The 72,089-nt window shown below is 40.6% G+C and overlaps 1 protein-coding gene and 1 pseudogene across 8 annotated transcripts; one reads left to right on the top strand and one right to left on the bottom strand.

Annotated features, from left to right (window-relative positions):
- Positions 1 to 19,277: 19,277 nt before the first annotated feature.
- On the bottom strand, positions 19,278 to 64,953 carry LOC125552924 (uncharacterized). 8 transcript variants are annotated; one of them, XM_087519037.1, is made up of 14 exons: positions 62,667 to 62,917; positions 61,950 to 62,056; positions 61,438 to 61,679; positions 59,923 to 60,039; positions 44,222 to 58,869; positions 36,757 to 42,974; positions 29,375 to 35,509; positions 28,835 to 28,966; positions 28,553 to 28,629; positions 28,233 to 28,304; positions 27,744 to 27,799; positions 25,058 to 25,198; positions 24,513 to 24,883; positions 19,278 to 20,305 (listed from the first exon to the last, which is right to left on the bottom strand). In XM_087519037.1, exons 9-14 carry the CDS (start codon positions 28,617 to 28,619, stop codon positions 20,245 to 20,247), a joined length of 768 nt encoding a protein of 255 aa, XP_087375163.1. In that variant the 5' UTR covers positions 28,620 to 28,629; positions 28,835 to 28,966; positions 29,375 to 35,509; positions 36,757 to 42,974; positions 44,222 to 58,869; positions 59,923 to 60,039; positions 61,438 to 61,679; positions 61,950 to 62,056; positions 62,667 to 62,917; the 3' UTR covers positions 19,278 to 20,244. The 8 variants fall into 8 exon arrangements, 1 of the variants encoding a protein (XP_087375163.1); XR_015601685.1 differs by lacking the exons at positions 19,278 to 20,305; positions 24,513 to 24,883; positions 25,058 to 25,198; ... (1 more) ...; positions 28,233 to 28,304; positions 28,553 to 28,629 and adding an exon at positions 61,796 to 61,862; XR_015601683.1 differs by lacking the exons at positions 19,278 to 20,305; positions 24,513 to 24,883; positions 25,058 to 25,198; ... (2 more) ...; positions 28,553 to 28,629; positions 62,667 to 62,917 and adding an exon at positions 64,194 to 64,953.
- Positions 64,954 to 70,348: 5,395 nt separating this feature from the next.
- On the top strand, positions 70,349 to 71,079 carry LOC147976756 (uncharacterized; annotated as a pseudogene).
- Positions 71,080 to 72,089: the final 1,010 nt, after the last annotated feature.

Below are 72,089 nucleotides of genomic sequence, written 5' to 3'. Positions count from 1 at the left end.
GTATGATTTCCAACAAATCTGTTGCTCGCTCCATAGTTCCGGAGAATGGTGTCTTAGTCATCTTGCCCATGAGGCACGGTTCGCAAGTACCAAGTGATTCTAAAAGTCCATCGGAATGGAGTTTCTTCATGCGCTTTATACCAATATGACCTAAACGGCAGTGCCACAAATAAGTTGCACTATCATTATCAACTCTGCATCTTTTAGCTTCAATACTATGAATATGTGTATCTCCACTATCGAGATTCAAAAAGAATAGACCAGTCTTTAAGGGTGCATGACCATAAAAGATATTACTCATATAAATAGAACAACCATTATTCTCTGATTTAAATGAATAACCGTCTCACATCAAACAAGATCCACATATAATGTTCATGCTTAACGCTGGCACCAAATAACAATTATTCAGGTCTAATACTAATCCCGAAGGTAGATGTAGAGGTAGCGTGCCGACTGCGATCACATCGACTTTGGAACCATTTCCCACGCGCATCGTCACCTCGTCCTTTGCCAATTTTCACTTAATCCGTAGTCCCTGTTTCGAGTTGCAAATATTAGCAACAGAACCAGTATCAAATACCCAGGCACTACTGCGAGAATTAGTAAGGTACACATCAATAACATGTATATCACATATACCTTTGTTCACCTTGCCATCCTTCTTATCCGCCAAATACTTGGGGCAGTTCTGCTTCCAGTGACCAGTCTGTTTGCAGTAGAAGCACTCAGTCTCAGGCTTAGGTCCAGACTTGGGTTTCTTCTCTTGAGCAGCAACTTGTTTGCCGTTCTTCTTGAAGTTCCCTTTCTTCTTCCCTTTACCCTTTTCTTGAAACTGGTGCTCTTGTTAACCATCAACACTTGATGCTCCTTCTTGATTTCTACTTCCGCAGCCTTTAGCATTGCGAAGAGCTCGGGAATTGTTTTATTCATCCCTTGCATGTTATAGTTCATCACGAAGCTCTTGTAGCTTGGTGGCAGTGATTGAAAAACTCTGTCAATGACACTATCAATAGGAAGATTAACTCCCGGTTGAGTCAAGTGGTTATGGTATCCAGACATTCTGAGTATATGTTCACTGACAGAACTATTCTCCTCCATCTTGCAGCTGTAGAACTTATTGGAGACTTCATATCTCTTAACTCGGGCATTTGCTTGAAATATTAACTTCAACTCCCGGAACATCTCATATGCTCCATGATGTTCAAAACGTCGTTGAAGTCCCGGTTCTAAGCCGTAAAGCATGGCACACTGAACTATCGAGTAGTCATCAGCTTTTCTCTGCCAGACGTTCATAACATCTGGTGTTGCTCCTACAGCAGGTTTGGCACTTAGCGGTGCTTCCAGGACGCAATTCTTCTGTGCAGCAATGAGGATAATCCTCAAGTTACGGACCCAGTCCGTGTAATTTCTACCATCATCTTTCAACTTTGCTTTCTCAAGGAATGCATTAAAATTCAACGGAACAACAGCACGGGCCATCTATCTACAACAACATAGACATGCAAAATACTATCAGGTACTAAGTTCATGATAAATTAAGGTTCAGTTAATCAAATTATTAAAGAACTCCCACTTAGATAGACATCCCTCTAATCATCTAAGTGATCACGTGATCCATATCAACTAAACCATGTCCTATCATCACGTGAGATGGAGTAGTTTTCAATGGTGAACATCAGTATGTTGATCATATCTTCTATATGATTCACGCTCGACCTTTCGGTCTCCAGTGTTTCGAGGCCATATCTGCATATGCTAGGCTCGTCAAGTTTAACCCGAGTATTCTGCATGTGCAAAACTGGCTTGCACCAGTTGTATGTGAACGTAGAGCTTATCACACCCGATCATCACGTGGTGTCTCGGCACGACGAACTTTCACAACGGTGCATACTCAGGGAGAACACTTGTACCTTCAAATTTAGTGAGAGATCATCTTATAATGCTACCGTCGATCTAAGCAAAATAAGATGCATAAAAGATAAACATCACATGCAATCAATATAAGTGATATGATATGGCCATCATCATCTTGTGCTTGTGATCTCCATCTCCGAAGCACCGTCATGATCACGATTGTCACCGGCGCGACACCTTGATCTCCATCGTAGCATCGTTGTCGTCTCGCCAACTATTGCTTCTACGACTATCACTATAGCTTAGTGATAAAGTAAAGCAATTACAGGGCGATTGCATTGCATACAATAAAGCGACAACCATATGGCTCCTGCCAGTTGCCGATAACTCGGTTACAAAACATGATCATCTCATACAACAAAATATAGCATCATGTCTTGACCATATCACATCACAACATGCCCTGCAAAAACAAGTTAGACGTCCTCTACTTTGTTGTTGCAAGTTTTACGTGGCCGCTATGGGCTGAGGAAGAACCGTTCTTACCTACGCATCAAAACCACAACGATAGTTTGTCAAGTTAGTGTTGTTTTAACCTTCTCAAGGACCGGGCGTAGCCACACTCGGTTCAACTAAACTTGGAGAAAATGACACCCGCCAGCCACCTGTGTGCAAAGCACATCGGTAGAACCAGTCTCGCGTAAGCGTACACGTAATGTCGGTCCGGACCGCTTCATCCAACAATACCGCCGAACCAAAGTATGACATGCTGGTAAGCAGTATGACTTGTATCACCCACAACTTACTTGTGTTCTACTCGTGCATATAACATCTACGCATAAACCTGGCTCGGATGCCACTGTTGGGGAACGTAGTAATTTCAAAAAAAAATCCTACGCACACGCAAGATCATCGTGATGCATAGCAACGAGAGGGAAGAGTATCGTCCGCGTACCCTCGTATACCGTAAGCGGAAGCGTTATGAGAACGCGGTTGATGTAGTCGAACGTCTTCACGATCCGACCGATCCAAGTACAGAACGCACGGCACCTCCGAGTTCAGCACACGTTCAGCTCGATGACGTCCCACGAACTCCGATCCAGCAGAGCTTCACGGGAGAGTTCCGTCAGCACGACGGCGTGTTGACGATGATGATGCTGCTACCGACGCAGGGCTTCGCCTAAGCACCGCTACGATATGATCAAGGTGGATTATGGTGGAGGAGGGCACCGCACACGACTAAGGGGTCAATGATCAACTTGTCTGTCTAGAGGTTCCCCCTTGCCCCAGTATATAAAGGAGCAAGGGGGGAGGCCGGCCGGTCCTCTATGGCACGCCAGGAGGAGGAGTCCTCCTCCTAGTAGGAGTGGGACTCCCCTCTTTCCTACTCCTACTAGGAGGGGGAAAGGAAGGGGGAGAGGGAGAAGGAAAGGGGGCGCCGCCCCCCCTCTCCTAGTCCAATTCGGACCAGAGGGGGAGGGGCGTGCAGCCTGCCCTAGTCCAGCCCTCTCTCTCTCCACTAAGGCCCATAAGGCCCATTATTTCTCCCGGGGGGTTCCGGTAACCCTCCGGCACTCTGGTTTTCTCCGAAATCACCCGGAACACTTCCGGTGTCCGAATATAGTCGTCCAATATATCGATATTTACGTCTCTACCATTTCGAGACTCCTCGTCATGTTCGTGATCATATCCGGGACTTGGAACTACCTTCAGTACATCAAAATACAAAAACTCATAATACCGATCGTCACCGAACTTTAAGCGTGCGGACCCTACAGGTTCGAGAACTATGTAGACATGATCGAGACACGTCTCCGGTCAATAACCAATAGCGGAACCTAGATGTTCATATTAGCTCCCACATATTCTACGAAGATCTTTATCGGTCAAACCACATAACAGCATATGATGTTCCCTTTGTCATCGGTATGTTACTTTCCCGAGATTCGATCGTCGGTATCTCAATACCTAGTTCAATCTCGTTACCGGCAAGTCTCTTTACTCGTTATGTAATGCATCATCCCGCAACTAACTCATTAGTTACAATTCTTGCAAGGCTTATAGTGATGTGCATTACCGAGTGGGCCCGGAGATACCTCTCCGACAATCGGAGTGACGAATCCTAATCTTGATCTACGTCAACTCAAAAAGTACCATCGGAAACACCTGTAGAGCACCTTTATAATCACCCAGTTACGTTGTGACGTTTGGTAGCACACAAAGTGTTCCTCCGGTAATCGGGAGTTACATAATCTCATAGTCATAGGAACATGTATAAGTCATGAAGAAAGCAATAGCAGTAAACTAAAATGATCAAGTGCTAAGCTGACGAAATGGGTCAAGTCAATCACATCATTCTCCTAATGATGTGATCCCGTATATCAAATGACAACTCATGTCTATGGTTAGGAAACATAACCATCTTTGAACAACGAGCTAGTCAAGTAGAGGCATACTAGTGACAATCTGTTTGTCTATGTATTCACACATGTATCATGTTTCCGGTTAATACAATTCTAGCATTAATAATAAACATTTATCATGATATAAGGAAATAAATAATAACTTTATTATTGCCTCTAGGGCATATTTCCTTCAAGACGAACCCTAGGTACGGGAGGCGCGGCCCCCGATGGTGGTCATGGAGGCCGACCGACCTGGGGGCGGTGCGCGAGTGCGAAATCGGTGACAGCTAGGGTTTAGGATCGAGATAAGGCTGATACCATGTTAGAAGGGAGAGAGGGATTGTTGCGGAATATGATGGATGTATTATTGAGCCTTGAAGGCTATATATTGAGTACAAGACTTGGAGGGCAAGACACCTCTTCTGGAGATAAAGTAGAAGAGAGATTACAAATCCTTGACTACTAAATACATGTATCCCAAACCAAATATACCTCTAACAATGCTTCCTCACCGACCTCGACCTCACCATGGACATGACAATTCAGCCTGCAATAATTAAGAAAATACTATAATGTATATCATTGAGGGTGACCTAGTATCGATGTTCCATGAATTGTTTACTTCGACCTAAACTTTGAGACGATAATGTTATTATCAAAGAAGGAGGAGCCAATGCGTATTGAGCAGTCTCGACCAATTTGTCCTCTGCATATGAGCTTTATTTTTTTTACAAAAGTTGGCACTAACCGACTGACGCGGATTGCATGTAGTGTAGTGCAACCAACTCAGACGGCTTTCATGTCGGGCAGAAACATACTAGAGGGTGTGGTTGTCCTACATGAAACACTTCATGAGATCCACGCGATGAACTGGATGGGGTGGTCTTCAAAGTGGATTTTGAAAAAACGTATAATAAAGTTAAATGACCGTTCCTCCAGCAGGCCTTACATATGAAGAGATTCGGTGATTCTTTGAGGAAGCAGGCCGAATCATTTGTACAAAAAGGCAATGTCAGGGTTAAAGTGAATGATGACATAGGTCACTACTTCTAGATGCGCAAGGGTCTAAGACAGGGGGACCCATTGTCTCCTATCTTGTTCAACATAGTAGCGAATATGTTGGCAAGTTTGATAGGAAGAGCTAAAAGGTTAGGAAGGCCAAGTAGGAGGACTAGCACCACATCTAGTAGATGATGGGTGTCCATACTACAATACGCTGATGATACCATTATTTTCGTGGAACATGATTTGGCAAAGGCCAGAATTATGAAGCTTGGGCTATACCTATTCAAACAATTGTTCGGGTTTGAAGATTAATTTTAACAAAAGTGGATTGTTTTGTTTTGGGAAATCCAAAGACGAACAAGATGCTTATGAACAACTGTTCGGACTGGGCACCCTACCGTTTAGTTATCTGGGCATATCAATTCACCATGGCAAGCTATTTAACAAAGAGTGGAAGTGTATTGAAGAACGATTTGAAAAGAAACTAAGCTGCTAGAAGGGTAAGCTTATGTCGTACGGAGGTTGGCTAGTACTAATAAATTCAGTGCTCATGACTATGCTGATGTTCCTTTTGTCCTTCTTTGAAGTACCTGTAGGGGTACATGAAAGGTTAGGCTTTTATCGATCTGATTCTTTTGGCGGAGTGATGAAATCAAGAGAAAATACAGGCTTACTAGATAGGACATCATTTGTAGGCTGAAGGACTAGGGCGGTCTTGGGGTTGAGTGTTGGGGAACTTAGCAGAAATTCAAAATTTTCCTACGTGTCACCAAGATCTATCTATGGAGAGACCAGCAACGAGGGGAAGGAGAGTGCATCTACATACCCTTGTAGATCACTAAGCGGAAGCGTTCAAGAGAACGGGGTTGATGGAGTCGTACTCATCGTGATCCAAATCACCGGAGATCCTAGTGCCGAACGGACGGCACCTCCGCGTTCAACACACGTACAGCCCGACGATGTCTCCCGCGCCTTGATCCAGCAAGGAGAGAGGGAGAGGTTGAGGAAGACTCCATCCAGCAGCAGCACAACGGCGTGGTGGTGGTGGAGGAGTGTGGCAATCCTGCAGGGCTTCGCCAAGCACCACGAGATATGAGGAGAAAGAGAGGGAGGGCTGCACCAACAGGCAGAGATCAGATCGCGTGTCTTGGGCAGCCCCTAGGCCTCATATATATAGGGGAAGGGGAGGAGGGTGCGCCCCCTCTAGGGTTCCCACCCCTAGAGGGGCGGCAGCCCCAAACCCATCTATGGGTGGCGGCCACAAGGGGGGAGGAGAGGGAGGCGCAGGGAGTATGGGCCTTAGGGCCCATCTGCCCTTAGGGTTTGCCCCCTCTCCCCTTCTAGGCGCATGCGCCTTAGTGGGAGGCGCCCCAGCCCACCTAGGGGCTGGTGCCTTCTCACACTTGGCCCATGTATGCCTATGGGGCTCATTGCCCCCCCCCGGTGGACCCCCGGACCCCTCCGGTGGTCCCGGTACATTACCGATAAACCCCGAAACCTTTCCGGTGACCAAAACAGGACTTCCCATATATAAATATTTACCTCCGGACCATTCCGGAACTCCTCGTGACGTCCGGGATCTCATCCGGGACTCCGAACAACATTCGGTAACCACATACAAACTTCCTTTATAACCCTACCATCATCGAACCTTAAGTGTGTAGACCCTACGGGTTCGGGAGACATGCAGACATGACCGAGACGTTCTCCGGTCAATAACCAACAGCGGGATCTGTATACCCATGTTGGCTCCCACATGTTCCACGATGATCTCATCGGATGAACCACGATGTCAAGGACTTAATCAATCCCGTATACAATTCCCTTTGTCTAGCGGTATTGTACTTGCCCGAGATTCGATCGTCGGTATCCCGATACCTTGTTCAATCTCGTTAACGGCAAGTCTCTTTACTCGTTCCATAACACATCATCCCGTGATCAACTCCTTGATCACATTGTGCACATTATGATGATGTCCTACCGAGTGGGCCCAGAGATACCTCTCCGTCACACGGAGTGACAAATCCCAGTCTCGATTCGTGCCAACCCAACAGACACTTTCGGAGATACCTGTAGTGTACCTTTATAGCCACCCAGTTACGTTGTGACGTTTGGCACACCCAAAGCACTCCTACGGTATCCGGGAGTTGCACAATCTCATGGTCTAAGGAAATGATACTTGACATTAGAAAAGCTTTAGCGAACGAACTACACGATCTTTGTGCTAGGCTTAGGATTGGGTATTGTCCATCACATCATTCTCCTAATGATGTGATCCCATTATCAACGACATCCAATGTCCATGGTCAGGAAACCGTAACCATCTATTGATCAACGAACTAGTCAACTAGAGGCTTACTAGGGACATGGTGTTGTCTATGTATCCACACATGTATCTGAGTTTCCTATCAATACAATTCTAGCATGGATAATAAACGATTATCATGAACAAGGAAATATAATAATAATCAATTTATTATTGCCTCTAGGGCATATTTCCAACAGTCTCCCACTTGCACTAGAGTCAATAATCTAGTTCACATCGATATGTGATTAACACTCAAGGTCACATCCCCATGTGACTAACACCCAAAGAGTTTACTAGAGTCAATAATCTAGTTCACATTTACCATGTGATTAACACTCGATGAGTTCTGGGTTTGATCATGTTATGCTTGTGAGAGAGGTTATAGTCAACGGGTCTGAACCTTTCAGATCAGTGTGTGCTTTACAAATCTCCATGTCATCTCCTAGATGCAGCTACCACGCTCTATTTGGAGCTATTCCAAATAACTGTTCTACTATACGAATCCAGTTTACTACTCAGAATAATCTGGACTAGTGTCAAAGCTTGCATCGGCGTAACCCTTTACGATGAACTCTTTTACCACCTCCATAATCGAGAAAATTCCTTAGTCCACTAGTTACTAAGGATAACTTTGACCGCTGTCCTGTGATCCATTCTTGGATCACTCTTGTACCTCTTGACTGACTCATGGCAAGGCACACTTCAGGTGCGGTACACAACATAGCATATTGTAGAGCCTATGTCTTAAGCATAGGGGACGACCTTCGTCCTTTCTCTCTATTCTGCCATGGTCGAGCTTTAAGTCTTAACTTCACACCTTACAACTCAGGCAAGAACTCCTTCTTTGACTGATCCATCTTGAACACCTTCAAGATCATGTCAAGGTATGTGCTCATTTGAAAGTACCATTAAGCGTTTTGATCTATCCTTATAGATCTTGATGCTCAATGTTCAAGTAGCTTGATCCAGGCTTTCCATTGAAAAACACTTTCCAAATAACCCTATATGCTTTCCAGAAATTCTACGTCATTTCTGATCAACAATATGTCAACATATATTTATCAGAAATTCTATAGTGCTCCCACTCACTTCTTTGGAAATACAAGTTTCTCATAAACTTTGTATACACCCAAAATCTTTGATCATCTCATCAAAGCATACATTCCAACTCCGAGATGCTTACTCCAGTCCTTAGAAGGATTGCTGGAGCTTTGCATACTTATTAGCATCTTTCAGGATTGACAAAACCTTCCGGTTGTATCACATACAACCTTTCCTCAAAAATCGTCGAGGAAACAATGTTTTTTACATCCTATCTGCAGATTTCATAAATAATGCAGTAATCGCTAATATAATTCCAACAGACTCTTAGCATCGCTACGAGTGAGAAAGTCTCATTGTAGTCAACTCCTTGAACTTGTCGGAAAACATCTTAATGACAAGTCGAGCTTTCTTAATGGTGACATTTACCATCATTGTCCGTCTTCCTTTTAAAATCCATCTGTACTCAACAGCCTTACGACCATCAAGCTGTTCTGCCAAAGTCTACACTTTGTTTTCATACATGGATCCTCTCTCGGATTTTATGGCCTCGAGCCATTTATCGGAATCCGGGCCCACCATCGCTTCTCCATAGCTCGTAGGTTCATTGTTGTCTAGCAACATGACTTCCAAGACAGGATTACGTACCACTCTGAAGTAGTACGCATCCTTGTCATCCCACGAGGTTTGGTAGTGACTTGATCTGAAGTTTCATGATCACTATCATAAGCTTCCACTTCAATTGGTGTAGGTGCCACAGGAACAACTCCCTGTGCTCTGCCACACACTAGTTGAAGAGACGGTTCACTAACCTCATCAAGTCTCCACCATCCTCCCACTCAATTCTTTCGAGAGAAATTTTTTCCTCGAGAAAGGACCCGATTCTAGAAACAATCCCTTATTGCTTTCGGATCTGAGACAGGAGGTATACCCAACTGTTTTGGGTGTCCTATGAAGATGCATTTATCCGCTTTGGGTTCGAGCTTATCAGCCTGAAACTTTTCACATAAGCGTCGCAGCCCCAAACTTTTAAGAAATGACAGCTCAGGTTTCTCTAAACCATAGTTCATACGGTGTCATCTCATCGGAATTACGTGGTGCCCTATTTAAAGTGATTGTGGTTGTCTCTAATGCCTAACCCATAAACTATCGTGGTAATTCGATAAGAGACATCATGGTATGCATCATATCCAATAGGGTGCAGTTATGATGTTCGGACACACCATCACACTATGGTGTTCCAGGCTGTATTAGTTGTGAAACAATTTCGACAATGTCTTAATTCTGTGCCAAACTCGTAATTCAGATATTCATCTCTATGATCATATCATAGATATTTTATCCTCTTGTCACGACGATCTTTCGACTTCACCCTGAAATTACTTGAACCTTTCAATAATTCAGACTCGTGATTCATCAAGTAAATATACTCAACATCTACTCAAATCATCTGTGAAGTAAGAACATAACGATATCCACTACATGCCTCAGCACTCATTGAAATGCACACATCAAAATGTATTACTTCCAACAAGTTGCTTTCTAGTTCCATTTTACTGAAAACGAGGCTTTCAGTCATCTTACCCATGTGGTATGATTTGCATGTCTCAAGTGATTCAAAATCAAGTGAGTCCAAACGATCCATCTGTATAGAGTTTCTTCATGCATATCTACCAACAAACATGGTTTGCATGTCTCAATCCTTTCAAAAATGAGTGAGTCCAAAGATCCATCAACATGGAGCTTCTTCATGCGTTTTATACCGATATGACTTAAGTGGCAGTGCCACAAGTAGGTGGTACTATCATTACTATCTTATATCTTTTGGCATGAACATGTGTATCACTATGATCGAGATTCAATGAACCATTCATTTTAGGCGTAAGACCATTGAAGGTATTATTCAAATAAACAGAGTAACCATTATTCCCCTTAAATGAATAACCGTATCGCGATAGGCATAATCCAATCATGTCTATGCTCAACGCAAACACCAAATAACCATTATTTAGGTTTAACACTAATCTTGATGGTAGAGGGAGCGTGCGATGCTTGATCATATCAACATTGGAAACACTTCCAACACATATCGTCAGCTCACCTTTAGCTAGTCTCCGTTTATTCCGTAGCTTTTATTTCGAGTTACTAACACTTAGCAACTGAACCGGTATCTAATACCCTGGTGCTACTAGGAGTACTAGTAAAGTATACATCAACACAATGTATATCCAATATACTTCTATCGACCTTGCCAGCCTTCTAATCTACCAAGTATCTAGGGTAATTCTGCTCCAGTGGCTGTTCCCCTTATTACAGAAGCACTTAGTCTCGGGTTTGGGTTCAACCTTGGGTTTCTTCACCAGAGCAGCAGCTGAATTGCCGTTTCATGAAGTATCCCTTCTTGCCCTTGCCCTTCTTGAAACTAGTGGTTTCACCAACCATCAACAATTGATGCTCCTTCTTGATTTCTACTTTTGTGGTGTCAAACATCGTGAATATCTCAAGGATCATCATATATGTCCCTGATATATTATAGTTCATCACGAAGCTCTAGCAACTTGGTGGTAATGACTTCAGAGAAACATCACTATCTTATCTGGAAGATCAACTCCCACTTGATTCAAATGATTGTTGTACTCAGACAATCTGAGCACTAGCTCAACAATTGAGCTTTTCTCCTCAATTTGCAGGCTAAGAAAATCGTCGGAGGTCTTATACCTCTTGATGTGGGCACGAGCCTGAAATCCCAATTTCAGCCCTCAAAACATCTCATATGTTTTGCGACGTTTCAAAAACCGTCTTCGGTGCCTCAACTCTAAACCTTTTAACTGAACTATCACGTAGTTATCAAAACGTGTATGTCAGATGTTCGCAACATCCACAGACGACGTTCGAGGTTCAGCACACTGAGCGGTGCATTAAGGACATAAGCCTTCTATGAAGCAATGAGGACAATCCTCGGTTTACGGACCTAGTCCGCATAATTGCTACTATCAACTTTCAACTAAATTTTCTCTAGGAACATATCTAAAACGTAGAACTGAAGCGCGAGCTACGATATAATTTGCGAAATCCTTTTGACTATGTTCAGGATAATTAAGTTCATCTTATGAACTCCCATCAGATAGACATCCCTCTAGTCATCTAAGTGATTACATGATCCGAGTCAACTAGGCCGTGTCCGATCATCACATGAGACGGACTAGTCAACATCGGTGAACATCTTCATGTTGATCGTATCTACCATACGACTCATGCTCGACCTTTCGGTCTTCTGTGTTCCGAGGCCATGTCTGTACACATGCTAGGCTCGTCAAGTCAACCTAAGTGTTTCGCGTGTGTAAATCTGTCTTACACCCGTTGTATGTGAACGTTAGAATCTAACACCCGATCATCACGTGGTGCTTCGAAACAACAAACTGTCGCAACGGTGCACAGTTAGGGGGAACACTTTCTTGAAATTATTATGAGGGATCATCTTATTTACTACCGTCGTTCTAAGTAAACAAGATGCATAAACATGATAAGCATCACATGCAATCAAATAATAGTGACATGATATGGCCAATATCATATAGATCCTTTGATCTCCATCTTGGGGCTCCATGATCCTCTTGTCACCGGCATGACACCATGATCTCCATCATCATGATCTCTATCATCGTGTCTTCATGAAGTTGTCTCGTCAACTATTACTTCTACTACTATAGCTAACGGTTAGCAATAAAGTAAAGTAATTACATGACGTTTATGTTGACACGCAGGTCATAAATAAATTAAGACAACTCCTATGGCTCCTGCCGGTTGTCATACTCATCGACATGCAAGTCGTGATTCCTATTACAAGAACATGATCAATCTCATACATCACATATATCATTCATCACATCCTTTTGGCCATATCACATCACATAGCAAACCCTGCAAAAACAAGTTAGACGTCCTCTAATTGTTGTTTGCATGTTTTACGTGGCTGCTATGGGTTTCTAGCAAGAACGTTTCTTACCTACGCAAAGACCACAACGTGATATGCCAATTGCTATTTACCCTTCATAAGGACCCTTTTCATCGAATCCGATCCGACTAAAGTGGGAGAGACAGACACCCGCCAGCCACCTAATGCAACTAGTGCATGTCAGTCGGTGGAACCGGTCTCACGTAAGCATACGTGTAAGGTTGGTCCGGGCCGCTTCATCCCACGATGCCGCCGAATCAAGATAAGACTAGTAACGGCAAGCATATTGAACAAAATCAACGCCCACAACTACTTTGTGTTCTACTCGTGCATAGAAACTACGCATAGACCTAGCTCATGATGCCACTGTTGGGGAACGTAGCAGAAATTCAAAATTTTCCTACGTGTCACCAAGATCTATCTATGGAGAGACCAGCAACGAGGGGAAGGAGAGTGCATCTACATACCCTTGTAGATCGCTAAGCGGAAGCATTCAAGAGAACGGGGTTGATGGAGTCGTACTCGTCGTGATCCAAATCACCGGAGATCCTAGTGCCGAACGGACGGCACCTCCGCGTTCAACACACGTACAGCCCGACGATGTCTCCCACGCCTTGATCCAGCAAGGAGAGAGGGAGAGGTTGAGGAAGACTCCATCCAGCAGCAGCACAACGGCGTGGTGGTGGTGGAGGAGTGTGGCAATCCTGCAGGGCTTCGCCAAGCACCACGAGATATGAGGAGAAAGAGGAGGAGGGCTGCACCAACAGGCAGAGATCAGATCGCGTGTCTTGGGCAGCCCCTAGGCCTCATATATATAGGGGAAGGGGAGGAGGGTGCGCCCCCTCTAGGGTTCCCACCCCTAGAGGGGCGGCAGCCCCAAACCCATCTATGGGTGGCGGCCACAAGGGGGGAGGAGAGGGAGGCGCAGGGAGTATGGGCCTTAGGGCCCATCTGCCCTTAGGGTTTGCCCCCTCTCCCCTTCTAGGCACATGGGCCTTAGTGGGAGGCGCCCCAGCCCACCTAGGGGCTGGTGCCTTCTCACACTTGGCCCATGTATGCCTCTGGGGCTCATTGCCCTCCCCCGGTGGACCCCCGGACCCCTCCGGTGGTCCCGGTACATTACCGATAAACCCCGAAACCTTTCCGGTGACCAAAACAGGACTTCCCATATATAAATATTTACCTCCGGACCATTACGGAACTCCTCGTGACGTCCGGGATCTCATCCGGGACTCCGAACAACATTCGGTAACCACATACAAACTTCCTTTATAACCCTAGCGTCATCGAACCTTAAGTGTGTAGACCCTACGGGTTCGGGAGACATGCAGACATGACCGAGACGTTCTCCGGTCAATAACCAACAGCGGGATCTGGATACCCATGTTGGCTCCCACATGTTCCACGATGATCTCATCGGATGAACCACGATGTCAAGGACTTAATCAATCCCGTATACAATTCCCTTTGTCTAGCGGTATTGTACTTGCCCGAGATTCGATCGTCGGTATCCCGATACCTTGTTCAATCTCGTTACCGGCAAGTCTCTTTACTCGTTCCGTAACACATCATCCCGTGATCAACTCCTTGATCACATTGTGCACATTATGATGATGTCCTACCGAGTGGGCCCAGAGATACCTCTCCGTCACACGGAGTGACAAATCCCAGTCTCGATTCGTGCCAACCCAACAGACACTTTCGGAGATACCTGTAGTGTACCTTTATAGCCACCCAGTTACGTTGTGACGTTTGGCACACCCAAAGCACTCCTACGGTATCCGGGAGTTGCACAATCTCATGGTCTAAGGAAATGATACTTGACATTAGAAAAGCTTTAGCGAACGAACTACACGATCTTTGTGCTAGGCTTAGGATTGGGTATTGTCCATCACATCATTCTCCTAATGATGTGATCCCGTTATCAACGACATCCAATGTCCATGGTCAGGAAACCGTAACCATCTATTGATCAACGAACTAGTCAACTAGAGGCTTACTAGGGACATGGTGTTGTCTATGTATCCACACATGTATCTGAGTTTCCTATCAATACAATTCTAGCATGGATAATAAACGATTATCATGAACAAGGAAATATAATAATAATCAATTTATTATTGCCTCTAGGGCATATTTCCAACATTGAGAATTTAGAGATAAAAAATAGATGTCTGCTCACTGACTTTCTGTTGAGATCGAAGGCACATGGGTACATATTTTATGTAATAAGTAGAGGTAATATCACCGGGAGTCATAGAACTTGCGTTGGATGTTCAGTTTGGTGCTAGAACTTTGAAAATACTGATTTGCGGTCATCTACTGCACAACCCATTTTGCACATGCTATTTTTATTTAAGATATTTGTAAGATGTAGGTAATAAATTTATGTTTAAATATTTGTGTTAAAATATCATAAATATAAACAATGATTAGTAAATAAAAATAACCTTGTGTATTATATAAAAATATTTAGTAAAAAGTAAGTACTAATTTTTTTAAGAAATATTTCAAATGTAGGTAATAAAATTATATTCAAATATTTATGTGTTAAAATTATACATACAAACAATGATTAGTAAATAAAACATTTAAGTGTAAACCTCTGTATTATATTAAAAATGTTTAGTTAATGCGGATGTTTCAAATGTTTATCAATTAAATATGTTTAACTAATCCAAAAAATCAAAATGTTTAGTTAATACGGACATATCATTTTTCACTCATGACTTATATTCAAAAAAATAATAATGTGTGCATAATTATTGAAATGTTTGTTTAATCAAAACAACTTTTTTATTTTTTTATTTTAAAAAATACTTGTATTATTTTAAAAATATTTGTATTATTTTAAATTATACAAACATTTTTGTAATTCATAAATGTTGTTCAATATATATAAATATTTTTAAACTAATACATGAACAATTTCGTTTGTATTTACAATAGATGAATATTTAAATTTTATTTTATTATTGAGATCATAATTTACATACTAGCTACAAATTTCTGAAAAAGACATAGGTGCAAAATAAAAATAAATAGAACCAGGTGCAAAATAGCTGCACTTACCATAGCCCATGCTCCCCTAAAAAAAGGGCAAAGCCCATCTTAGCTAACGGGTCCAGGTGTTTCAGGGGAGAATATATTAAGTTGTTATCTATCGATGCATAAGTCCTCTCTTAATGTTCCATCTTGTACAGATGCTAAGGTTGTCGACTAAGCAAAAAAATCTAATGTGGCATGCTAGTTAAGAAGAGAGAGAGAAAGAGAGAGAGAGAGAGAGAGAGTATGGTGACCCCACGAAGAAACGGTGCTAAGCACGTGTATCTAGGTGGAAGCATAATTCTGAGTCTACAACTAATTAAATACATGAAGCTTAGCACCCAAAAACTTAGCACCTTTGCAGTGGGGACTTGAGTTGCTAAGGCATTTAATATACTTAGCACCTTATCTAAGCACCTTTGCATTGGAGGAGATCTAATGTGTTATTTGGTGGGGGTGGTTCACTAGGTTAGTTTGACTTCACCAGCCCTCGGTTCGAACCCTGCTACCTACTTTTGAATTTTTTTTCCTCATATATATACTGCTCCCTGACAAGTGGGTCCTACCTGGGCATTTCTGCTTAATTAAAAACCACTGACATGTGGGCCTCTTGCATGCCACACACATAGGGTGTACATGCCACACACATAGGGTGTATGCACGGATAGATTAGAAAGCATCGTATTTGCACCAGACAACAAGTTAGATGACCACAAATCTCTCTCTCTCTCTCTCACACACACACACACATATATATATACTGTTTTGTGACAAGTGGGTCCTACCTGAGTATTTTTGCTTAATTAAAAAAACCCAAAGAGTTAGCTGGAAAAAAATTCTACTGCGAGCCACTGATATGTGGGCCTCTGGCATGCCACACACGTAGGGTGTACACACGGATAGATTAGAAAGCACCATATTTGTACCAGACAACAAGTTAGATGACCACAAATCCATATTTCTAAAGTTCTAGTACCAACAAGTTAGATGACCACAAATCCATATTTCTAAAGTTCTAGCACTAAATTGAACATGCAACGCAAGTTTTATGACTGCGAGTGATATTACCTCTAATAAATACCTAATCTAAGACTTTGGCCTGGGTTAGCATTAGCCGCGATGATTCACCTTTTTAGAAGGGGTTGATGAGAATGAAAGTAGCTTTCTTCCACAGAACTAAATTCATCATTGAAAACGGTAATTCGATGAGATTCTAAGAGGATACATGGTTGAGGAGACACCTTTAGCCACACAACACCCGTCTCTCTATAACATACGTTGCTACAGTATTACAGTTCAAACCTCTAAATATTCAATTTTCATAGATCTTTGGTAGGAGACCGATAGGACGCATGGCTACATCTGGTCAGAAGGTTGATGGATGTCACCTCTCTAATGAGTCTGATAGTATTCACTGGATTAACTATAAATGGCATTTTCTTAGTGAAATCTATGTATATGGACCTAATTGATTTCGATCTGATTCTGAAATTGATACATATTTGAAAGATCAAGGTCCCGTTAAGAATCAAAGCCTCACGTGGTTTGTTCACAAGGACGTGGTTCTAACTAAGGATAACTTTGGCAAAACGTAATTGGGAGGGTAGTCAAAGGTTGTATCAAGTAGCTTAAAAGAAACAAGATGACTACACAAAAGAAATAAACACACCTTAAGAAACTTGTGTAGTCCACCAGGTCTATTCTACACTGTAGTCTGCATAGATTTTAGCAATTCAAAGATACTTTGTGCATCTCTCTCCATGAACTCATTATGTTGAACAATCCTTTTATTATGTTCTAGCCGTTGGCGCTTTGACGAAGATGAAGGGCAATTGATATCCACCTCCCTAAGAGTGTTTGTACCCTTCACAGTCCAGTGACCACTTTCCATGTGGCTTCCCACCATTGGTTTCACAAAGGGCCTATGGTAAAACCAGAGAATGCATCCAACCATAGTCCTCACCATGCATGAGGGCGTTTGGGGAGCCCGGCTGTAGATGCTCTTACTACATCATAGTATTCACGTTCTCATAGGGATTAGCGTGTCAATATGAGAACATGATTAGATGTTCCCTCAAGTTCGATGACGGGAGACAGAGGGAATTAGCACATGTGTCTGATTGCGGGATAGGACGAGAAAAAGCTACATGCCAGGTCGTAGCACATGGGCTAAAATATTGGCCCATTAATTTATCACAGGGATCATAACTTTTTTTAACAACAAGGTCTAAACTGCCAATCCCTATTCGATGCCTTAAACGCCGGTTAAGGGCGACACCCCCCCCCCCTCCACGTATGCTAGTTAGTAGCAGGCCGACCCATATGCTTTCGATTTGATTTTTTCTACTTTTTCCTGCTGGGTTTTTCTACCGGTGTTTGTTTGTTTTTCTTTTCGTTGTCTCTTGTACTTTTTTGTTCTTTTTCTTTTTTCATTTCTATTTTAAACCCTTTTTTTCTTCTTTTTTGTGATTTTTTTTTCAAATTCATGGACATTTTTCCTAATTCATGAATTATTTTCAAATTCTTGATTTTTTAGACCGTGAAGTTTTATCAAATGCATGAACTTTAGCTCGTGAACTTTTTATTGAATTCGTGTTTTTCAGATGTTGTGAAGTTTTTCAAATTTTATGAATGTTTTTCAAATTTTATGAACATTTTCAAATTTCATGAACTATTTTCAAATTTCACAATTCTTTTTAGCAATTCTGTGATTTTTTTTCAAATTGATGAACCATTTTTTAACTCACGAACTTTTTTCAAATTCATGATTTTTTTTACATTTGTTCACCATTTAAAATGTATGACCTTTTTAAAATTCGCAATATTTTCCTCATTCCAGAATTTTTTTTAGATCTATTTTTTTCTAAAAGTCAATCATCAAACCGGTCAATCAAACAAACGAGCGAGGAGGACCCGAGCAAGCGGAACTCTGGTTTTGTGGGCCAGCCCACACGAAGAGCTATCGTCTATCTAGGCACAACTTCTAAAAAAAGAGTCTAATCTAGGCACAAGATCCACTGCCGAGTATAGGATGTCGTAAAATAGCTCATATATTCGGATTCTGGGTGGAACTACTCAATGCGTGGCAACAAATCTTGGCAGCAGTCTCACATGATGCGGTACTGCCTAATCACAAACCTAACAGTAACAGATAAAATCAGGCAGGCAGGCAGGCATCGCCGCCTGAAATGACACGCTCCCTTCCTAACATAGTACTCCCTTCATCCGGAAATACTTGTCGAAGAAATGGATGTATTTAGACACATTTTAGTATTAGATACATTCATTTTTATCTATTTTTTCAACAAGTATTTCCGGACGGAAGGAGTACTGCATACACCTCTTCTCTAGTGCTTCATGGAGCAGGACGCTACGTGCCGTGGTGGCAGCAGGATTGCGGCAAAGCCGAGGCGCCCCAAGAAAAAACGATGTGGCCGCCGTCGGTAAAGGCTGGTGGGAGCGAGCGGCTAGTTCAAAGCAAACTGAACCAAGCTTGCTGCGAATGTAGAACCATCGTTCACGGCACCACATTCCCAATGCCTAACAGTAATATATCAACAAGCCAATGCTTTGAGGTACTCAAAGTATCCGCAAGATATAGCAAGTAGAAACCATTCATTACCGCATAATCCAAAGCATATAATTACTGTCAAAACAACTCTAGTCAAATAAAAGAAACATCCATTACTATTGTTGTTACATATCAATTCCCAGGGGACGCACCCAATGAGGCTCGAAAAAGCAAAGGTGGTCCTGTACTACAAAGGGTTGTGCATAAGATCAGGAGGCTTATATTGATATGATCCAACAGCGTCTTGTTTCCCCGGTGTCTACCTCCAGGTGTGAGCCATCATCGATAGTGCCAAGAATGCTGATGCTGCAGTACTTCATTGAATGATCAAATGATGGGCGTGGGGGTGTGATGTCCTGGCTCGCGTTGTTCAGACTCTTCAAGGGGTCATCATCCAAGAACTGGCTGAAGCAATAGCGGCTTTGACCAAAGGTCTGCATTTTGCTGTGTCGGAAGGCTATCGACGAGTGATGATTCTGGCTTCAGATTGTCTGATGGCGGTGAACAAGCTACAGGCCACAGTTAGTTGCTGATTTTGACTTCCATTGCTCTTTGGATTCAGAGTTGTTTCATCTCTCATGTTAAATGTATCCGCATCGAGATTGTACAAGAATCTGTCAGTTCTTCAATTTTCATAAGAGTTGAATTCATGATCTCATTGTCCAAGTGAGTAGCTTAGCATTATAATGTTGCATACCTTGCTGCAACGAACCAGCCCTTAAAATGTTTCCGGCTGGTATGTTTGCCACCCCAAGTTGATTCTTACATATACATTTTCCTGCTCTAAGTTTCTTCATGTGACAGCAATTGAGGTCACTAACTTCAGTTTTGGCTATGGCCTACGTTCTCCATTTATCGGATAGCTTCAAGAGATGCAGTGTCATTTGACATATCTTCATTCACAGACTGCACCCGGCTTTAGGGCCACTGCGCTCATCCTGGAACACACTGCTTAGGTCCAGTTTCAAGGTCCCGTGGCAGCAGTCACCAGCCAAGGCTCCGTCGCCGTACACCAGTGGCATCGCAAGGAGCCAGAAGACAAGGATACCTCGACACATCATGTGGTTTGTGTTCTGAGCAGACTTGAGTCGGTTGGAGTAAAAAACCATGCCAAAATGCTGCAAAGTGCACGAAGCGTTCAACTGAGTCACTCATGTTAACTGAATATGGAGGGAAAGATTAAGAGAACTAAATATTGTAGTTCTGATTGGATGTTATGATTGAATAAGAGTTCCAGTCGGTACTTGTATACGTGTAGGATTGAACATATATTAATGGCAAAATGTTCCAGTGTTTGCTTGAACGTTATGACTCTCTGAGCATTTGCAGAATTGAACAGAACAACACATGCAGAATTATGAACAAAACTGAACTGGATTCCACTTGTTGCTCCTAACACTTAACTAAATGCACAGAAAACTGAACTTGAACTGAACTAAATGGCAACTATTGCCTAGAGTTTGAACTGAACTTATAAGTAAATGGAGGGAGTACAAAATTATACTATGCTTGAGACACTTATTTTGGGACGGAAGGAGTACATGCGTATTTGCATGTGGTGCACGATGAACCAGAATTGCAACAAATTCATTAACGACATTTGCCCATCATGTAGTATGTTATAAAGGTACATTCTACAAAAAAAAAAACTTTCTCCCATACCTTGCAAAAAATGCAAGGTAAATTCAAGCGGTGACTTTCATAAGGCAATTACGCTAGAGCTCTAAAGTCGACTCACACTAGGGGAATTCTGCAAAGAGGAGAAAACAGTAGTATGTTTCCATGGAGTTCATCATGATTAATGACAAATTGATAATAACTAATCCCTCCATCCCATAATATAAAAGCGTTTTTTATACTACACTAGTATCACAAACACTCTTACATTATGGGACATAGGGAGTAGATCTTACTTATATGGTTGCGGCCTCACCTGGATCGCTTCAACTACCAAACTCAACTAAAGAATGAACCTTGCTTCAATTAATAGAAACCACGTCAAGAAACAATGGTAGTTGGAGGCAAATGCCTTTCTTTTGAAATTGGATATTTGTACCTCCATGAGAATCAGGAAACAGTAGAACATGCACCAAAAATTAACACCGCATGTACCCAAACTACAAGCTGAAGAAAAATTGCAAGAGGCTAGATACCAAGGTCGCAGCTATGCTTGCGCTGTGGCAGATGCCACAGTACGCCGATGCAATTTCTGTTGACCAGCTCGATACCAACATAGAACTGCTACCTAATCTACCTAACTAAGGTCAACGAGGCAGCACAAGAGATGTAAAATTTAATAATGAAGTCTCTGTAATTTTATTTCACTAGTTAAAAACAATCGAACACATTACAAAATATTCAATCCAAAAATGCTGGTTCTGAAATTGATAAATGGGTTCTTCCCCATTACAGTTTCCAGGAACCACCAGTGGCTCTAACATAGTGATTTTTGGCAGAAACTTTTGGAAAAACTTACTACAACTACTATTGTTCTCAAGTGAAAGAGCACACTGAATATGTATGGACATATCATGGCAAGGCATAGTTAAGGATAATGCCATCATCCAGATCACGTTTTACACTTAAATGCTTATGTAATTCGGTTTTACAAGACATCTTTTTTGGATCAATAAACATGTACACGGTTACTATGAGCTAACTAAAGCCCATGTATTTTCGGTCATATGATGTGTTGATTCCAGAATGATTAGTTTTGCTAAGCATACCTAATGTCGCCATTGGAGTGTCCAAAACTGAAATGCATAGTGCTAATGGAAATAGTACAGTACATGTTAAACTCAAATTCGGGAGAGAATGGGTGTGTCTTCCTTGAGAGGCAAAACCTAGACATGCCCATGCAAATGTGATGATGTCACCTGTTCTCGGTTTACTGTAAGCTACTAGCAACAGTATCAGGCTATGTTTCTTTAAAAAAAACATCAATTGGTGAGTTTTGCCATGTTTCTTTAATGGATCTTCTAAGAAGGCAAGTGTGGCAGCTTTATTATGGTAATTATTGATCCTACTACTAATCAGTGGGGTTACATTTTCAAAAGAAGATAAAAAAATAGGAGCTACAAATCACTAACAAAAACACATAAGTGTCAACCGAACCAAAACTTGCAAAATCATCTTGCTCTTCCCGGTTCCTGTATCCATGAACAAGGTCAGTAGTTGTTAAAACAAGAAGAACCAAAGTACAAACAGGATTAGGACCTCTCAATAGTTAAACTAATCCTTGAATAAAATTGTTTTAGAAAATTACTTGACAGATTTACAAGGGCAACTTACTTTTTATCATTGTTAGGTTCAAATTATTTTTTTGCAGCTTCTCTATTAGTCTCATACAAGCTAAGTTTCACAAAAGTTTCTCTTTCTCCAGCCCTATATTATGTGCCGCCTCTGCAGCTTGGATATCAAATTCTGAACAAAAGGTTTGACATCTCTGCAGCTTTACAACAACGGACAGTATATACTTAAAGTTTGAACTGATTAGTATCTACAAACGAAAGGCGCTAAGCATCATACCTACCCATTGCCTTAGTTGCTATGACCGTTCTTGACTATATATATGCTAATTAGATTTGGACGGTGTAAAAAAACAAACCATGAGGTAATCACACTGATATCATGCATATTTCTCTGTAAATTTTGGACCATTAAGTGCCTGCACCTTTTCATACAGAGACATGGGGTTTAATTTTCTTCTGTTATCAAATGGGTAGTGAAAAACTAGCGAACAACAACAACTAATTCTATGAGTAAATCATCCTCCATCGTAGAAGCTACTAATTACTAGTAAGCAACTCTGCATCATGTTTGACTAATCACCCTTTTTAGAACAACACACTTAATTTCTTTCTCTTGTGTGGCAAACAGAGAGCCTACAATGGAATAGGTGCTTCCTCCTGGGGTATAATTTTACATGGTTGAGCCAGTCGTCACTTGGTCAATCAACCAGGGTGAAGAATAAGTCTTCAACCTGGGTCCTTAATAGAGTTTGTATATATAAAATGGATTATGTTAACCTCTGAGTCCTTCATTTTCCATGCACGTGGGATTTCCCATGATTTATGCAGGGGCTAAACTATTGCTTTTGGGTCACTATCATACTGTTGAGCACTAGAATCAGTTTGACCCCGTGTAATGTAAATATACACAATAATCCTATGCCCCTGCCTTCAGTCCTCAGTTTCACAGGAAGAAATTCATCTTATGAGGCCATCTAAGATTTTTAATGATAGTGACCCAACTAAGATTTTTAATGAGGCCATCTTCGATAGTGATGCTATCAAGCATAATCAAATATTCACAGTAACAGCAGGCAATCAACAAGTTGCACCATCAAAATGCATTTTTGGAACTAGAATAAGGCGCAGAGAAATATGAACTAGGGAGTGGAAATTCTGCTCTTCAACTACAAAGGGTTAACAGTTAGTACTTAATACTAGCATCTAAGGCCTAATATAAAGGCCTGTGTGACTGACAAGTAAGAACAACCAATCAAAAAAAATATTTTTTTTACTACAGAACCTAAATACTGTACAAGGAACATCTTTATCTCTCATGTGAAGGAGACCCTATGCACAGAAGGTTAGACAAATTAAGTTTATATCACCGGAAGTAAAAGGAATGCACCTTTAGTTAAATGGGGGATATCTGAAAAGCCTGCCTTACAGGAAGATTCAAAAGAATTATCAGGAAACCTTGATTTAAATCTTTTCAACTTACTGATTGCTGGACTATCAAGGAGAACAAAGGAGAAGAGGGTCAACCAAAAATGGAAATAACTCCTCTTGGTTTGTGGCTTGGTTCAACCAAAAAATAAGCAAATATTAATAGCCGTTCTCATTGCAATGGAAATAACTCTATCTGTAAACAGGTACTAGGAGCCAAGCATTGACAGCATGCACACAGACCAACATTTGAATTACTCATGTCATCAGATGGATAATCACAATAATTTTACTTATGCAGTTGGTTGAAGAGAGAATAGCAGGTTACTTCCATACACAAACTAATGGAGCCTAGCTATAACCATATGATCACTCAGCAAAATAACACATTCCCATCTAGTTTATTCTATAGAAATTAACAGGAAATAACCTGAATGAATAATGGGTGAGCGTCAGTACGACACTCTGCAGTTCAAATAAATCTAACTCGAATTCTGTGAATATCTGGCTAATGGCAACTAAACAAAAGAAATTACGTGATGCATTGTATCTGGAATTCTAGTGTGAGAAGAGATTTGGGAGCATTACTGAAGAATACACACGCAATGAAAAAGGGCTATGAAATTAGATCCTTGCCAGAATCTCATACCAGCCTGGCCTGACGGTAGAGGATGGAACTGCGGCAAGGAGGGCTAGTAAAGGACTTGTGGGGCTGGATGCAGGTCTTCCACCGGTAGGAAAATGCCCAACTCCTCTGCAGTAGATTTCACACGCTGCTGCCCACCGCCAAATAACCTCAGGGCAGAAGCGGTGGCGGTGGAGACGCTGTAACGTTTCATCGTGAAGCTGAGGCGTAGATTCCTCCATGGCTGAAAGCCAATGCCGACGAGGGCGCCCAACGCGAAATCGCCCGCTCGCCGCCGAAACTGCTCGGCCCTCGCCCCCGATCTTGATACTGCTGGTAATGGATCCCACGTTTTCCAGAAACTGTGGGGAGGGGGTAGGATTAGTTCGCAATACCTGCACCAAAAAAAATCGTGCGCCAGCCGCAGAGGTGGTGGGAATTTTGTTTTTGGGTATAAGAGCATTATAAACATGAAGTCTGGTACACAAGCTATATATAGGTGACACCGAAGGTTTACGATGGTGTCCTCATAGGGAGTGAGCAGTTAGACAGAGGCGGAGGCACTTTGCCTTGCGTCTGAAGGTGAAGGCATACATCGTTCCTTCATCTATGTTTGCCATGTGAAGAACTCCGTCCAGTTTGTTGTTAAGCCTTGTCAGCAGCTCCTTCCAGAGAAATGTTTTCTCTTGTAAAGTAGACCATAAAGAAACCTGCACCATACAAACAGAGAAATATTTTCTCTTGTAAAGTAGACCATCAAAAGTTGAGGAAGGTGCTTCAGAACTGGAAAAAAATAGTAACTTCACACGAGAAATAACCTCTCCAATATGTATGCAAATACAATCGGCTTAAAATGAAATGAAACAAAAACAGAAATCAAGAGAAACTGAGAAATGCATACTAGACCATGCTAAGCACCTTCAGTTTGACCATAAGTCAGGGTTCTAAACCAAATACACACAGAAAAAAATTAGGCAATATTTCAAGTGAATGAAGAAGGAATTAATAAGATGGAGAGCTGCATTATCATCATTAACAGAAGGAAAAGGCTTAGGCAATGAAGAATGTTTGTTTTATAGTAGGCATGAATATAGACATACACAGGATAATTTTCGACAACATGTACAATTTAATTTAAAGAAATCCCTGTTGTTTGATAGTAGGAAGACAACACTTGCACCGACAAAAATACAAAAATCGAAATGTAAGATCCGAGTAACTATATAGGCGACACAACAGAATGCAAGACATGATAACATAGAGCACTGTGTCCAGGAGCAGTTCTTAGGAATAGCAGTCAATTACATCAAATAGTAATTGGATCCAACACCATCAACCCATGGTACTTTTCTACAGATAAAGCACACAAAAAGATGATATAAATGCTTCTTTTGATCTTCTGTACCAAATATGATCAGTCCGATCTTTGTGACTCATCAGTCCGATAAAATATGCAAGCCATATGATTACAACCAAAAAGATGGACACAAACTTGTGAGTTTCCTTATGCACAGATCAGAATATATGTGTACTGAAAGTTGAAAGAGATTCAAGTTTCCAGATAAAAAACATCGATAAAATAACTCAGGATGTTGCAATCAGTTGACATTATACTGCAACCTAGAGCTGCTGCTCACCATGAGACCTGTACTGAACCATGAAACAAAAAGAATGTGCGACCTGACATTATACTACAGTTTCTTGTGACCGGCAAATTAGGAATGCCGAGCATAAAAATATGGTGGATATAATGATAAATTGAATGACTGGAGCTAGCAAGAAGGGTCGTGGAATATGTCAAACAGAAGAAATTACTAACATGTAAGTAGTTGTCATTTGTAAGACCACCCCCCTCAGTGTTCTGGCATGCATGTGCGTCCTGAACATTGTTATGACGCTAAACATATTTCTTGTTAAAAAGATGAGTGGTTCCCTTTCATACAACTCTTGTATATTTATTTGAGCGGATGTCAATAATTTTTTTTTTTAAAGTAAGACCAACCCAAGGGCTAACCCTCGTTGGCATTTTTTTATAGGAGAAACTCCGCGAGCACCACGCGTCAAAGCCGGGGCTCGAACTCGGGTGGGCTGGCAGCTACCCCAGCTGCCCAGCCAACGGGTCGACGCCCCGTCCTCGATGTTAATAATTTAGATAGTCGCTATGTGGGAATAAGGCAGCTCAAATCATTAGTAAAATGTAGTAGCGCAACTGATAAAAAATGCATTAAAACATCTCTGTAAAAGAATCAGAATCTGTTGTTCAAAGATATGGAATCTACTTAAAAGATAATCTTGGCTCTTGTAGATTGATTGAGGAGAGTAGTCATTAGAGCTCTACCCTGTTTTTCCATAACTATGAAGCAACACAGATAGCCAACTGACATAGTTAACTACTTAGTTCTGTATCATAGAGCAAAATCTAGGCATAATAGTCAGGCTACAAAACAACTATGAGGTGCACCAACTTCTTTTTGGAAAATACAAATACCCACTAAAGAAGAATGAAGTTGCACTCGGCCAGCAGGGCATTTAACGCAAATGCATTGGCTAATGCCAATGATGTCTGTTTGTTACCTAGGATAGCCATGAAATTGTTAATCGTATGAAAGTACAGGAATGCAAAGAAAACATGATCATTCTACAATTGTGGAAGCAAGTTATTACTCCCTCCATTCCAAAATAGATGACTCAACTTTGTACTAACTTTAGTACAAAGTTAGTTCAAAGTTGGGTCATCTATTTTGGAACGGAGGGAGTATGTTTCAAGAAATCCTACAGAAAAGAAGCAATGTAAAAAGGGGAAACAGCTAGGCACGCACTAAGAAACTGACGAACAATATCTGTCCAACTAAACATCTACACCTGATGAATCAATATCCTTGCGGAGGGCCCTATACAATTGGAACAGAAAAAACAATTTTCAAAAACAGTGCCCCTCTGTTATCACCATACTCTAGCAGATTAATTTAACACAATCTCGCTACTTGTGCTTTCTGATGCCTTGTGGCATTGCTAATGAAAATACCTTGCGAACCCATTTAAATGAATTTTGTACACTTCTGTTGATTTGTCAAAAGGAACATACTGTAATAAGACAAGCACCTCTACAGAAGTTGGCATTAGAATAAGCTTAATGACCTTTCGGAATAACTTCTGTGGTACTAAAAGAGCTACCCCGCAATTACAGTCAACAGTTAATGGCTTCATTCTTAGTGGAGCAAGGAAAATAGGGAGCACAGATGAAAATGCTCATACAGGAAGATCGTCATCGATGGGGAGTGGGAAAGTGTTCTGCACCTGGAGAGCAAAGCCTGCAAAAATGTATAGAAAGAACATGAACTATTGACCTGTTGCCATGTCGTCGGCAGAGTGCCATCGCCATGACCGAGTAAAAAAAATATAGCCTATCCCAGCTTGACTGGATATATAGATTCCCAAGGAAAAATTACAAACCTATACTATACTAATATAGTGAATATCAAGATTCTTAGGAGAAATGTGTAACCTAAAATACTAAAAAGGAATCATAGCCCATTCCAAAACGACTGCATATACATACAAAGATTTTCAGGAGTAGATATGATTCTAGCATATGTTCAAACCAGGAATACAAATAGTGAAAATGTTTAACCTGAAATTTGCTCTAAAACATGATATATGTTTATTTTACAAATAGTAAAACATAAACATAAGCATTCCTTTTAGCATTAAAAAGAGGATCGAAACAGTTAAAGAAAGAACCACCTTTTTTTGTCAAACCATTCCTTTTCTGGGAACCTTTGTTAGGCAAGCCTTGTGGCACTGGCATCTGTAACCCTGAAACCACACATAACTCCCCATCAGAAAATTGAAGTTTCAAGCTTCCTATAAAGGGGCATTTGCATTCCTAACATACCCAGCAAAATAATCAATCGTGCAATCAAGATATGTAGGTAAACAAATGAAAGAAATCTCTTCACTGCAAATCTCATCTAACTTTGTCGTATTCTTTTCTCTCCCTCGTGTAGTCATGTTTATAGCATCAAAATGAGAGAACAAAGGTTAACAAGACGGAGAAAAATCACCTTGATCTTCTTCAGTTCTTCTTGATGTACTCACTGAAGTGAGATTGGTACTTCTTAGGTTCCTCATCAGCTATTGACTGAAATAGGGTAGGGCAGAAGTTAAAACGAGATCCAGTAAGCTGCTTCAGAAATAAGAACAAAGTACACTGCTTTTGGATACTTTATATGGGTGAATCAGGCCCAGATATATCTTCCAGAAAGAATTCATGTATACAACAATGATAGCCCTAGGGAATGAAGAAATGGCATTATAATACCACGAGGGCAATGGATCCAACTCACCTTCATGTAGTCAGCAACATGACCTTCATAGATGTATTTGAGGTGAACCTCAGCGCCCAGCTGCTTATCCTTCTTGAAGCCAGCAAATCTCTTGTCACTGTGCGGAAGATCAAGACCACCATCCAAAGCTCCCTGTAGTAGCCAACAGACTGAGCGGGTCTCAAGCGGATAAACTGTATGCTTCCTAATTCAATAGCTTAGAACCCCCCCAAATATAGAATAAAAGAAGCACACCTACGACAAGCAATAAATGCAGTCCAAGATTAGGCATACTTCAGTTCCATCGTAAGTAAGCTATATATTTTTCTTGGCTTTCCATGTTTACCAACTATATCCTTTAAAATGTCTATTGTTTAGATTTCTAAGCTATCCAGCAAAATTATAAATCGTGCATTCAAGATCTGTAGGTAAACAAAATAAAGGAGACTTTCACCACAAATCTCATCTAGCCATCACAAATCATAGCATCAGAATAAGATAACAAAGTTTAACAAAGTGACAAAACAAAAGAAAAATTAAAGCATTACAGCAGCAGCTCACCATGGCAATCCTGGAAAGCAAAGAGTTGTCAGTGTAGAAGAGGTGTGTGAAACCCTCTCTGCCTGATCTTCCTACTCTTCCTCACGAGTGCAGATGAAAAGAAAAGCAGTGAACTTGAGGTCCAGATCTCAGATTCATACATCCAATTCTTTTGCCAAAAAAGGCAAAGTAAAAATCTGAGAACTAAAACCAACTGATACAGCTACAGGAGCCCAAATAGTTCTGCATACAAAAATCTTTATTTCCCTATAAGAAAACTTCTTCATACCAAGTTGTAATTGTTTGACACTTTCAGTGGGAAAAATATTTAGCAATAAAATTGATCATTGAAGCTAAAGCACCATTCACCTATGCAACAAGAACATAAATTAGTATCAGAGTTCTAACATCAAATGTAGGTGCAGTCCATAGATAGGCTAACTACCTGGAATACCTAGCAATTTAAAATATGCTTGAATGAAGCTGCAGAATGAGACAAAAAGGGAAGACCAGAGTGAGAGAGAGAGAGGGGGGGGGGGGGGGGGGGAGCTGGAGGCAAACCTGAACCGCCTCGGCATCCTTGCTCCTGCTCCTGCTGTGCTGCGAAGGAGAGGGTTGCGGGGCGCAGGAGATGCGTGGAGTATCTCATAATCCACCATAAAATTTGATTCAAGATCACAGTCGGATAACTAAATCCAAATTATTCCAAATTTATTAAAGATTCATTTATCCACCAATATAACAATCACCATGCGCATCTATTAGACCTAAAATCTCATAATCCACCAAACATCTTTGACTATCTTCTCAAAACACAATCATCTAAATAAACACAACTAAAATCTCATAAATCACGAAGAAATTTTGTACAATATCACAATCACCTAACTAAATGCAAATTGTCCAAGATTAATTAATACACCGAACATCTTTGACTATCTCCTCAAGATTACAATCAACTAACTAATCCATCAAAATTCTCATAATCCACCATAAAATTTGGTTCAAGATCACAATCGCCTAACTAAATCCAAACTTTTCCAAGTTTATTAAAAAAATATTTATCCACCAATATAATAACCAACATGCTCACCTACTAGACCTAAATTCGCATAATCCACTGAACATCTTTTACTAGCTCGTCAAGAACCCAATCACCTGACTAAATCCAAATTGCTCCAAACTAAATTAAATATATGCTTATCCACCAATATAGTAATCACCATGCTCATCCACAAGACCTAAAATCTCATAATCCACCAAACATATTTGATTATCATCTCAAGACACAATCACCTAATTAAATCCAACTAAAATCCCATAAATCATAAGAGAAATTTGGTTCAATATCACAATCACCTAAATATATTCAAATTGTTCAAGATTAATTTATCCACCGAACATCTCTGACTATCTTCTCAAGATCACAATCAACTAAATCCATTGCAAATCTCCACCATGAAATTTGTACTACATCACAATCGCCTAACTAAATCCAAAAAAATCTCAAAATCCACTGTAAATTTGGTTTAAACATAACAATCACCTAACTGAGTCAAAATTGTTCCAAACTAAAATAAAGATTTGTTTATCTACCAATATAATAATCACCATTCCCATCTACTAAACCTAAAATCTCATAGACTAGCAAACATCTATGACAATATTCTCAAGACACAATCACCTAACTAAATCCACCTACAATCTCATAATCCAGCGTGAAATTCGGTTCAGTATCGCAACCACTTCACTAAATCCAAGTTGTTCAAGATTAATTAATCCACAAAACATCTTTGACTATCTCTTGAAGATCACAATCAACTAATTAATCCATCAAAAATCTCATAATCCACCATGAAATTTGGTTCAAGGTCACAATCCTCTAACTAAATCCAAATTGTTTTAAATTTATTAAAGATTAAATTTATCCATCGATATAATAATCAACATGCTCACCTACTAGACCTAAATTCACAATAATTCACCGAGCATCTTTTACTAGCTCATCAAAATCACATTCACCTAACTATATAATAATCACCATGCTCATCTACTAGACCTAAAATCTCATGAACCACGAAACATCTTTGATTATCATCTCAAGACACAATCACCTAACTAAATCCATATTCTTCAAGATTAATTAATACACTGAACATCTTTGACTGTCTCCTCAAGATCACAATCGACTAAATCCATTGAAAAATCTCATAATGCACCATAAAATTTGTTCAAGATCACAATCGCCTAAGTAAATCCAAATTGCTCCATGTTTACTAAAGTCACTACTTCCTTTTACTAGCTCATCAAAATCACATTCACCTAACTATATAATAATCACCATGCTCATCTACTAGACCTAAAATCTCATGAACCACGAAACATCTTTGATTATCATCTCAAGACACAATCACCTAACTAAATCCATATTCTTCAAGATTAATTAATATACCGAACATCTTTGACTATCTCCTCAAGATCACAATCGACTAAATCCATTGAAAAATCTCATAATGCACCATAAAATTTGTTCAAGATCACAATCGCCTAAGTAAATCCAAATTGCTCCATGTTTACTTAAGTCACTACTTCCTTGAGATTGAGGTTTCTTCTACCTCTAATGGCTTCTTTATTTCCTAAGAGGAGTATATCCAGGATCTTCTTGCTCGTGCTGCTCTTACTGATGAGCACACTGTTGAGACTACTATGGAGCTCAACATCCACCTTTGTGTCCACCTCCGCTCCCTGTAAGTCCGGATGGGCGTCCGTTGCCTGGTGGCGGGTTGCTATGTGTGCTGTCTTGATCCCACATCCCGTGTTCCCTTGCTAGGCAGCATAATGGCGAGCAAGAGCTCAGACAATCGACGCATACCTGAATTTTACCCACGGGACGCGCCCGAGAACACGGCGCTACCTATCGTCAAGGCCAAGGGCACACATTAGGAGAACGTCGGATGCTTAATCAAGTGCGTGACACAAATCCGGAAACAAGACAAGGACACCAAGCCGGATCAGCGGGGAACGGAAAGTGCACTGGTAGGTAGGATGCTGGATCAAAGTCCATCTACTGCCATCACCCCCAGTCTCTCCGCCTCTCTTGCCGTGTTTACCAGTTATTTTCAGTAGTGGCATCATCGCCTTGAGTCACTCGTGTGGCCCTTACTTCTACCCACCAATATAATAATCAACATGCTCTCCTGCTAGACCTAAATTCACATAATCCACCGAACATCTTTTACTAGCTCATCAAAATCACAATCATCTAACTAAATCCAACCAAAACCTTATAATCCACCATAAAATTAGGTTAAAAGATCATCATCACCGAACTAAATCCAAATTGTTTCAAACTAATTAAATATTTGTTTATCCACCAATATAATATCACCATGCTCATTTATTAGACCTATAATCTCATAACCCATCAAACAACTTTGATTATCTTCGGAAGACACAATCACCTAACTAAATCCAACTAAAATCTCATAGATCACAGAGAAATTTAGTTCAATATCACAATCACCTAACTAAATCCAAATTGTTCAAGTTAATTAATACATCGAATATCTTTGACTATCTTCTCAAGATCACAATCAATTAACTAATCCATCAAAAATCTCATAATCCACCATAAAATTGGTTCAAGATCACAATTGCCTAACTAAATCCAAATTTTTCCGAGTTTATAAAAAATGTATTTATCCACCAATATAATAATCAAGATGCTCACCTATTAGACCTAAATTCACATAATCTACCGAACATCTTTTACTAGCACGTCAAGATCCCAATCACCTAACTAAATCTAATCAAAACCTCATAATCCACCCTAAAATTTGGTTAAAAATCACAATCACCATACTAAATCCAAATTGTTCCAAACTATATTAAATATCTGTTTATCCACCAATATAATAATTATCATGCTCGTCTACTAGACCTAAAATATCATAATCACCGAACGTCCATGACTATCTTTTGAAGACACAACCACCTAACTAAATCCAACTAAAATCTCATAAATCACCGAGAAATTTGGTTCAATATCACAATCACCTAACTAAATCCAAATTATTCAAGATTAATTAATCCACCAAACATCTTTTACTATCTCCTCAAAATCGCAATTAATCCACCATAAAATTTGGTTCAAGATCACAATCGCCTAACTAAATTCAAATATCTTCAAGCTTATTAAAGATCCATTTATCCACCAATGTAATAGCCACCATGCTCGCTTACTAGACATATTAATCCATCGAACATCTTTAACTACCTTGTCAAGATCACAAGCAGCTAACTAAATCCAACCAAAACCTCATAATCCATTGTAAAATTAGGTTAAAAGATCACAATCCCTACCTAAATCCAAATTGATCCAAAATAAAACAAATATTTGTTTATCTACTAATATAATAATCACCTTGCTCATTTACCATACCTAAAATCTCACAATCCACCGAACATTTTGACTATCTTTTCAAGACTCAATCACCTAACTAAATCCACCTAAATCCAAATTTATTCAAGATTCATTTATCCACCAATATAACAATCACCATGCGCATCTATTAGACCTAAAATCTCATAATCCACCAAACATCTTTGACTATCTTCTCAAAACACAATCATCTAAATAAACACAACTAAGATCTCATAAATCACGAAGAAATTTTGTTCAATATCACAATCACCTAACTAAATGCAAATTGTCCAAGATTAATTAATACACCGAACATCTTTGACTATCTCCTCAAGATTACAATCAACTAACTAATCCATCAAAATTCTCATAATCCACCATAAAACTTGGTTCAAGATCACAATCGCCTAACTAAATCCAAACTTTTCCAAGTTTATTAAAAAAATATTTATCCACCAATATAATAACCAACATGCTCACCTACTAGACCTAAATTCGCATAATCCACCGAACATCTTTTACTAGCTCGTCAAGATCCCAATCACCTGACTAAATCCAAATTGCTCCAAGCTAAATTAAATATATGCTTATCCACCAATATAGTAATCACCATGCTCATCCACTAGACCTAAAATCTCATAATCCACCAAACATATTTGATTATCATCTCAAGATACAATCACCTAATTAAATCCAACTAAAATCCCATAAATCATAAGAGAAATTTGGTTCAATATCACAATCACCTAAATATATTCAAATTGTTCAAGACTAATTTATCCACCGAACATCTCTGACTATCTTGTCAAGATCACAATCAACTAAATCCATTGCAAATCTCCACCATGAAATTTGTAGTACATCACAATCGCCTAACTAAATCCAAATTGCTCCATGTTTACTAAAGACCCATTTATCCACCAATATAATAATCAACATGCTCACCTACTAGACCTAAATTCACATAATCCACCGAAAATCTTTTACTAGCTCGTCAAAATCACAATCACCTAACTAAATCCAACCAAAACCTTATAATCCATCGTAAAATTAAGTTAAAGGATCACAATCACCTAACTAAATCCAAATTGCAAACTAAATTAAATATCAGTTTATCTATTTATCCACCAATATAATAATCACCATGCTCATCTATTAGACCTAAAATCTCATAATCCACCAAACATCTTTGACTATCTTCTCAAGACACAATCACCTAGCTAAATCCAACTAAAATCTCATAAATCAAAGAGAAATTTGGTTCAATATCACAATCACCTAACTAAATCTAAATTGTTCCAAACTATATTAAATATTTGTTTATCCACCAATATAATAATCGCCATGCTCATTGTAACACCCTCGATGCGACTATAGCTCCCACGTGTCGAGGCACGACTTAGAGACATAATCGCATTGAAGGCATATGTCGCAAGTGAGGTAATCTTCACACAACCCATGTAATACATAAGGGAAAGAGGTACATAGTTGGCTTACAATCGCCACTTCACACAATTACATGAATAAACATTACATCAATCAAATACACTCATGGTCCGACTACGGAACCAAAATAAAAGAAGAACCCCAAATGCGACAAAGGTCCCCGATCGACCCCAACTGGGCTCCACTACTGATCGACTGAAACGAAACAACACAAAAGGACAAGATCTTCATCGAGCTCCTCCCGAGCCTGGTTGCGTCATCTGCACGGACTCATCGGCACCTGCAAGCTGGTTTTGGAAGTATCTGTGAGCCACAGGGACTCAGCAATCTCGCACCCTTGCGATCAAGACTATTTAAGCTTATGGGTAAGGTCAAGGTATGAGGTGGAGCTGCAGCAAGCGACTAGCATATATGGTGGCTAACATACGCAAATGAGAGCGAGAAGAGAAGGCAAAGCACGGTCGATAAAAGTATGATCAAGAAGTGATCCTAGACTACCTACGTCAAGCATAACTCCAACAACCGTGTTCACTTCCAGAACTCCGCCGGAAAGAGACCATCACGGTTACACACGCTGTTGATTCATTTTAATTAAGGTCGACTTCAGGTTTTCTACAACCGGACGTTAACAAATTCCCATCTGCCCATAACCGTGGGCACGGCTTTCGAAAGTTCAAATCCCTGCAGGGTGTCCCAACTTAGCCCATCACAAGCTCTCACGGTCAACGAAGGAATAGACCTCCACCCGAGACGTTCCGATCAGACTCGGTATCCCGGTACAACAAGACATTTCGACAGGGTAAAACTAAACCAGCAACACCGCCCGATGCGCCGACATCCTGATGGGAGCTGCACATATCTCGTTCTCAGGGCAACACCGGATAGGTCAAGCTACGAGTAAAAACCAGCCCTCAAGTTTCCCCGAGGTGGCCCCGCAGGCTGCCCATTTCGGACCAACACTTAGACAAGCACTGGCCCGGGGGGGTTAAAATAAAGATGACCCTCGAGAGAGCGACTCCCAAGGGAAAAGTAGGTGGTGGTGAGGCAAATGGTAAAACCAAGGTTGGGCATTGCTGGAGGAGCTTTACATAAGGCGAACTGTCAAGGGGTTCCCATAATAGCCCAACCGCGTGAGGAACGCAAAATCCGGGAACATAACACCGATATGACGGAAACTAGGGCGGCAAGAGTGGAACAAAACACCAGGCATAAGGCCGAGCCTTCCACCCTTTACCAAGTATATAGATGCATTTAAGTAAATAAGATATATAGTGATATCCCAACAAGTAAATAAATGTCCCGACAAGGAACGGTCTCCAATCTTCACCTGCAACTAGCAACGCTATAAGAGGGGCTGAGCAAAGCGGTAACATAGCCAATCAATGGTTTGCTAGGACAAGGTGGGTTAGAGGTTCAACATGGCAATTGGGAGGCTGGCAAGCAAAAGGTAGGCATCGTAGCATTGGCATAGCAAAAGAGCGAGCAAAATAGCATAGCAAAGATAGTAGTGATTTCGAGGGTATGATCATCTTGCCTGAAATCCCGCAAGGAAGAAGAACGAGTCCATGAAGAAGACAAACGGAACGTAGACGAACGGGTCCTCACAAACTCGACGTTAACGGAACCAACCCGAAGAAGCAACACCGGAAAAGAGCAAACAACAAAGTAAACAACCACCACATAATCATGGCAGGATGCACAATCAAGTATGATGCATGTCCGGTTTAAGTATGCATGGCATGGCAAAGTGCACAAGCAGTCCTACAAATTAAGTGGAGCTCAACATGCATCGGGATGCATATTGACAAAACACCACATCAATTATTTAGTTCTCTCTCGTTTATGTACCCCAACAATATTAAATGTTGATTAACATGGCAAGAGGGTGAAGCAAATGTAAACTATCTAGTCAAGGTTAAATGAGGCCGGAAGCAACGAACAACAATTCCGGAAACTCCTCATATGCATATATTAGGTTTGGTACTGTTCTGCCCTAAACATTATTTTAGAGTTGTTAAACATGCAAGATGAGTGCACCATGTTAAACTAGGCATTTTTCTACCCCAATTACATATAAAGATTATTAAAATCGGAGTTACGGTTATTTAGTTATGAATAAAATCATTTTAACATGGCATAGGAGCAAATTAATGCAAACAGCATTTTAAATATTTTAAACATAGATGAAAGTTGGATATTATTAATCTACACAAAATTCTGAGCAAGTTTCATATATAAAACATTTTAATCCGATGCACGGTTAGTGAGTTTTTTAAATGCATGAATATGAGGGTCTAAACTGCAAAACTGCTGTCTCAGGATAATAGACAAATCGTCCAGACGCTGAAAAAAACATGCATCGGGCCGAATCTGAGGAAGCCCAACAGCGAGGAAGAAAATAGAGGAGGGGGCGCTGGGGTCGGCTCACCCTTGGGCCTGGCCCAGCAGAGGAGGAAGGAGGCCGAGGCGAGGCCGGCTGGGCTGGCGCGGTGCGGATCTGGACCGAAGGCGGGGACGGCACGCTGGGCCTGGGAGGCCACGGCGGGGAGGAAGCCGGCTGGGCCTCGCATCTGGGCCGGTGCGGATGAGGTGGCCCACGTGGGGAGGGATCTCGTCTTCGAGCGGGGATCTGGTCCCCGATCCATGGCGGCGACGGCGACGGCAGGCAGAGGGCTCCGGCGAGCTTCGAGGCGAGGCGGGGCGGACCCTGTTAGATCCGGCGAGGCCGGATCCGATCCGGGCGAAGACGGCGGCGCTCGCGGCGACGAGGCCAGGCGACGAGGAGGAGAAGGGCGGCGGAGAGGGGCCGGCGAGGCTGACGAACTCCGGCGAGCGGCATCGTCGGGCGGCCAGCGTCGAGACAGCGTGCGGCGGCGCAAGGGAGGACCGGGCGGCGCGGATCCGGCCTCCCCGTGGGCTCGGGCGGCGGCGTTGGATGGGCCGCGGGGGCCGGTTGCGGGCTCTCCGGGCCCGGCGGCGAAGTGGGGCAGCGCGGTGCCATGTGGCGCGCGATGAGTGGAGGGGAAGCGGCGGCGGGGAGACGTGGCGGCTTCTGATTGGCTGGAGTGAGGTGGCGCGCGGGGGCGGACATGTCCGGTGCAGCGCGGACGCGTCTGGTGGCGCGGGGAGGAGTGGATCTAGGGTTTAGACTGCGAAATGATCCGAAATTTCGGGGAGGGGTGCCCTTTTATAGGTAGAGGGAGCTAGGAAGCTCCAAATGAGGTGCGGTTTTCGGCCACGCGATCGTGATCGAGCGACCGAGATGATGGAGCAGAGTTATGTGGGTTTTGGGCCAAAATGGAAGGGTGTTGGGCTGCAACACACACGAGGCCTTCTCGGTCCCTCGGTTAACCGTTGGAGTATCAAACGAAGTCCAAATGGTACGAAACTTGACAGGCGGTCTACCGGTAGTAAACCAAGGCCGCTTGGCAAGTCTCGGTCCAATCCGGAAATGTTTAATGCCCACACACAAAAGAAAGGTAGAAATGACCACCGGAGGAGAACGAAGCGCCGGATTGCGAAACGGACAACGGGGAAAAAGCTCGGATGCATGAGACGAACACGTATGCAAATGAAATGCGCATGATGACATGATATGCAATGCATGACACGCAAGCAAAGACAACGCAACAACAGCGAATAACTGAACGACAACTGGCACATCGGTCTCGGGGCGTTACAACACTCCACCACTACGAGAGGATCTCGTCACGAGATCTAGAATGGCACCGGAGAGAAAACGGAAGAGAAAGAGAAGAGGTAAACTAAGTTGCTTCTCTGACAAACGAGTGAGACCAGAGAACCTTGCAAAGGTTGAACAAATTCGAGAAAAGAATACAACGAAGGTGAACGAAGTTGAAAACACTCCGTTAGAAAAGAGAAACAAGGAATAATAAATTCAGGCAGCACTCCGGTTGAAAAGAGAGGAATTGAATAAGAACTTGATAAGGTGAGAAGATATTTGCTGAAATCACTACACACTGCCTCTGGACCTATTGAAAGAATGGAATAAGGGGTAAGAAAGATCTCAGACAGCACTCCGGTTGAGAAGGGAGTCAAAATTTGATAAGGTGAAAGAACTTGAGCAGAATGGCACCACACTCCGGTTAAACAAAATAGAGAAGGAAAAAGACTGATATAATTTTGGACAGCACTTTGACTGTAAATGGAAGTAATTGAACATGAACTTGACGAACCGAGACGAGGAGTGAAAAGAGCAACATCACTAAAACCTCCGGGAGAAAGAATAGAAGTTGGATCTTGGAAAAGGAAAGAATTGAGAGGAAAAAGACATCTTGTACCACAATAGAATTTGAAAAGCATCTTAAAGAGAGGGGTCGCACGGAGTTGTTGGAAACCAACAACGAAAAGAACAAGGTTGTAGTGGGCTTATGGAGAACATCTCAAAACTATGAGGTGAAATTGTGCCACTAAAGTTAACGATATATTGGATAGATATGAACACGGAGACGAGAAACTTAATTCACCGGGAGGATAAATGAAGAAATTGGGTCATTTATAAACAACATAGATAGCAACAAGCCATAGGGAAGGCTTTAGGTGAAATATAACCCAAGATAATTCCAATGACGAGATTGAAGGATTTAAAATATCTCATTCTTGACAACATGTGAATCAAGAAAAACATGACTTCAAATTATCAAGAAAGACATAATATCACCTCCAAAGATACGATAGACAGAAATGCACTCCGGATTACAATATGAAGAAAGCCTGAGCTTCTTAAAAGAATCTCGATGAAAACTTCGAGAAAGAATTAAATCCTTGATGAGCCAACATGTAGAACTCCATGAAAAACTCCGGTAATAAAAGAATGATCCAAAATAATTAACTGGTGGAAAGAATAAGATTGAAGCCTCGCAATGATTTAGATAGAGATCTCCGTGATAATATAATTGAAAGAGGTTGGAACTCCGGAAAAGAAAAGATAAGGCATCTCGAACTGAGAATATGATATGATGAACCAGTCCGGAAAGCAGGAATTGAACAAACTCGATGAAACAAGAATAAGAATTACATTATGCTTATCCTTCAATTAAATAGATGACAATCAAACGGATTTGGCATATTACTTATACCCGTTGAAAGGATTAAGAGAGATATAACGTAAACTTAAGAAGGTCTTCGACGAACCACCGGTAGAATTGAAATACGAACGAAGAGAAGATAAGGAAACACCGGGAAGAATTAGCAAATGAACGAAGAAGCTTGAGAGAATTTATATACAAGAGAACGAAGAGATCACGAACTGTTTAGAGATTACTTGAACGAAACACCGGTAAGATAGGAGAAAGAGAGCTGAAAGCTGAGAATGAATAAATCTTAGATGATGGGCTCCGGATGAACAAACTGAAAAGGCTCCTGAATTACTCCGGATGGTTGAAAAGAATATCTCACAATCGCAAATAATTATGAGAGGATGGCAACAAGATAGAATCGCGAATCTTGAAGAGAATGGAGCAAGATTGAGAGAGAAAAAATCTTCTTCGGTCTACAAATCCCCGAGAATGATGACGGGAAACACCACCAAGAATTATTGAGGCACACCGGAATGAAGAATGGAAAAGTTGAGCCAACGATGAAAAGAAAATTGAGAGATCTTGGAGAAATACATTTGACTGATGATAACTCATTCTTACGTCAAACTTGGAAAAGAATTTGAGGACACCTCCGGAAAGATTGGAAGAGTCAGGTAAGATCCTGGGAAAAGACCTGTGGGTTAGGTCCCACTCAAAATAAACACCGTTGGAATGATTACTTGAAAGAAAAAAAAAAGAAATAGCACCAGTTGAATTAAAAGACTTGAATAAGATAACATTCTCGAAAGATCTTGAATGAATGCAGAGTGGAAAACATGAATCTTCGAGATATCTTGAGCACTCCGGAACAATAGAATAGCGAGAGGTGAACGATTAAGAATTGCACCGGCATGAGAAAGCCTTGAAATACGGAAAAGAATATGATCAACCCCGAAAGCTTGAATTGACAACACCGGAGAAGAAAAAGAATGAAGAATGATGAACTTGAGACTCCATTAGAATCTTCATGAGAATCACCAAATAAGAATATTGACGAAAAAGAATGGGGAGACTTCACATGAATAAAAGGATACTTGAATAAGAAATCTGAATCCTGGGAGAAAACAAGGGAGGGAGGGTGGGAGAAAACAAAGACAATCTAGAATAGATGAAACGAACACCGTTGAGAAGAAGTGATAATTGATCTTGCGATTGTTGAAATGATTGTATCCACTTGAAGAGAAAACACGCCGGTTGAAAAGAATTTTAGATGACAATCTCGATGACCAAGAAGGATTAGTATTCACATAGGAGTATGAGAACACCATTTGGGGAAGGTATGGAATCAACGTTTGACTTCGAAGCAACTCGAATACCACAACTCAAAACAAAACCAAGGATTGGCTTGCGGAATAAGCCGGAACAAACATATGATAGAGATTTCGTCCGAAATTTTTGTGGTGGGGCCTACACGGGCTCGATCGTACAGCACCATCATGTACAAGGCAGTGCACATGACATACGAAGCGTCCCCGAGTCGGCATAGCCAAGGACTCTTTAAGACACAACGAGACCACTGTAAAACCGACCGTGAATAGGCGGACCACTAGACGTCGAACCCCAATTTCATATCATACATCCGTCGGAAAGGATATCCTAAGAGCTACTTGAATTCCCACCTATGAAACTCCCGAACCTTTTCAGTTATGCAATCAGGTGTTGGGGATACAGGGGAAGCATAATATCTCACCCAAACTAGCAAATCCTACATCCAGCTGTATCCATCCTTCAACACATAACTGAAAAAAACTTCGGAAACCATCTAGCTCAACCTTCGAAAAGTATCCGTTATACAAGTTATGGCGATACTCCCGAACTCCCGCCCCAGTACTGGGTGGCGTCGAGGTTATCTCACCAACGAACTGCATAAAAGAGATTTTCGATGTCGGCGTACTAAACTCAAGTATTCCAGAATTGCAACGATAAAATTATGACGACAACACCTCAGAGCTCAACTCCCCGGGACACTTCCACAAAACCCCTGACAGGAGGCACCAAGACAATGTTCTCATCATAAAACCATCGGAACGATTCCAAGATACCCGCGTGATCCTAAATTTTTTTAGTGAAATTTGAGAAGAAAAGAGTCAAAACTCTACGTCAGGATGCCTTACCAGAGCGATGAGGAGACTGGGGAGTAAAAAGAATTCCTAAACTCTCCGATATATAATTCCTAATGACTCAAAACATTTTTTTTCTAGACACAACTCGGCCGCTAAAAACGATCAAGCAATGGGGGCTCCTAAGGTCGGGGAAGGCTCTGATACCAACTTGTAACACCCTCGATGCGACTATAGCTCCCACGTGTCGAGGCACGACTTAGAGACATAATCGCATTGAAGGCATATGTCGCAAGTGAGGTAATCTTCACACAACCCATGTAATACATAAGGGAAAGAGGTACATAGTTGGCTTACAATCGCCACTTCACACAATTACATGAATAAACATTACATCAATCAAATACACTCATGGTCCGACTACGGAACCAAAATAAAAGAAGAACCCCAAATGCGACAAAGGTCCCCGATCGACCCCAACTGGGCTCCACTACTGATCGACTGAAACGAAACAACACAAAAGGACAAGATCTTCATCGAGCTCCTCCCGAGCCTGGTTGCGTCATCTGCACGGACTCATCGGCACCTGCAAGCTGGTTTTGGAAGTATCTGTGAGCCACAGGGACTCAGCAATCTCGCACCCTTGCGATCAAGACTATTTAAGCTTATGGGTAAGGTCAAGGTATGAGGTGGAGCTGCAGCAAGCGACTAGCATATATGGTGGCTAACATACGCAAATGAGAGCGAGAAGAGAAGGCAAAGCACGGTCGATAAAAGTATGATCAAGAAGTGATCCTAGACTACCTACGTCAAGCATAACTCCAACAACCGTGTTCACTTCCAGAACTCCGCCGGAAAGAGACCATCACGGTTACACACGCTGTTGATTCATTTTAATTAAGGTCGACTTCAGGTTTTCTACAACCGGACGTTAACAAATTCCCATCTGCCCATAACCGTGGGCACGGCTTTCGAAAGTTCAAATCCCTGCAGGGTGTCCCAACTTAGCCCATCACAAGCTCTCACGGTCAACGAAGGAATAGACCTCCACCCGAGACGTTCCGATCAGACTCGGTATCCCGGTACAACAAGACATTTCGACAGGGTAAAACTAAACCAGCAACACCGCCCGATGCGCCGACATCCTGATGGGAGCTGCACATATCTCGTTCTCAGGGCAACACCGGATAGGTCAAGCTACGAGTAAAAACCAGCCCTCAAGTTTCCCCGAGGTGGCCCCGCAGGCTGCCCATTTCGGACCAACACTTAGACAAGCACTGGCCCGGGGGGGTTAAAATAAAGATGACCCTCGAGAGAGCGACTCCCAAGGGAAAAGTAGGTGGTGGTGAGGCAAATGGTAAAACCAAGGTTGGGCATTGCTGGAGGAGCTTTACATAAGGCGAACTGTCAAGGGGTTCCCATAATAGCCCAACCGCGTGAGGAACGCAAAATCCGGGAACATAACACCGATATGACGGAAACTAGGGCGGCAAGAGTGGAACAAAACACCAGGCATAAGGCCGAGCCTTCCACCCTTTACCAAGTATATAGATGCATTTAAGTAAATAAGATATATAGTGATATCCCAACAAGTAAATAAATGTCCCGACAAGGAACGGTCTCCAATCTTCACCTGCAACTAGCAACGCTATAAGAGGGGCTGAGCAAAGCGGTAACATAGCCAATCAATGGTTTGCTAGGACAAGGTGGGTTAGAGGTTCAACATGGCAATTGGGAGGCTGGCAAGCAAAAGGTAGGCATCGTAGCATTGGCATAGCAAAAGAGCGAGCAAAATAGCATAGCAAAGATAGTAGTGATTTCGAGGGTATGATCATCTTGCCTGAAATCCCGCAAGGAAGAAGAACGAGTCCATGAAGAAGACAAACGGAACGTAGACGAACGGGTCCTCACAAACTCGACGTTAACGGAACCAACCCGAAGAAGCAACACCGGAAAAGAGCAAACAACAAAGTAAACAACCACCACATAATCATGGCAGGATGCACAATCAAGTATGATGCATGTCCGGTTTAAGTATGCATGGCATGGCAAAGTGCACAAGCAGTCCTACAAATTAAGTGGAGCTCAACATGCATCGGGATGCATATTGACAAAACACCACATCAATTATTTAGTTCTCTCTCGTTTATGTACCCCAACAATATTAAATGTTGATTAACATGGCAAGAGGGTGAAGCAAATGTAAACTATCTAGTCAAGGTTAAATGAGGCCGGAAGCAACGAACAACAATTCCGGAAACTCCTCATATGCATATATTAGGTTTGGTACTGTTCTGCCCTAAACATTATTTTAGAGTTGTTAAACATGCAAGATGAGTGCACCATGTTAAACTAGGCATTTTTCTACCCCAATTACATATAAAGATTATTAAAATCGGAGTTACGGTTATTTAGTTATGAATAAAATCATTTTAACATGGCATAGGAGCAAATTAATGCAAACAGCATTTTAAATATTTTAAACATAGATGAAAGTTGGATATTATTAATCTACACAAAATTCTGAGCAAGTTTCATATATAAAACATTTTAATCCGATGCACGGTTAGTGAGTTTTTTAAATGCATGAATATGAGGGTCTAAACTGCAAAACTGCTGTCTCAGGATAATAGACAAATCGTCCAGACGCTGAAAAAAACATGCATCGGGCCGAATCTGAGGAAGCCCAACAGCGAGGAAGAAAATAGAGGAGGGGGCGCTGGGGTCGGCTCACCCTTGGGCCTGGCCCAGCAGAGGAGGAAGGAGGCCGAGGCGAGGCCGGCTGGGCTGGCGCGATGCGGATCTGGACCGAAGGCGGGGACGGCACGCTGGGCCTGGGAGGCCACGGCGGGGAGGAAGCCGGCTGGGCCTCGCATCTGGGCCGGTGCGGATGAGGTGGCCCACGTGGGGAGGGATCTCGTCTTCGAGCGGGGATCTGGTCCCCGATCCATGGCGGCGACGGCGACGGCAGGCAGAGGGCTCCGGCGAGCTTCGAGGCGAGGCGGGGCGGACCCTGTTAGATCCGGCGAGGCCGGATCCGATCCGGGCGAAGACGGCGGCGCTCGCGGCGACGAGGCCAGGCGACGAGGAGGAGAAGGGCGGCGGAGAGGGGCCGGCGAGGCTGACGAACTCCGGCGAGCGGCGTCGTCGGGCGGCCAGCGTCGAGACAGCGTGCGGCGGCGCAAGGGAGGACCGGGCGGCGCGGATCCGGCCTCCCCGTGGGCTCGGGCGGCGGCGTTGGATGGGCCGCGGGGGCCGGTTGCGGGCTCTCCGGGCCCGGCGGCGAAGTGGGGCAGCGCGGTGCCATGTGGCGCGCGATGAGTGGAGGGGAAGCGGCGGCGGGGAGACGTGGCGGCTTCTGATTGGCTGGAGTGAGGTGGCGCGCGGGGGCGGACATGTCCGGTGCAGCGCGGACGCGTCTGGTGGCGCGGGGAGGAGTGGATCTAGGGTTTAGATTGCGAAATGATCCGAAATTTCGGGGAGGGGTGCCCTTTTATAGGTAGAGGGAGCTAGGAAGCTCCAAATGAGGTGCGGTTTTCGGCCACGCGATCGTGATCGAGCGACCGAGATGATGGAGCAGAGTTAGGTGGGTTTTGGGCCAAAATGGAAGGGTGTTGGGCTGCAACACACACGAGGCCTTCTCGGTCCCTCGGTTAACCGTTGGAGTATCAAACGAAGTCCAAATGGTACGAAACTTGACAGGCGGTCTACCGGTAGTAAACCAAGGCCGCTTGGCAAGTCTCGGTCCAATCCGGAAATGTTTAATGCCCACACACAAAAGAAAGGTAGAAATGACCACCGGAGGAGAACGAAGCGCCGGATTGCGAAACGGACAACGGGGAAAAAGCTCGGATGCATGAGACGAACACGTATGCAAATGAAATGCGCATGATGTCATGATATGCAATGCATGACACGCAAGCAAAGACAACGCAACAACAGCGAATAACTGAACGACAACTGGCACATCGGTCTCGGGGCGTTACACTCATCTACTAGACCTAAAATCTCATTATCCACCGAACATCCTTGACTATCTTGTAAAGACACAATCATCTAACTAAATCCAACTAAGATATCATAAATCACCGAGAAATTTGGTTCAATAGCGCAATCACCTAACTAAATCGAAACTATTCAAGATTATAATCCACCGAACATCTTTGGCATCCCCCAAGATCACAATCTACTAACTAAATATATTAAAAATCTCGTAAATCCACCATGAAATTTGTTCAAGATCACAATCACCTAACTACATCCAAATAGCTTCATTTTTACTGAAGATCCATCTATCCACCAATATAATTACCACCATGCTCACTTACTAGACCTAAATTAACATAATTCACCGAACATATTTGACTATCTTGTCAAGATCAGTCACCTACCTAAATCCAAAAAAATCTCAAAATCCACCGTAAATTTGGTTGAAACATAATAATCACCTAACTGAGTCAAAATTGTTCCAAACTAAAATAAAGATTTGTTTATCTACCAATATAATAATCACCATTCCCATCTACTAAACCTAAAATCTCATAGACTAGCAAACATCTATGACAATATTCTCAAGACACAATCACCTAACTAAATCCACCTACAATCTCATAATCCAGCGTGAAATTCGGTTCAGTATCGCAACCACTTAACTAAATTCAAGTTGTTCAAGATTAATTAATCCACAAAACATCTTTGACTATCTCTTGAAGATCACAATCAACTAATCCATCAAAAATCTTATAATCCACCATGAAATTTGGTTCAAGGTCACAATCGTCTAACTAAATCCAAATTGTTTTAAATTTATTAAAGATTTATTTATCCATCAATATAATAACCAACATGCTCACCTACTAGACCTAAATTCACAATAATTGACCAAGCATCTTTTACTAGCTCATCAAAATAACATTCACCTAACTATATAATAATCACCATGCTCATCTACCAGACCTAAAATCTCATGAACCACGAAACATCTTTGATTATCATCTCAAGACTCAATCACCTAACTAAATCCACCTAAATCCAAATTTATTAAAGTTTCATTTATCCACCAATATAATAATCACCATGCGCATCTATTAGACCAAAAATCTCATAATCCATCAAACATCTTTGACTATCTTCTCAAAACACAATCATCTAAATAAACACAACTAAGATCTCATAAATCACGAAGAAATTTTGTTCAATATCACAATCACCTAACTAAATGCAAATTGTCCAAGATTAATTAATACACCGAACATCTTTTACTATCTCCTCAAGATTACAATCAACTAACTAATCCATCAAAATTCTCATAATCCACCATAAAACTTGATTCAAGATCACAATCGCCTAACTAAATTCAAACTTTTCCAAGTTTATTAAAAAAATATTTATCCACCAATATAATAACCAACATGCTCACCTACTAGACCTAAATTCGCATAATCCACCGAACATCTTTTACTAGCTCGGCAAGATCCCAATCACCTGACTAAATCCAAATTGCTCCAAGCTAAATTAAATATATGCTTATCCACCAATATAGTAATCATCATGCTCATCCACTAGACCAAAAATCTCATAATCCACCAAACATATTTGATTATCATCTCAAGACATAATCACCTAATTAAATCCAACTAAAATCCCATAAATCATAAGAGAAATTTGGTTCAATATCACAATCACCTAAATATATTCAAATTGTTCAAGACTAATTTATCCACCGAACATCTCTGACTATCTTCTCAAGATCACAATCAACTAAATCCATTGCAAATCTCCACCATGAAATTTGTAGTACATCACACTCGCCTAACTAAATCCAAATTGCTCCATGTTTACTAAAGACCCATTTATCCACCAATATAATAATCAACATGCTCACCTACTAGACCTAAATTCACATAATCCACCGAAAATCTTTTACTAGCTCGTCAAAATCACAATCACCTAACTAAATCCAACCAAAACCTTATAATCCATCGTAAAATTAAGTTAAAGGATCACAATCACCTAACTAAATCCAAATTGCAAACTAAATTAAATATCAGTTTATCTATTTATCCACCAATATAATAATCACCATGCTCATCTATTAGACCTAAAATCTCATAATCCACCAAACATCTTTGACTATCTTCTCAAGACACAATCACCTAGCTAAATCCAACTAAAATCTCATAAATCAAAGAGAAATTTGGTTCAATATCACAATCACCTAACTAAATCTAAATTGTTCCAAACTAAATTAAATATTTGTTTATGCACCAATATAATAATCGCCATGCTCATCTACTAGACCTAAAATCTCATTATCCACCAAACATCCTTGACTATCTTGTAAAGACACAATCATCTAACTAAATCCAACTAAGATATCATAAATCACCGAGAAATTTAGTTCAATATCGCAATCACCTAACTAAATCCACCTACAATCTCATAATCCAGCGTGAAATTCGGTTCAGTATCGCAACCACTTAACTAAATCCAAGTTGTTCAAGGTTAATTAATCCACAAAACATCTTTGACTATCTCTTGAAGATCACAATCAACTAATCCATCAAAAATCTTATAATCCAACATGAAATTTGGTTCAAGGTCACAATCGTCTAACTAAATCCAAATTGTTTTTAATTTATTAAAGATTTATTTATCCATCAATATAATAACCAACATGCTCACCTACTAGACCTAAATTCACAATAATTCACCGAGCATCTTTTACTAGCTCATCAAAATCACATTCACCTAACTATATAATAATCACCATGCTCATCTACTAAACCTAAAATCTCATGAACCACGAAACATCTTTGATTATCAATCTCAAGACTCAATCACCTAACTAAATCCACCTAAATCCAAATTTATTAAAGATTCATTTATACACCAATATAACAATCACCATGCGCATCTATTAGACCTAAAATCTCATAATCCACCAAAACATCTTTGACTATCTTCTCAAAACACAATCATCTAAATAAACACAACTAAAATCTCATAAATCACGAAGAAATTTTGTTCAATATCACAATCACCTAACTAAATGCAAATTGTCCAAGATTAATTAATACACTAACATCTTTGACTATCTCCTCAAGATTACAATCAACTAACTAATCCATCAAAATTCTCATAATCCACCATAAAACTTAGTTCAAGATCACAATCGCCTAACTAAATCCAAACTTTTCCAAGTTTATTAAAAAAATATTTATCCACCAATATAATAACCAACATGCTCACCTACTAGACCTAAATTCGCATAATCCACCGAACATCTTTTACTAGCTCGTCAAGATCCCAATCACCTGACTAAATCCAAATTGCTCCAAGCTAAATTAAATATATGCTTATCTACCAATATAGTAATCACCATGCTCATCCACTAGACCTAAAATCTCATAATCCACCAAACATATTTGATTATCATCTCAAGACACAATCACCTAATTAAATCCAACTAAAATCCCATAAATCATAAGAGAAATTTGGTTCAATATCACAATCACCTAAATATATTCAAATTGTTCAAGACTAATTTATCCACCGAACATCTCTGACTATCTTCTCAAGATCACAATCAACTAAATCCATTGCAAATCTCCACCATGAAATTAGTAGTACATCACAATCGCCTAACTAAATCCAAATTGCTCCATGTTTACTAAAGACCCATTTATCCACCAATATAATAATCAACATGCTCACCTACTAGACCTAAATTCACATAATCCACCGAAAATCTTTTACTAGCTCGTCCAAATCACAATCACCTAACTAAATCCAACCAAAACCTTATAATCCATCATAAAATTAAGTTAAAGGATCACAATCACCTAACTAAATCCAAATTGCAAACTAAATTAAATATCAGTTTATCTATTTATCCACCAATATAATAATCACCATGCTCATCTATTAGACCTAAAATCTCATAATCCACCAAACATCTTTGACTATCTTCTCAAGACACAATCACCTAGCTAAATCCAACTAAAATCTCATAAATCAAAGAGAAATTTGGTTCAATATCACAATCACCTAACTAAATCTAAATTGTTCCAAACTAAATTAAATATTTGCTTATCCATCAATATAATAATCGCCATGCTCATGTACTAGACCTAAAATCTCATAATTCACCAAACATCCTTGACTATCTTCTAAAGACACAATCATCTAATTAAATCCAACTAAGATATCATAAATCAAAGAGAAATTTGGTTCAAGATCACAATCACCTAACTACATCCAAATAGCTTCATTTTTACTGAAGATCCATCTATCCACCAATATAATTACCACCATGCTCACTTACTAGACCTAAATTAACATAATTCACCAAACATATTTGACTATCTTGTCAAGATCAGTCACCTAACTAAATCCAAAAAAAATCTCAAAATCCACCGTAAATAAGGTTGAAAGATAACAATCACCTAACTGAGTCAAAATTGTTCCAAACTAAAATAAAGATTAGTTTATCTACCAATATAATAATCACCATTCCCATCTACTAAACCTAAAATCTCATAGACTAGCAAACATCTATGACAATATTCTCAAGACACAATCACCTAACTAAATCCACCTACAATCTCATAATCCAGCATGAAATTCGGTTCAGTATCGCAACCACTTAACTAAATCCAAATTGTTCAAGATTAATTAATCCACAAAACATCTTTGACTATCTCTTGAAGATCAGAATCAACTAACTAATACATCAAAAATCACATAATCCACCATGAAATTTGGTTCAAGGTCACAATCGTCTAACTAAATCCAAATTGTTTTAAATTTATTAAAGATTAAATTTATCCATCGATATAATAATCAACATGCTCACCTACTAGACCTAAATTCACAATAATTCACCGAGCATCTTTTACTAGCTCATCAAAATCACATTCACCTAACTATATAATAATCACCATGCTCATCTACTAGACCTAAAATCTCATGAACCACGAAACATCTTTGATTATCATCTCAAGACACAATCACCTAACTAAATCCATATTCTTCAAGATTAATTAATACACCGAACATCTTTGACTATCTCAAGATCACAATCAACTAAATCCATTGAAAAATCTCATAATGCACCATAAAATTTGTTCAAGATCACAATCGCCTAAGTAAATCCAAATTGCTCCATGTTTACTAAAGTCACTACTTCCTTGAGAATGAGGTTTCTTCTACCTCTAATGGCTTCTTTATTTCCTAAGAGGAGTATATCCAGGATCTTCTTGCTCGTGCTGCTCTTACTGATGAGCACACTGTTGAGACTACTATGGAGCTCAACATCCACCTTTGTGTCCACCTCCGCTCCCTGTAAGTCCGGATGGGCGTCCGTTGCCTGGTGGCGGGTTGCTATGTGTGTTGTCTTGATCCCACATCCCGTGTTCCCTTGCTGGGCAGCACAATGGCGAGCAAGAGCTCAGACAATCGACGCATACCTGAATTTTACCCACGGGACGCGCCCGAGAACACGGCGCTACCTATCGTCAAGGCCAAGGGCACACATTAGGAGAACGTGGGATGCTTAATCAAGTGCGTGACACAAATCCGGAAACAGGACAAGGACACCAAGCCGGATCAGCGGGGAACGAAAAGTGCACTGGCAGGTAGGATGCTGGATCAAAGTCCATCTACTACCATCACCCCCAGTCTCTCCGCCTCTCTTGCCGTGTTTACCAGTTATTTTCAGTAGTGGCATCATCGCCTTGAGTCACTCGTGTGGCCCTTACTTCTACCCATCAATATAATAATCAACATGCTCTCCTGCTAGACCTAAATTCACATAATCCACCGAACATCTTATACTAGCTCATCAAAATCACAATCATCTAACTAAATCCAACCAAAACCTTATAATCCACCATAAAATTAGGTTAAAAGATCATCATCATCGAACTAAATCCAAATTGTTTCAAACTAATTAAACATTTGTTTATTCGCTAATATAAAATCACCATGCTCATTTATTAGACCTATAATCTCATAACCCATCAAATATCTTTGATTATCTTCTGAAGACACAATCACCTAACTAAATCCAACTAAAATCGCATAGATCACAGAGAAATTTATTTCAATATCACAATCACCTAACTAAATCCAAATTGTTCAAGTTAATTAATACATCGAATATCTTTGACTATCTTCTCAAGATCACAATCAATTAACTAATCCATCAAAAATCTCATAATCCACCATAAAATTGGTTCAAGATCACAATTGCCTAACTAAATCCAAATTTTTCCGAGTTTATAAAAAATGTATTTATCCACCAATATAATAATCAAGATGCTCACCTATTAGACCTAAATTCACATAATCTACCGAACATCTTTTACTAGCACGTCGAGATCCCAATCACCTAACTAAATCTAATCAAAACCTCATAATCCACCCTAAAATTTGGTTAAAAATCACAATCACCATACTAAATCCAAATTGTTCCAAACTATATTAAATATCTGTTTATCCACCAATATAATAATTATCATGCTCGTCTACTACACCTAAAATATCATAATCACCGAACGTCCTTGACTACCTTTTGAAGACACAATCACCTAAATAAATCCAACTAAAATCTCATAAATCACCGAGAAATTTGCTTCAAAATCACAATCACCTAACTAAATCCAAATTATTCAAGATTAATTAATCCACCAAACATCTTTTACTATCTCCTCAAAATCGCAATCAACTAATCAAATCCAGCTAAAATCTCGTAATCCACCATAAAATTTGGTTCAAGACCACAATCGCCTAACTAAATTCAAATATCTTCAAGCTTATTAAAGATCCATTTATCCACCAATGTAATAGCCACCATGCTCGCTTACTAGACATATTAATCCATCGAATATCTTTAACTACCTTGTTAAGATCACAAGCACCTAACTAAATCCAACCAAAACCTCATAATCCATTGTAAAATTAGATTAAAAGATCACAATCCCTACCTAAATCTAAATTGATCCAAACTAAATTAAATATTTGTTTATCTACTAATATAATAATCACCTTGCTCATTTACCATACCTAAAATCTCACAATCCACCGAACATTTTGACTATCTTTTCAAGACTCAATCACCTAACTAAATCCACCTAAATCCAAAATTATTAAATATTCATTTATCCACCAATATAATAATCACCATGCGCATCTATTAGACCTAAAATCTCATAATCCACCAAACATCTTTGACTATCTTCTCAAAACACAATCATCTAAATAAACACAACTAAAATCTCATAAATCACGAAGAAATTTTGTTCAATATCACAATCACGTAACTAAATGCAAATTGTCCAAGATTAATTAAATACACCGAACATCTTTGACTATCTCCTCAAGATTACAATCAACTAACTGATACATCAAAATTCTCATAATCCACCATAAAATTTGGTTCAAGATCACAATCGCCTAACTAAAACCAAACTTTTCCAAGTTTATTAAAAAAAATATTTATCCACCAATATAATAATCAACATGCTCACCTACTAGACCTAAATTCGCATAATCCACCGAACATCTTTTACTAGCTCGTCAAGATCCCAATCACCTGACTAAATCCAAATTGCACCAAGCTAAATTAAATATATGCTTATCCACCAATAGAGTAATCACCATGCTCATCCACTAGGCCTAAAATCTCATAATCCAACAAACATATTTGATTATCATCTCAAGACACAATCACCTAATTAAATCCAACTAAAATCCCATAAATCATAAGAGAAATTTGGTTCAATATCACAATCACCTAAATATATTCAAATTGTTCAAGATTAATTTATCCACCGAACATCTCGAACTATCTTCTCAAGATCACAATCAACTAAATCCATTGCAAATCTCCACCATGAAATTTGTAGTACATCACAATCGCCTAACTAAATCCAAATTGCTCCATGTTTACTAAAGACCCATTTATCCACCAATATAATAATCAACATGCTCACCTACTAGACCTAAATTCACATAATCCACCGAAAATCTTTTACTAGCTCGTCAAATCACAATCACCTAACTAAATCCAACCAAAACCTTATAATCCATCGTAAAATTAAGTTAAAGGATCACAATCACCTAACTAAATCCAAATTGCAAACTAAATTAAATATCAGTTTATCTATTTATCCACCAATATAATAATCACCATGCTCATCTATTAGACCTAAAATCTCATAATCCACCAAACATCTTTGACTATCTTCTCAAGACACAATCACCTAGCTAAATCCAACTAAAATCTCATAAATCAAAGAGAAATTTGGTTCAATATCACAATCACCTAACTAAATCTAAATTGTTCCAAACTAAATTAAATATGTGTTTATCCACCAATATAATAATCGCCATGCTCATCTACTAGACCTAAAATCTCCTAATCCACCGAAAATCCTTGACTATCTTCTAAAGACACAATCATCTAACTAAATCCAACTAAGATATCATAAATCACCGAGAAATTTGGTTCAATATCGCAATCACCTAACTAAATCGAAACTGTTCAAGATTATAATCCACCGAACATCTTTGGCATCCCCCAAGATCACAATCTACTAACTAAATCTATTAAAAATCTCGTAAATCCACCGTGAAATTTGTTCAAGATCACAATCACCTAACTACATCCAAAAAGCTTCATTTTTACTGAAGATCCATCTATCCACCAACATAATTACCACCATGCTCACTTACTAGACCTAAATTAACATAATTCACCAAACATATTTGACTATCTTGTCAAGATCAGTCACCTAACTAAATCCAAAAAAATCTCAAAATCCACGTAAATTTGGTTGAAAGATAACAATCACCTAACCGAGTCAAAATTGTTCCAAACTAAAATAAAGATTTGTTTATCTACCAATATAATAATCACCATTCCCATCTACTAAACCTAAAATCTCATAGACTAGCAAACATCTATGACAATATTCTCAAGACACAATCACCTAACTAAATCCACCTACAATCTCATAATCCAGCGTGAAATTCGGTTCAGTATCGCAACCACTTAACTAAATCCAAGTTGTTCAAGATTAATTAATCCACAAAACATCTTTGACTATCTCTTGAAGATCACAATCAACTAACTAATCCATCAAAAATCTCATAATCCACCATGAAATTTGGTTCAAGGTCACAATCGTCTAACTAAATCCAAATTGTTTTAAATTTATTAAAGATTTATTTATCCATCAATATAATAATCAACATGCTCACCTACTAAACCTAAATTCACAATAATTCACCGAGCATCTTTTACTAGCTCATCAAATCACATTCACCTAACTATATAATAATCACCATGCTCATTTATTAGACCTATAATCTCATAACCCATCAAACATCTTTGATTATCTTCTGAAGACACAATCACCTAACTAAATCCAACTAAAACCTCATAGATCACAGAGAAATTTAGTTCAATATCAGAATCACCTAACTAAATCCAAATTGTTCAAGTTAATTAATACATCGAATATCTTTGACTATCTCCTCAAGATCACAATCCACCATAAAATTGGTTCAAGATCACGATTGCCTAACTAAATCCAAATTTTTCCAAGTTTATAAAAAATTTATTTATCCACCAATATAATAATCAAGATGCTCACCTATTAGACCTAAATTCACATAATCTACCGAACATCTTTTACTAGCACGTCAAGATCCCAATCACCTAACTAAATCTAATCAAAACCTCATAATCCACCCTAAAATTTGGTTAAAAATCACAATCACCATACTAAATCCAAATTGTTCCAAACTATATTAAATATCTATTTATCCACCAATATAATAATTATCATGCTCGTCTACTACACCTAAAATATCATAATCACCGAACGTCCTTGACTACCTTTTGAAGACACAATCACCTAACTAAATCCAACTAAAATCTCATAAATCACCGAGAAATTTGCTTCAAAATCACAATCACCTAACTAAATCCAAATTATTCAAGATTAATTAATCCACCAAACATCTTTTACTATCTCCTCAAAATCGCAATCAACTAATCAAATCCAGCTAAAATCTCGTAATCCACCATAAAATTTGGTTCAAGACCACAATCGCCTAACTAAATTCAAATATCTTCAAGCTTATTAAAGATCCATTTATCCACCAATGTAATAGCCACCATGCTCGCTTACTAGACATATTAATCCATCGAATATCTTTAACTACCTTGTCAAGATCACAAGCACCTAACTAAATCCAACCAAAACCTCATAATCCATTGTAAAATTAGATTAAAAGATCACAATCCCTACCTAAATCTAAATTGATCCAAACTAAATTAAATATTTGTTTATCTACTAATATAATAATCACCTTGCTCATTTACCATACCTAAAATCTCACAATCCACCGAACATTTTGACTATCTTTTCAAGACTCAATCACCTAACTAAATCCACCTAAAATCAAATAAATCACCAAGAAATTTAGTTGAATATCACACTCACCGAACTAAATCCAAATTGTTCCCGTCGACTACGAGGCGCCTACGGTGACTTCATAAAATCTCAAGATGATAAGCCGGCTTAGTCTCTCGGGGATGCTCATAGGTGTAGGGTGTGCGTGTGTGTGTTCATAGAGGCGAGTGTATGCACGTCTATATAGCACTTGCGCTTGTACTGTGTTCAAAAAAATATTAATTAATCCACCGAACATCTTGGACTATCTCCTCAAGATCACAATCGCCTAACTAAATCCAAATTACTCCAAGTTTACTAAAAATCCATTTATCCACCAATATAATAACCACCATGCTCATTTACTAGACTAGGCATAAATTCTGACATAACCCATCGAGCATCTTTGACTATCTCGTCAAGATCACAATCACCTAACTAAATCCAACCTAAACATCAAAATCCACCATGAATTTGGTTAAAAGGCCACAATCATCTAATTAAATTCAAATTGTTTCAAGCTAAATTAGAGGTCTATTCATCCACCAATATAAGTCCCCATGCTCACATACTAGACCTAAAATCTTAAAATCCACCAAACATCTTTGACATCTTCTCAAGATCATAATAACATATTTAAATCCACCTAAAATCACATAAATCATCGTGAAATTCAGTTCAATCACAATAGCCAAACGTAATTCAAATTATTAAAGGATAATTAATCCATCGAACATCTTCGAGTATCTCTTCTAGATTACAATCAACTGACTAAATCCATCTAAAATATCGTAATTCACCATGAAATTTAGTTCATGATCACAATCGCCTAACTAAATCCAAAATTTCTTAAGTTTGTTAAAAAAATACTTATTCACCGATATAATAACCACCATGCTCACCTACTAGACCTAAATTCACATAATCCACCAAACATCTTTTACTAGCTCGTCAAGATCACAATCACCTAACTAAATTCAACCAAAACCTCATAATCCACCGTGAAATTTGGTTTAAGATCTAAACCACCTAACTAAATCCTAAATGGTCCAAACAAAATTAAAGATCTATTTATCCACCAGTATAATAATCACCATGCTCATCTACCATACCTAAAATCTCATAATCAACCCAACAATTTAGACTATCTTCTCAAGATTAAATCACGTAACTAAATCCACCTAAAATCTCATAATTCATCATGAAATACGGTTCAATATCACAACCACCTAACTAAATCCAAATTGTCCAAGATTAATTAATGCACCGAACATCTTTGACTATCTCCTCAAGATCACAACGAACTAAATAAATGCATCAAAAGCTTATAATCCACCATGAAATTTGGTTCAAGATTACAATCGCCTAACTAAATCCAAATTGCTTCAAGTTTATTGAAGATCCATTTATCCGCCAATACAATAACCACCATGCTCATTTACTATACATAAAGAATTTATAATCCACCGAACATCTTTGACTATCTCGTCAAAGTCACAATCACCTAACTAAATCTCCACTTCATCTCCATTTTATATAACCTTATTTTCAGAATCATACCATGGGCATTAGTGACACCCTTAGGTTTTTGTAAAACATTTGTGAGTAACAAAAATTCTTCCCAAGTCCTATGATTTATGCGACTAGCATGGCTAAGCAATACTATTAAATTGCACATATGACCCACATTTATTTGTGACCACTACATGGTGAAGGAACGGTATTATCAAAGGAGGGTGTCAATATCAAGCACATAGAGCATAGCGAAACCCTAGCTAATTTACTTAGCATAAGAATGTCAAAGGGGTGTCAATATCAAGCACATAGGGCATAGCTAAACCCTAGCTAATTTACTTAATAGCAATACTAGTAAACAATACTTTATGCATGAAAAATAATTCTAAGTGTAATGCAAATATGGGTTCAACATGATCAAAGTAGGTTTCTTGCCTCGCTCAGCAAAGTCTTCAATGGTACTAGTCACTCCTCGAACGTCCTTGAATCTTTCAAAAGATAATGATTTCTACTCGTTGGAAAAATAAAATGAACACACAATCAATAAACAATATGTGCAAATGGATCCAAAATTTACATAAGTAGTATCATTGGAAAGAGGAAACTTTAGATGAATTCTGGAAGTACCCTGGATTTTAGAAAAAGAGAAATGGTATTGTGGGCCAAAGATGTACAGAAATAGCAAACAAAAATTTGACAGGACAAGACCAGGTATATGAAATCCAATCATATAATCCAAATACAAACTAGTTCCTTCTGTTTCGATATAGAAAGACCGGGCATGTTCCTGGATGTATGTATTATATTCTAATGGTATACTCCAATGGTACACATGAGACTTTTATACCAAAACAGAGGGAGCAATTCATAATTTTATCTTTCATCCATCAGCATCAAGTATATTAACATTAGGTAGTAACAAATCTGCCTCCGGGATTGATGTGTGCAGCCCTCAAAACTAGTTACTGACACTAATTTGGCCTTGTGTCAAGATAATGATCAATAGACAGTATAGCTTGCGATATATGGATAACACCACAAGCGCCGGTATGATATGTGGTGAAGACGTATAGGGTATATAAACCTCCCAATGGAAGTATGGATTTGCCAGTATTTAACTATGATTGTTCAAAGATTTCTAGTATCTTCATTAGAGAGACTACACAAGAGCATAGCAGCTAATAACAAAGACTGCGCAAATTACAAATATAATTTCAGATTTGTTGTGCGTCTCTGAACATCTCAGAAGCAAGCACACAATTGTATAAAGTATACAATCATGTCAAAGCCATACTGCTGCTGCTCCTAGACCACCTTGTTTTACAAGACAACCCGTTGAGATAACGTTTTGGACATGTACATTTTGACAAGAATATAGGGTATGTCATAACTAAAGAGAAGAGTTTCACAAGCAAACAATGGAAAAGGAAGGTCAAGTAGAGAAATATAAATCGAGACAAAAAATACAGTAACATAAAAAAAATTGATAATTAAACCCACATAATTTTAACAACACTGCAAGAATGCAACAACCAAACGAGTAAACTCCCAAGTAGCATACCTTCCATTTGGGATATCAATCTTTTTTGTTGTACTACCACTCTGGTATCCACCACCATATGAAGAATACTGATGTGTGTTTCCTTGAGAAGATAAGGGTGGGATGGAAGAACCATGCCTGGAAACAAAACAACAACTCATTATATTACTGATAGCTGCAGATTTGTTGAGTGAGAAGAACCTTCATGTGGACAACATAAAACAGGACAATAATGCCAGTACATAAGTAAAAAAACTAATAACATTCAGAGGTGACTGAAAATATTACTGGAAATCTCATCATCTATGTACTACATGAGATAATCAAATATTTGGCTCTGTGCCGATAGACAATCGTCAATGCAGTATGTTACCGTTTTTTGCATGTTAAAAAGGAATCACGGAAACTATTGTCACTTGTTGCATCTAGCAAACATGGGCCAGTTCCATGAGACATTGAATAAAATATTACATGATATAACAAAATCAAACTATGGATACTATTGATCATCTACACAAGATATACTTGCCAGAATTATTAACAAACTCTACTAGCCATCCTTATAAGCCCGTAATAATATTGGAGCTCATTATATGGAGATCTAGACTCCCTAGCGAGGATAAAGGAATTGCTAGGCGTTTTCTTGTTGCCTAGATCCTAGTACGGTTAACCTTCGCCTAGGCGGGCTATTTTCTTCCACTACTTCCTAAACATATCGCTAAATCGCATGGATCGCATAGCAGTACTCAGCAGCTAAGGCCCACTTGGTGGCGAGAGAGAGAGAGAAAAGGGAGAGGGTGACGGGTGGGAGCCAGCTGTGTAGTATGTATATGTATAAATTTCATGTAGATTTGATGAGAAACTAGTGACACTATCTTTTGACTTGGGTTGGGTTTGATTTGTGGGGTACGGACAACGGCAGCATCAAGACCAAGTTATTAAACAGGAACTCAACATGTATATAATTTGACTGCCATGCACATGCACATACTATATTCAAACTCGGCCTACAAGAACAACCTAAACCTCTGTTTTATTCTACACAAGAGTAATCAAACATCTAGTCATGTTAAACTCGGCGCGAAAATAACATATATACACTGTGAAAAATACATGTAGCTGTCGTACTTATTAAATCTTGTCACTTGCTGGGCACAAACACTGAAAGTCATATACTGTAAATTTATACAAGAATATTTTCACATGGCATAATTTTTGTTGAGCTTCTCAGGGATGAGCATGCAACTAAAAATTAATTAATGTGCAGTGTTAAGTTTCATTGTCTGCCAGGACCATCATCGTACTATTCCCAAACCAATACAATTATATTAGTAGGAGAGGGTCGATAACAGAAACTTTATATAATAATGCAGCAAGTCTGCAGCAAAATGCTGAACATCAACATGCATATGGGTAATTGGGATATTCTAATAAGCATGTACAACTACACGGACTTTAGCGTCGACTCTACTAAACCTTAGTATCAGGGACTAAACAAAAAGGAGAGAAGAAGCAGGAGAACATTAAGGAGCGTACTGTGGTTCCATGAGGTTGGCCAGTACTCCAACAAGTTGAAGATAGTGAGGTGGCAGAAGCTGTGGCATGCGACATGCTAGGACTGAAGTCATGGGCACTGCGACCAGGGGTATGGTGGCACACAAGAGTTAATTAAGTAGTATGACACCAGGTCGACCTCACAGAATATCGTAGTTGTTGGAATCACACTTGCTTATATTCAACCTTTAGTTCTGATGCTTCTCAAGCCAACATACTTGCACCTGAAACATAAGTTTTATGGTAAGCTTCACATGAACATCATTTCGAAAGATGGAATATCAAAGTTAACAACATGACACATGCAATCAGCTATAGCCTTGTTATGTTCCTCACTTACACAAAATAGAGACCGTTGAGTACAATGATTCCTGTTGTGCATTGCATTTGCATCAAACACATGATGTCTACATTGTTAAGGAAATCAAAGCCTGAATTGTTTACAGAAATTTTTTATATAAACTATGAAGACTTCAGCGGGAAGAGAGACTTGCCTAGAGCAAAGAATGGAGCATCCAGACACACATTGTGCCGTCTTCTCCGCTTTTCATAACGAATGCTCCCTCTAGTCAGTTCAAGTTACATGAATGAAAGCTTCTCCCTACAATGAGAATGAGATACTAAGTATAATCAACAACCAGTATAATGAATACCAATGGAAGCCATGGCTGGGCTGCAGCCTCACCATGGTCCTCCCCTAACGAGCTAACTTCTTATTCCCCTACATCATTGTAATCATGAGAAATAAATTTCATATAGTGTGCATGCCATAAATTGAAGGAGAGAAATAAGACATATACATACAAGAAGAAATCTGAATCGAGCATTTCATCGAACACAAGACTCGGAAAATCTCGAGCAAAAGGGGTAATCCAGTAGCATGAAGGAGAAGCAATTACGATTGGACTGTCCTTAATGCTGAGGTGCGAGAGAGACTGAGCGGCACACACATGCACGGGCGCGAGAGACACGCCCATGACGCCGAGGAGCAACCGGAGGTCGTAGTGGGCTGCATCAGCGCCAGCCGCCTTGCAGACACGACGACTGCGTTCGCGTGAGATTAACGAGGACCAACCGCCCCAACCTCCCCTTCCTCCCACACCGCGGCCCCCGCCATCGGCGACTCCAGCTTAAACTCCCTCCCCACGCTGCCAGGAGGGCCTCGCCTTATTGAGATGGGTGAAGACCGTGACGGGAAGCAGAGGAGGTACCATGGTGCTTATCCAGATCTTCGGGATGGTGAATGTTAGCCGTCGCTTATCCAGATCGTCGGGGCGCCGCGAGCGGGGTGGAAATGCTGGGGCGCGGCCGTAGTAGGAAAGGAGGCGCGCTGTGGCGGTGGGTGGAGCGGCTAGCGGTGGCCGCGGGAGGCGCTTGCCTGCCGGCGGCGGTGGGAATACGGCAGATCAGGGTTGGTTAGATAAATGGGCTGTCTCTTCGTCGTCAGATAAATGGGTTGCGGTGGGCAGAACAAGCCCAATTTACCAGAGGGCTCCGTTACAGGTGTTTCTGCAATCCGGCGCATACCCGCTCCACTCTAGGCCGGCCCATATTTCTTTTCTTTCCTGTTTTAAACGCCCCAAAAAAGGTGCGGGCAAAAGGATTCGAACTCGGGACCCTGCGTCCGAAGGTAACAGCAGTAAAAAAGAATTCCAAATTCGAATGAACTTTTTTCAAAATCGATGAACTATTTTTCAAAATTGATGAACTTTTTTTAAATTTGTGAACTTTTTTGAAAATCAATGAATTTTTTCAGTTCGTTATATTTTTCTATTCGTGATTTGTTCTGAAATCTGTGAACTTCCAAATTTTCTTCCAAAAAAATCACGTTTTCCCAAATCTGTGTGCAATAAATAGCGCAACTTTACTTATTCTTATATCTTTCGCGCTGGAAATATTCACGAGCGATTGGTTGTTCTAGTGGTTAGTCAACTGGAATGGGAACTTGATGTCGCGTGGTTGAATCCTCATGGGAGCAACCCTTTTTAGTGGAAGATAAGGCGTGTCGTGCACCGGTCCAATAGGCGTGGCTGTTTTTTCTTTCTAGAATACGCACAAGCATGCGTATCATATATTCATAGAAAAAGAGGCCAAGATGACCGATACAACGCCTTTCGGCACAATGCTACACCAAGAGGTTAGCATCCACGTCCACCATCACAACACCGACACACTACTTGCCCTGCCCAAACTCAAGCCATAAATGGCGAAGATGTAGAACACATCCGAATCCAACACCTCGGAGCACGACCTTCAAACCAAACTAGATCAACGCACCGTCCACTCTTAGTGTCTAGGAGATCGGCAAGTGAACAACAGGAGCTAGCCTAACTCGAGGAAGACATCTCAAAAGAGGCGTCGAAGATGGAGTACATTGCGCCCTGGATGCCCATGCCCACGGCAACAACCAACATGTGACAAAGCCGCGTGGCCGAGGCAAACGAGGCAACCCACACCAGGTACTCCTCCATGAAAGACACTCCAAGCACCCACGCAGCGTCTCCAAGGAGAGGACGACGCCATGGTGCCGCTGCTGCCTGGCCCGGCGAACCAAGCCTGGGGTTTCCCTCGGTGCTTGATCAGGGGATGGACATGGCCATGACAATGCCTCCAGGGAGGAGACGGCGCCCACAGGCGTCATCGTTGCCCGCAGCCGCAGCAGCGCACGGATTTCTCCTGACCATGTCCATCAAGTCTCCGCACCATAGCAAACTGGGAAGGGGGAGCAAAGTTGTCACCTTGGGCCATTACCGTGGAGAGGGAAGTAGCATGTCGCTGTCGTCGAGCCATAGATCAGCCAGCAGCAACCACACGCCACCAAGATCTCGAACCACCGCGCCACCTTGTCGCACGGTTTTCCGGGGCCGCCGCCCCGGCTTCCACACTGAGGATCCACTTTCCGGAGCCGCTCCGCCACTAGCCAACACCCGCCTACCATCCATGGGCCAACACCGCCATCACCAGGACATCTTTGCACCACCTCGAGCGACTTCGTCGCGCCGCCCCCGTCCATCCATGGCACACCGCCACCACCGCGGATCCGCAGACGCCAGCCGGAGCAGCCACGCCCCAGCCCGCCTGCCATGCGCGGAGGCCTTCCATGGAAGCCGTCGTCCTGGCCGGATCTGGGAGAGCACGGACCCTCGAAACGAGGCCATCCCGTAGCCCCCACGCCGGGAACCGCCGGCCACCGCACTCCCCTGCCTCCGCGTCCCCAGGGCCGCCGCCCCGGCATGCCCGCGCCGGCCAGCCGCCATCCCCGCCCCCAGCCGATTCCAGCGGTCGCCAGCGCCACCACGAGAAGGAGCCGCCCCCGGCGCCGTTTGGCAGCGGGGGCCCGCCGCCACCGTGGCGCAAATGCCGGCGACAGCGGCGGAGAGGGAGCACCTGAGGGAGGGCTTCTAGGCGGCGGCGCGGTCGCGCCCCCGGAGTCGCCTGGGGAGCGACTCGGGGGGATGGGGAAAGGTCGACAGAGCGCTAGCTTCCTAAACCGGCGCATAAAGCGTCGTTTAGGAGCTCCCCTCCATTTCGGCCAGTATTTAACACACGCGGGAGAGGTGACTACAACCACCAGAACGGACGACCAAATATGTTCAGATCGTGAAAATGGACAGCCAGAAATGCAAATGGCTGAGAGGGCTCGCTTTAGGTGTGGTTATACTGTCCTAACTAGATCATTGATGGCGCGCGTTGCCGCACCTGTCCATTTTGAATGTAATATGATAGGGTTAAAAATTTATGTACATCATAGAGTTCTTGTTTATTTTGAAATGAGAGAGTGCAGACTATAAGTTCCATCACATCTTCATTGGCCTTGTTCTTGGACTTATTTGTTTGCATTGCACATGGACCCCAACACAAACCTTCATGTCGCATGTTGGCTTGCCCATTTATCCATATAATCTATCTTTTCAGGATTTAATTGACCAAGAAGCAAGAATAAATAAGTGTTACGGGAAGACAATTTCCTGGCAGATTTGTGACGAAATACATAGTTTTGAACTCAAATAAAACTAATGAATCAAATATATATATATGTGTGTGTGTGTGTGTGTGTGTGTGTGTGTGTGTGAAAATGTAAGTGAGAATGAAAGCATCAAACCAGAGTAATCTTCCTCCAAAAGCACCTAAATTTGGCTGTAGAATGATATTCTACGAAGTAACTACAGTAGGAGAGGCATTTAGAAGTGTACCGGAATAATAGCATGTATATTGTGGACCAACAGAGAATGCTAGTGAGGTCTGAAACAACTATCCTAGTTTCTTCAACAGATCATGACTATGCATGCGTAGTGGAAGTGCTAGAAATTTTGCCAGCAGAGTATAGTTGTTAATCAAGAATAATTGAAACTTGATGCATGCAAAATATAGCTGGCAAATTGAAAAATGGCATTGGTATTAAAGAGAAGACAGGGGACAAAAAACACTCCATAGATAGATAATATACGATACATCAGCGACACCAGTTATATATTTTTCAGTAAAATGACAAACAAAGATGTATCTTAGTTACATGGCATAGCTAGTTTTGGCAGAAAAATAGTAACATCTCTAATCCTGCATCTGCAAGGCTGAAGTGCTCCTTGTGTAACTGAAAATGCTATCATCATTCAACAAACTAATAACAATATAAAGTCCACTCTAATAACACAGATAGCTCCATGAATGCAAACCTCCATTATCACATATTCTGCAACAGACAACCTTAAAGAAAGAGAAGACAAATATATTCATATATTTTCAAGTCTCCACCAGCACAACTGACAATACAAATAATGGCATTCCAATGTACTTCATAAAAGGTAAAAAAAATGCTAGTCCAGGAGCTTTTCTTTACGCTTCCCCCTTTTTCTTTTCATTAATTAAAAAAGGGAAATGCAATCCATGTAGAAAAGAGAGACCACGTTGACAGAATTTAATTATAAATAGCAAATAACCACCGAACCAAATAGTATTGGGTTGGGATTTAATTAAAGAGGTTGCCAGATCAGGAACGACAAAGGCAAGAGATAGGTTGAGATTTACCATGTCTCAAAAATCATTAAGATCACCCACGCCCATCTCCTCTCCGAAAGTTGGCATTGAGAGAAATGTGATACATCACATGATTTAGAATAAAATTCTACTTATATATTAAATAAATTCTTTCATTACAGAAGGAACGCCGTGCTAACATAGGGAATTAGACAGAACTGGAACATTTGCATTTAGCTATCCTTTTTTTTCGGTTGATGCTCAAAACTAACAGTAACAGGAGCCATGTCTGATCAATAGTTGCGTCTTATCATGATTCATGAACCATGTATATTCTATTAATTCTGATTCCTTCTAGTTGATAAATGATAGCACTAGGAAGAACAGAAACAAAGGCAGGCTTAATTTTGTACTTGTAAATAGTACCAGTGTCTTACCAAAGCAAACAATCTGTATTCCATGAACATGGGTTCATGCCTAATTAGCTTTAATAAGGATGTACCTGCATTATCACCCTCCTATAGTATACAGATAGTAGAAAATATGAATAGCTAATAATGCGTAAATGGTTGTTTCCGATTTACTAAAAACATTCTTGTAGCGTCCACAATAGGAGCCTCTGGTTCACTTGTTCGCATTGTTGTCATGTGGCCCTTGCCTTCTTGACCATCAACATCAAGAGGTTCACGCATCCTGAGGAAGGCCATCACCCAAGCCTTGCAAAATCAAATAAACATATCACCACCGATCGGATGGTGGATGCACGTGTGAACACATCGCCCACATCGGCTCAACCGGCTTGCCTATCCACCCGCAACATGTGACTGCATCTACAATATTTTCTTTTGCCCACGGCTCACCAGTTCGTAGCTCGGCTAGTATCTTCCACAGGTGCTTGGAGCAAAGGTCCTAGTCCGCTTCATAAATTAAAACTTGGAGAAGGTATTTCATGTACGCAGCACCGAAAAAATGACCATGAAGACATTCTTCCTAACTTTTTCTAGTTGGTTCATTCCATACTATTAACAAAACAAAATGATTCCATTACAAAATTTTGAGCAAAGTGAACAGAGCAGAAGACGCCGAAGAGGATACTGGCATGATGTTACTACAAGTCTACAACTGAATAGAGCATATCACCATTATATTTTGTAACACCCTATTACCTATTAACAGACACCATTGCAAAATTATGAGAAGGATCTACCATACCTGAACATTAGCTTCCTCCCTAATATCTCATTTGCATCATCGCACAATCTTTTTACCTGCAACTGGCTTAATCAGTAGAGAATAGAACTCATGGATTCCATGAAATATTTGTAGGGGTTGAGTGAAATACCCGGAGAAGCAAATCTGCATGAGTAGATTATTACCTTGGAGGAGGGGATTTGACATCAACTTCCATTGGAGGAGAGGACATCACTAGCGGTCATGACCAGCATATGAGCACATCCATCGTTGATGGTGCCTGCTGAGGTCGTAAGGGCGGGAACGCCTGCATGACGGGGAGGAATACATTGGCAGCTGGGAAGTCCCCGCCTTGCTCCAGCTCGACTCGTCTTCCCATCCTCCCGTCATCATCCTCTCATCTTTGTCACACCTTCGACCTTCATGGAACAATGGGACAGGGAGGCGCCATGGGGAGGTAGCACATGGAACTGGAGGGAAAAAAGGAGGGACAATGAAGGAGAGGGTTGCGCAAATCATTAGGTGCAGAGCGAGCAAGAGGAGGGAAGGGCGCCGCTGCGTGAGATCCCTTTGGCGGCGACGGCGGCGGTGTCGGGGAAGGGGATGAGGCACTGCCAGAATAGGTTGGAAGCCTGCAATGCCAAAGGGGTGGAGGCCCAGTTAACCACAGACTTCAGTTTTTTCTCCCGGAGTAGCTTCCCTTAAGGACGAGTGGCCCAGTTCGCAAAGTTGAGTTGATCAAACGGCTAGGGATGTCCAAACAGTGAGATCTAAAGGACAAAACCACTGATGGCCTCAGAGGGCTGGGAGGGTGCTCAGTTTTAATATATCTAAATAATAAATTTCAGACTTTCTCAAACAAAATAGTTTGCCTGAATAAAAACGCATCATGTTTGTTTGATGGGATTCCTCACATCTAGAATCAAGATTGTGCACAAGTGCCAAAGCAAGCGTCCACAACATTAGAAGATTATATTTAGGACGTGACTCGTCGGCACCCATTGGCTAGATTGTCGATCAGGGCACACACCCGTAAAAGGAAACCCCCTGCCAGCTGTCATATGTAAAAAGGAAAGGGTTGTCCCCGCGCCCCCGCAACAGAAAAAGATTCGGTCCCCACCAAAATCAAGGACCGAATCAAAACGTAGCTGGACGTCGTTGTCCAAACTAGCGTCCACCCTACGCTAACCCTCACGCAACATCATACCTACACAAACCATCTGGACCCTTTTCCCTGCTTCTCCTTCTTCCTCCACCTCGATTGCCCCCAAGGACGCCATTGTTACTGGATCCATAGCTCCATGGCTATAGCCGAAGTTTGACCCAGCCCCAAAATCCATAACAGCACCTTCCAGAAAACTCTTGCCCCCCACCCCTCCCCCATAGGCCCTGCCCCTCTCATACTTCTGCCGGTATGTAAAATCTTCCTCCTTTCCCTCATGGGCTCCCTCATTGCTGCAGGAAAAAAAGAATGATAAAACATAGGGAAAATAGAGGAGGATGCATAGAATTGTAGACAAGTTCCATCCACAGGATTAGCAAGTCAAAATAGATCTGCAAGCAGGTTTGGTTTCCCGCCCTAAGATCACACGATTTGTTAGGGGGCAAAGGAATGAGAAAACATAGGGAAATAGAGGAACATGCATATAATTGTAGACAAGTTGCATCCACAGGGTTGGCAAGTCAAAATAGATCTGCAAGCAGGTTCTGTTTTCCCTCAAACAGCACAACATTTGTTGGGATGTATGCAATTACACTAGTTTCTCATCGAGCAAATTGATGTTGCAATCTAGGCAATAACAATGTTAATTTCGAGTAGATAATGTGTTTAGCTAACAAGACTTTGACATTTTCAGGTCTCAGGCAAGTTCATACATAGGGGTGACAACTCTAAATTGATTTGTAAGCAGGTTCTGTTTTGCAGGAAAAATAACATACCCAGCCACCCCCTCCTAGTTTCCCATGAATTATCAGGTGTATTGTGTTAAAAAAACAAGTTGTTATTGCAAAACTAGGCAAATAACAAGGTTAATTCAACCATCTTAATTTTCATGAATGAAAACAGGCAAATTGTGTTGTAATAAAAGTACATTTTGAATTGAAATGGAAAAAAAGAACATGTTCACTACTGCAAAAAAAGATGTAGGGCAAAGATATAGTATAAAAATACCTAGTAAGTTGCTTTCTCTTGGAATTCGTCTTTCTTCATTTACCTGCTGATTTTTGTAACATTGATAATGAAACTATGGTTTCCAAAAAAAAGCATATAGTGTAACAACTATTATAGAAGTGGGATAGAAGTTTTATGAAGTGACAAAAAAGCACTACAAGGACAAACCCCTGATCGGGTCTAGAACACACGAATCAAGTCTAGAAACAAATGTGCAACTCCTATGAAAAAATGAGACATAATTATGCTATAGTTTTTTACTTCCTTCATAAAGATGCACAGTTCCGCTACAACTTCTACAGTTCTGCCACGTCTTTAGTCTTCATATTCCTACAAAACACAAAAAAGCAAAAGAATGTAGTTCAAACTAAAAGAATGATATGGTCTCACTTTTGTAACCTGAAAGTCAATCATTTCTGTAAGTTGAAAAAAATATGGTGCAATTCCATAAATGAATTTGCTCATATTTTATTATGCTTTTGCAGCTAGAGTTGCCTTGAATATTATTGTTAGTTGCCTTTAAATCACCGTCTTTTGCTTGCTTTTTCAGGTTTGAAAATGATTGACCTGAATGAGTTGCCTGATGATACAAACTGTGAAGTGCCTAGTGCAGATGGCGTGGGAGTTCAAGACCCCATGTACTGCACGCAACCTGCTGCCCCACAAACTAGTGGAGAATATAATGAATCTGTTGCTGAATCTCCTAATCCCAAAATTTCCCAACATACTGCTGCCCAGTGTGACGAAGCCATCCATGCAAATAGTGACACTTTTAATGACACGACTACAGTTGGTGAAACAGGGGGAACTATTGCACAAGGAGGTTTGGGAATAGATAATGATGATGAAGCTTGGTCCCAGCCGAGAGAACCTTTCATAGGCATGAGGTTCGATACTCTTGAGGGTGCCCAACAACACTACAATGCCTATGATCTCCGCCTTGGGTTTTCAATCAAGATGGACACACCTCGAGGAAATCTTCTTTTACTGGCCAGCTGGAAAATCAATAGTTTGTTTGGAACAAGTTTCGAAAAGCAAAAGTTGACGATGGAGGTGCAAAAGTTGCCCCTACCCTAGATGAGCTTCAAGATATTTGTGAAAATGCAGATGACGATGATGCACATGATGACATAGTTTTCATTGATGATCAGTGTGCAAAGAAGAAGAGAAGAAAGAAACGAAAACGAGATACAATAGTGCAGACAGGGTGCAAGGCAATGACGGTTGTGAAGCTAAAGGATGGTCGGTGGGAAGTGATGTCGCTTGAAGCTACGTCGGTATTTCCCTAAAGAGGAAGGGATGATGCAGCACAGCGGCGGTAGGTATTCCCCTCAGATATGAAACCAAGGTTATAGAACCAGTAGGAGAACCAAGCAACACAGCGTAAACAACTCCTGCACACAAATAACAACTCCTCGCAACCCGACGTGTAAAAGGGGCTGTCAATCCCTCTCGGGTAACGGTGCCAGAAATTGGTGCGTGACGGGAAAAAGTTGTAATAGATTGAATAAATATATTGCAAATAAAATAAAGTGCAACAAAGTATTTTGGGTTTTTTGGATTAATAGATCTGAAAATAAAAGCAAATAAAAGTATATCGCAAAGGCAAATAATATGAGAAAGAGACCCAGGGGCCGTAGGTTTCACTAGTGGCTTCTCTCGAGAAAAATAGCAAACGGTAGGTGAACAAATTACTGTTGGGCAATTGATAGAACTCCAAATACTCATGACGACATCCAGGCAATGATCATTATATAGGCATCACGTCCAAGATTAGTAGACCGACTCCTGCCTGCATCTACTACTATTACTCCACACATCAACCGCTATCCAGCATGCATCTAGTGTATTAAGTTCATGGAAAAACGGAGTAATGCAATAAGAATGATGACATGATGTAGACAAGATCTATCTATGTAGATATAGACCCTATCGTTTTATCCTTAGTAGCAACGATACATACGTGTCGGTTCCCTTTCTGTCACTAGGATCAAGCATCGTAAGATCGAACCCGCTACAAAGCACCTCTTCCCATTGCACGATAAATAGATCAAGTTGGCCAAACAAAACCCAAATATCGGAGAAGAAATACGAGGCTATAAGAGATCATGCATAAAAGAGATAAAAAACTCAAATACTTTCATGGATATAAAAAGATAGATCCGATCATAAACTCAAAGTTCACCGATCACAACAAACACACCACAAAAGATTTGCTTCATATGGATCTCCAAGAGACCATTGTATTGAGAATCAAGAGAGAGAGAGAGAGAGATGAAGCCATCTAGCTACTAACTAC

This window comes from Triticum urartu, chromosome 4A (genome assembly GCF_056163025.1).
Source record: "Triticum urartu cultivar PI428250 chromosome 4A, HENAU_Tu73, whole genome shotgun sequence".
In the NCBI taxonomy this organism is placed as follows: Eukaryota; Viridiplantae; Streptophyta; class Magnoliopsida; order Poales; family Poaceae; genus Triticum; species Triticum urartu.
The sequence above is the reverse complement of the archived record's forward strand: the minus strand, read 5'-3'. Positions and strand labels throughout refer to the sequence as shown.

Coding starts and splice junctions, on each gene's coding strand:
- LOC125552924 (XM_087519037.1), bottom strand. CDS start 28,619: ATGAGGAACCTAAGAAGTACCAATCTCACTTCAGTGAGTACATCAAGA. Junction 25,199..27,743: donor CCATCGATGACGATCTTCCT/GTATGAGCATTT, acceptor TGTATGGTGCAG/GTTTCTTTATGGTCTACTTT. Junction 24,884..25,057: donor CCTTCACCTTCAGACGCAAG/GCAAAGTGCCTC, acceptor TTTTTGGTGCAG/GTATTGCGAACTAATCCTAC.